Here is a 72089-nt window from a genome sequence, read left to right as displayed (position 1 = left end):
GAGAATTATTAAGATTCTCTTGTTTTCCTACACTCAGTCTGGCACCTGTTAGCTCATGACAGAAACACATACATGTAAGTTGAAGAAAGTAATTGTGCTTCTTTTTCTCCATTTCCCAAGCAGAATGCAATTGCCCTGTTAAGATACTATGAAAACAGAGCTGTGGGGCAGGAGGACACACACTCCGGGATCTCTTAATGCATGGCCACCGTCCCCAAATCCTGGAGGTAACCAGCGCCACTGTGCACTTTTCATGCAACATCCTTCAAGGACATCCAGTGTTTCCCAACCTGGTGTCTCCCTCTTCATGGCTAGCTGTCTAGACCACCTCCTTCGGGAAATGGATTCTGAGTGACAACTGCCTGCAGGGGCTTCTCAGAGAGTTCTCATGGGACCCACATGTGGGAGGGAAGCAGGACTGGCTGGAGGAGAAGGTAGTTGCTATAAAGGCTTCATCTGGTCCCTCGGAGAGGTCTGAGGCTGGTGTGGTGCCCCAGAACCGCCCCTTTGCACCCCGCATCTGACAGTCATCAGAGTCATGCTGCCTCCAGGGAAGGGACAGAAGTTGGCAGTGGGCAGTTCCTGTGGAGGGCTCTGCTCCACTCTGAGCCATGGGCAGACAGCACACCTGGCAGTTGGGGGAGAAGAAGCCGGTCCTGTGGGGTGGGGGTGGGGGCTGGCCGTGCACCTGCGATGGGCCAGCCCTCAGAGACCTGCAAACACCCGACTCTCCCAGGAGGCTGGTGCTGTTCTGTGTTGATAGTTCATGGTCACATTTACAATCTCATATCCTTTATCTATTTACTATGCAATTAAACCTAAATGCTGGGACTGTCTCCATCGGCTGTTCCACCTGGGGTTGTGTCTCCACGTCAGTGGAAGCCTCACTGCTTCACAAGGACACACCACAATCATAGCTCTTCTGGAGAGCGTATTGCAAGTTACTCCATGCTTTCTACCTCCAGCGGCACCTCGCTCTGTGTGACCTGAAGGAGGGGGTCCTTCTCTCTTGCCCGAACTCTGACTTCACCTGTACACACCTTTGGAATTGAGAGGCGCAAATGGATAGACAGACTTGCAGAAACCACTTGTTTAAGCTGGTGCCCCCTGCCCCTGCCAACAAACTGCATGCATCAGTTTATGCATAGATACTTTGGCCTCACTATATATGAGGATAGAATAATGAACTCTCATTTAAAGCCACTATTTCATTTGTGGAGGACTGTTTGCGAGTGCATGTATTAGTCTGCTCGGGCTGCATGGCAAAGGACCACAGACACAAAGGACCATGTCTGGAAGCCTGAGACCCGGGTATGGGCAGGGCTGTTTTCTCCTGAGGCCTCTCTCCTGGGCTTACAGATGGCTGCCTCCTCCCCGTGTGCCCCTTTGTGTGCATCTGTGTCCTCATCTCTTCTTATTAGGACACCAGTCATGCTGGATTAGGGTCCCCTTGTGACCTCATGTCAGCCCACACCAGTGTGGCACCCATTATATTTCTCAGTGTAGGACCCACACTCCAAAGATTTGCTTTCAGACCTGTGTTCAGAATATTTTTTTCCCTTAAAAAGACCAGCATATTTCCCCTTATGGGTAGTTTGGATGTTGTGACTATCTTTATATGTATTCACTGTGCCTAGAGTTCAATTTTTGGCCCATGATTAGCACATCAAGAGTCATCAGAATCACCCAGAGGGCTGTGTTAAAACAGATCACTGGGTTCCACCTCCAGAGTGTCTCACCCAGGGGGTCTCATGGGGCCTGAGGTTTTGCATTTCTGACAAGTCCCCCCAACCCCCTGGGGGTGCCCACCTGCCTAGTCCAGACATGGCCCACCAGGTGGCGCAGTGGGAGTGCCCCGGGACAGGCCATCACGCCCCGCTGGTGCTCTGGGGGCAGGGGGTAGTGATAGGCATCTGGGCACTAGGGACCCTCCCCACAGCCTGTGGATCTCCTCACCCCTTGGGAAGACTTTTACCCTAAATTGTTGTGACCCAGCTTAGCTGTGGCATTTCAGACCTTAAAAGTAATAAAATTTTAAATGACATAGACTGGTAATGAATAAAGCAGGAAGGAACTGTCTTTTTTCATACGGGACTTTTTTTAAAATATATTTTTTTAAGATTTTATTTATTTATCAGAGAGAGAGAGAGACAGAGGCAGGCAGAGGGAGAAGCAGGCTTCTTGCTCAGGAAGGAGACCAATGTGGGACTCGATCCCAGGACCCTGGGATCATGACCTGAGCTGAAGGCAGACGCTTAACCGACTGAGACACCCAGGTGTCCCTTTCATACAGGATTTTTTGCACCAGTGCAATCAGCAGATGCAAAATAGAGCTGAGAAGGACAAAGTGTCTTCCTTCTGCTTTGACTTTTTTTTGTTCTTACATTTTGTTAGTCAGAGTCAATAGGATCCACTTACTAGTGAAATTAATTTCCTAACCATCTGCTACCCTTCAACCTAATTCACGATGCAACATGAACTATTCCTGTTTAAACTGTGCTTGCCACTGACAGCAAGATAATCGTAAGGGTTTGTATGACTCAGATGGCTAATCAGAGAAAGTGATTAGTATTTGGGGTGAAGGGAAGCTAATTAAATACGCAACTAATTATGTGTATATAAGAGAAAAGTAATGTCATGACATTATAATTTTGAGTGGTACAAGTCAGTGTGATGATTGAAAGCAGAAGTCATGAATAAACAAAACTTTTTTATAGGAAAAAATAATCTCACTTTATTAATAGATGTGTTTCTCAGTGTATTCAATAAAATATTAAGTATGGGGGATTTTGCAAGATCAGAAAGTTTGTGCTCAACCTGGTTACATGCAAACCCTGCGGCTTTGTGTCCAAGGAAATGTTCAGGGCAAGCTATATAATTACACTGTGAATTAGGTCCATGATTTCTAGCAGTTTTCCAAGGGATGTGAGAAAGCAATTACCAAGAATGCACTGTTGTGGAGGGAAAAAACCCAAACTGTATTAGAGGGAATAAGGGACATGCAAGAAATGTCAAGTTATTTTAGCACAAGCAGATTTCTCAACACTCGATTAACAGAGTGTGTCTGTCAGAAATCTTTTTTTCTTTTTCTGTATGTTTCGTTGTAGTTCAAATTAGCAAAGAATATTGCCTTTTATCAAGGCCAAGATTTGCATGTTGCAAAGAGAAAAATAATAAAGAAGCAGATCCTCTTTAAAGATGATTCTTGGCACATTTAGAGCCCGAAGAAGCAGGAGGTAAGTTGGCCTGTGCACACTAAGCGCCCCAGGGCCTGGGCCTCAGCTCTGACGTGTGCAAGTTTGCAGTCTCTGTTCGGGGGGCACAGCGAGACTGAAGGGTAAGATGGTAAAATCTGCTGGGAGGAACAACGTGAGATCCTTAATCACAGGTTCAAAGTGAATTTTAAATGGAATCTTACATTTTAATTGTCACATCTGGGGTGTATGCATTGTCCCTTCTTCTTTCTCAGAGAGGAATACCCGTGCTCATATGGTATGTCAGTCAGCTCGGCGGTCACAGCTAACGCTAAGGCTGCAGGTCCGAGACCAGCGTGTCAGCACGGTTGGTTCTCTCTGAGGCCTCTCTCCTGGTGGGTACACACTGTCTTCCCCGTGTCCCCACGTGGTCATCCCTCTGGGCGTGTCTGCGTCCTCATCTTTGTTTATAAGGACACAAGTCATGTTGGATGAGAGGCCACCCTAATAACCTCATTTCACTTTCAAATGTAAAGGCCCTCTGCACATGTACAGTCCCATTCTGAGGCCCTGGGTGTTAGACACTACCATATGAATTTGGGGGGCCAGAGGGCAGAGTGTTATGGCAGCCACGGCAATTGAAAACACACGGCTTCCGGACCCAGGTAACCTGGAGAAGCCTTTGTCAGGAATGAGTCTGTGGCTCAGCAACTGTACCAGGAGTGTCCGCCTCTGAAGGGGACAGATTCCACCAGTTACTAAGCACTCGTGTGGGGTGCCTTGGCTAATGAGGGTAATGGGAGTCTGGTGGTAGACGTTCTACTTCCAACGAACAAGATGTTGATAAATTTAACATGCTTAGCAAGAACTCAATCACCTATGTTGACGGAGCACTAATGCCTTTCATTGAGAAGCAGAAGGCAGCCGGAGAGTGCTCTCGCACGTGGTGCACGCAGAACCAGGTCTAACTGGCTACCACTCCATGGAGCCCCCCGCCTGCCTCATGCTTTCCGACTGAGCATTTCAGACAGAGCAGGCATGGACGGGCCAGGGCCCACATGAGAAAACAAGCATTGCTCCTTAGTTCACAGGAGCACAGGATGCTTCTGCCTGACAGTGGAGGCCTGTGTGCCCCGCAGGGAGGCAGGACATGAAGTGGCAGAGGATGCACAGCTGATGTGCCCAGAGCATCCCTCCTGTCAGCAGGCTGCCAGAGAGATGCAGAACGGTCATCACACCAGGAGGACTTTGGGGGCAGCGATTCTGGACCCCAAAGCATATCCCCGGACCAGCAGCATCAGCATCACCAGGGAGTGGGTTGGAAATGCAGATTCTTGGACCCCACCCAGATCCACCAAACCCAGAAACCAGTGTTTGAACAGGCTCTCCAGGTAAGGTTGCCAGATAGAGTAAATACAATACAGGACACATAGTTTAATTTGAATTTTAGAGAAAGAGTGAATCATATTTTAGTATAAGTATGCCCCCATTTTTTGCATGGGACATACTTATACTAAAAATGATTCACTGTTTCTCAGACATTCACATTTGACTGGCATTCTGTCTTTTATCTGGCAGCTCTCATTCCACAAAATTCTGGCACATGTCGAAGTTTGGGAACCACTGGCATAGAGGTTTGTCTAGGTCAGAAGCCCTCTTTCCATGATGAACCCCAACCTTTTCTCATTAGATTTCCCCTTCACTTTTATCTCTCTCTCCTCCTTTTATAACCAGTGACTCTGTGTTCTACACACTTCCTTTCGCGAATCTTTTTTTTTTTTTAAAGATTTTATTTATTTGACAGAGAGAGACCCAGCGAGAGAGGGAACACAAGCAGGGGGAGTGGGAGAGGGAGGAGCAGGCTTCCCGCTGAGCAGGGAGCCCGACGCGGGGCTCGATCCCAGGACCCCAGGATCATGGCCTGAGCCGAAGGCAGACGCTTAACGACTGAGCCCCCCAGGCGCCCCGTCCTTTCATGAATCTGATGCTAGCTTATCCAAGCCACGCAGACACCCAGAATGTGGCCGTATTTTGTATCTACCTCAAGGGTTTCTGGGAGAAGGATGGTGACCCCAGCAGCAGTGCCAAGCTGAACTGCCCTCAGTGTCTCCTCATCTCTGTCCTTAAAGGTTACATTAAAATTTGTTCTGACATTTGCATTGTTACCCGAAAGCATCACCATTTGCTCCCACTGAGGCAGACTTGAGAGCAGCCTTCCCCAGGCCCCCAGGTTCTCCAAAAAGATCAGGAACATCGGACACATAACCCTCTCCCAGATCACTCTTGTCAAAATGCACCAGACAGTCCATGAAACAGCACATTTATGGATTACGGGAATGGCTGCCAAGCATTACACACTCACCCCCTTTATGTCGAAGTGACTTTCATCATCAAAGAGGGACGAAGCTCTCGGATGAGCCGATGTGAATCTTGGTCCGAGAGCGCATGGGTGGGCGCGAGGGGCTGCGCTGATCCGTCCTGACCTCCACGTGGGAGTGGGGTCAGAAGGTCTGGGAACGGGGCCACGGTGCGTATTTGTGGAGTTCTGAAAGGCGGAGACATCCCAGTTACTGACCATGAAAGCCTTGTTTCCAAGATGGGTAGGTGATTCGGACAGCTGAAGGCAGGTCTGGATGCCATTTGTCGCCCTGTGTACCTGTCCCCCCTCCCTTCTTGTCTCTCTGTCCTCTCCCTCACTTCCTCCGACTTTTTGCATCAGTGGCTCCTTAGTTCTGCCAGGGATTATTTTAAAATGTCCCCCAAATAAGAGTTGCATGGGCCTGCTACATATTTGTTCATGGCTTGTGGCTCACTGGAAAGGGGTTAGATCGTGCACATTCTGACCAGCACACAGCTCATTCAAGTTCACGGGTGCATTCGTAGGACCTTCAAAAGATTCGTCCTTCTTGTGCATCAGGTTCATGCCTCCACGTGTACACATCAAATAGGTCATAGCCATTAAACGCAAAGGAAAACAGAACTCCATTCTTAAAAATTGTTGTAGAATGAGCTCTTGCTTTGATTCTGGGTTGGAGACTGAGCTGTATGGAGCTGTTGATGGTTTAAAGGCAAATCCTTTAATACGAAGAGCACAGCAGATGGTGTGCCCTATTGTTTATGATAGACAGTAACTACCAACCAGGGCTGGTTGAATTAGTGATCCGGGGTGCTCATCAGCTGAAAGCCTACAATGGTTGTATAATATTTGGCAAATGTGTTAGAGAAATGGAGATAAATATGCTCTGCTCTTGGTGGTGGCACATCCGATTACAGACAGAAAATCGTGGCGCCCGATGTTGATGGAAGCTTTTAACATTGGGTTTTCTTTTCCTTGAGCAGAATCTGGCCAAGGATTCAGTATAACAAGAAAACTGAATTTTATGCTTAAGAAGAGGGCATGCTGCAAAATCAAGATATAGATTGTTCACATGTTTCTATCAGGTTTGAACTGGGACAGTGACATGTGGTCTGGACAGTTCAGGCTGGTGGCTGCGTGTGTGGCCTTAACATTGACTGGGACAGCGGCACCTGGGTGGCTCGGTGAAGCATCTGCCTTCGGCTCAGGTCACAGGCCCAGGGCCCTGGGATCGAGCCCCGCATCAAGCTCTTTGCTCCGCGGGGAGCCTGCTTCTCCCTCTTCTCCCCACTCTTGCTGTCTCTTTCTTTCTTTTTGTTTTTTAACATTTTATTTACTTACTTGACAGAGAGAGACACAGGGAGAGAGGGAACACAATAGGGGGAGCGGGAGAGGGAGAAGCAGGCTTCCCGCGGAGCAGGGAGCCCGATGCGGGGCTCGATCCCAGGACCCCGGGATCACGACCTGAGCCGAAGGCAGACGCTTAATGACTGAGCCGCCCAGGCGCCCCCTCTCTTTCTCTTAAATAAATAAATAAAATCTTTAAACAAAACAAAACAAAACAAAACAAAACAAAACAAAACAAAACAGTAATTGGGATTGTATTCATAAAAGATCATTCCAGGAGCAACTGAGATTTCAGCCCTGTTGCCAACAGGGGGAGATGTCGCTATCATTGGACACTCAATGGTGCTCGCTCTGGGAAACAACTTCACTTGGGTTTATGAAGACCACTTCTTACAAGGCCAACACAATTGCTGTGTGCTTATTTCCGCCTTGGGATTCAGCAAGGACAAGCCCCATGTGGTTACAGATGTTGGGCCAGTGGCCCGCCCGAGCAAGGCTCAAGTCCCGGTGCTGCTGGAGGTGGGAGAGCAGGCAGCGGTGAAGTTGACAAAAGAGGGCAGAGAGCAGGCAAGGCGTTGATAGGGCTTGATACCAGGGAGTAACCCCAGTGGTTTACAAGGTTTTCATGTCATAATTATTAATGAATTAATGACTGATTAGAAGAGCTTCAATTATTCATGAGATAGCCCCTAATTCCAGTTCCCATGACTCCTGGCTCAGGTTCCCCAAAACAGTAATGTGGGAATTAGCTTCCAAATATTACGCTTTAAAATCATATTACGTCAGAGTGGATGCCGTTAAAAGAGCAGCACACACATCACCCACCATCCGCTCGGCCAGGTGCTCTGTGCCTGCCCTGGGGGCTGTGCTGTGAACGCCCACCCAGGCCCCAGCCCGACGGAACCCTCCCCGCTCCTGCCCGGAGCTCAGGCCTCGGGCCAGTCCGGAGCTCACGCATGCCGAGACCTGGGCCGCAGAAGCGCCCAAGAAGGACATCAGCAAAGCCCTCTGTGTGGACCACTGTCTTCAGATGAGGTGACTATGGAAAGCCGTATTAGGCTTCTCCAGAGAAAAAGAACCGATACTATGTGTGCGTGTGTGGACACAAAAGAGCGCGAGCGGGAGAGATTTATTTGAGGAATTGGCTCACACAGTTGTGGAGGCTGGTCTAAAACCTGCAGGGTGGGCCGGTGGGCTGAAGACCCAGGGAAGACTTAATGTTGCAGTTATGAGTCTGAAGGCTGTCTGGAGGCAGATCTCCCTCTTCCTGGGGGAAACTTCAGTCTTTTCTTAAGACCTAAAACTGATGGGACGAGGCCCACCCACATTAACAGAGGGTCATCTACATTAACGTCTGCTAATTTGAACGTTAACCTCGTTTACCAAATACCTTCACAGAAACACCCGGAATAATACTCGGTCAAATATGGGGAACTGCAGCCCAGCCAAGCCCACACAAGAAATTAACCAGTGCACTGATGGAGAGTGAATAATGGAATGTGGCAAAGCCACAGTAGCACACTCAGGGAGGAGGGCTGGGAGGGGAGGAGGCCATGCAGGGCTGTGTGCCCCACAGCGTTGGAGGAGAGCGGTGTGACAGAAGCTGGGAACATCAGGCAGGCACCTGGGGAACAAGGCCGGGCGGGGGGTGGGGGGGGGTGGGGTGTGAGGTCCTTCTGACCACGGGTGGGAAGCTGCTGAAGGAAGAGCAGGAGGTGTGAAGGGCCAGGGCTACTCCTGAGGTCTTCCAGGTCCGTGCGCTGTGTTCACCTTGCTGAATAGTGAAGGCCTGGACCTAGGCTCCAGGGGCAGAGTGCTGTCAAAAGCATAGGAGCCTCCTTACACTTTCACTCCCGAAGGATGTGTTAGCCATGGCTAATTCCCTAATCACCACTTCTGAACATGTTTGTGTTACACAAACAGCCCTATTTTCCATCCTCGATGGCATTGCATCTCGTTGTTCCATACCAGTGTGGAGACCCTAACAAAGGCAAGTTTCTGTACAGAACACAACAGGAGCGCACTTCCAGCGCCTGGGAGGTCAGCCCCTCCTTCATATGACAACTGATGCAAATCTTTCCAGGAACTTCTACTGCGTTTTCTATGGAGCCAACTTGTAAGCAGTCACCATTCAGCGCTTGGAACAGCGTGAAACGGTTGACATCTGGCTACCACAAAAAGCACGCAGCTTAGCAGTGGGAGCCCAAAGCCAAAGGTTTACTGGGAGTCCCCTCAAGGATTCCAAAGTAGTCCTTTCAGGGTCCTTGAGAAAGAAGCCTCCGGAACGGGGGTGAGCGTGAGAACCGGGCCCACCTGCTGGTGTGTACATGTGGTCTGCAGTCTCTCGGGCCTCTCTCACCAGGAATCCAGTGGGGTTTCTAAGAGGCTTCTATTTCTAGCTCCTTTGACAAAGCGCATCTCCAGGCAGCTCGATTAGGGAAGTACTTGAGCGAACAAAAGCACACAGTTCAGCAAGTGGATGAGAGCTGCTGCAGGCTCTCGGGCACACTCCTGACCTTGAGCCTGCTCCTGGAGCTTCATTGCTGGGGTGGGGTGGTGGGGGGCCCGCTAGGGCCTCTCCCTGGGGGCTTGCCAAGGGGCTGGGGCCACCTGCTGGGCACCGAGAGGACCAGACACAGGGCAAGAGCGGCCTCTTCTCTGCTTCCGGAGAGGCCCGCCCAAAGCCCTGACAGGCAACCTCCAAACAGTAAATACAAGAGGACACCAACCTGTTGCTTCCCCACAGTTCTGGTGGCATTCCTGTGCCCCTCCCCCACGCCCCCCTCACTGTGGCTGGAGCCCCAGGTGAGGCCTTCCCTCTCCTGAGTCTGGCCGACAGGGGAGAGAAGGAGGCATCACAGGCCGAGATCAGGCCCCATCACACCCATGCCCTCCACGGTTTCCATGAAAGGCCGAGGATCACTGCTCAGGGCTGTGCTTACAATTCAGGAGAGGTTTGGGTTTTTTTTCCCTCTACGAGCAGGCATTTTCTAGCAGAAGTTAGCTGTGTTAAGTGGGAAATTGAGGAACATGTTAGAATTTTCCTGTTTTAGGACATAGGAAGAAAGCTAAATCAACTGGAAAAGCCAGAGAAGTGGGCCCACATCCTGTGCGTAAGGTCATCTCATTGTGGACCTGATGGAAACAAATAAATGCTTTGCATTTCCTTAGAGATTTACTTTCTACAGAAATTCGGTTTTGGGGAGCAAACTGAGTCCATGTGCCTCAGGACGTGGCTGCACCTGCTTCTGTGTCTGAGGACAGAGATGGGGCGACACAGGAAGCCAGGAGGCAGGGCTCGGGGCTCCCAAGCGTGTCGCTGCACACCCACTGCATGTGTGGGGCCTGCGCTGCCTGCCTTCTTGGTCTGAGTGTGTGCAGGCCCGAGGAGCCCATGTGAGCAGAGGTGTGGGCACCGCCAAAGCCGAAACGGCCCTGGAGAAGGTGAAACAGGTAGGGATGCCTCTATGCAGAGCTACCGCAATGGGGGAGGGGCGCGGGGGGAGGCCAGAACTCAATCCGGCCCCAGCTCCTCTGAGAAAAACGACGGGGTTCTTCAAGCGCTGGCTGACAGCGACCCGAGACTGCCCGTGTTTGCAAATTGGCTTTGCCCAGAGGAAAAGTAGACTTCTGTCTTTGTGACGGCCTGCAGCTGTCCAGCTTGGAGACTGGGCCCCCACCCTCGCACAGCGACTGGCAGATTGCATGCCACCCTCTGCGGCACTGCATTTCGGAGAGATGGCTCCCAGATCGTCGAGAAGGACATTCCTGTGTTGTTGGCAAGAGGCTTTAAAAAAGATTTACATACATCTCAAAGGGGCAGAAAAAGAATTGCAATGATCAGTTGTATAAAGAAAATGCTTGTGTTAGTCTGGGTTGTCCAGAGAAACAGAACCAATAGAATTTATAGAGAGAGATTTATTAGAGGAGCTGACTCCCCCAATTACGGAGGCTGACCGCTATCAAGATTTGCACTCGGCAAGCTGGAGACCAGGAGAGCCCCGGGAAAGGCATGAGCCCCAGGTCATGCTGCTCTCTGCCTGCACCGGCCTTGACCTCCCCGTGGGGCCTCTCAAGGCAAGTGCCTCCTCCAGGTTCTGCGAGTAATAAACTTCTCTCTTTCAATTTCTCTGTAGGCTGTTCTGGAACCACGCTCACTGTCCAGCACCCAGGGCTCCAGGTAGCAGATGTTAATTTAACATGCATGACCTCTGTCCTGGCCATGGATACATTGTCTTCTCTGTGTCCTCACATGGTCATCCCTCTATGCCTGTGTTCTGATCTCCTCTGCTTGTCAGGACCCCAGTCACACTGGATCAGGGCCCAGCCTGAGACCTCATTGTAACTCAACCATCAATGTAAAGACTCCATCTCCAAGCATGGTCACATTCTGAGGTCCTAGAGTCAGGGCTTCAACATAAGGACTTCGGAGGGGCAAAACTCAACCCATCGCACCCAGCCCTCAAGGGCATCGGGAACTCAGTGCATTGGGGCTCCACATCACCTCATGTAGCTCTCATAGTCAGACAATGTAGGTGGTATTCGTATCTTAAAATAAAGGAACTGGTAAGAAATGGGCAGAAGACATGGAGAGACAGTTTTCCAAAGAAGACATACAAATGGCCAACAGACACATGAAAAGGTGTTCAATATCACTCATCATCGGGGAAATGCAAATCAAAATCACCATGAGATATCTAGTCAGAATGGCTAAAATCAACAACCCAAGAAACAGCAGATGTTGGTGAGGATGTGAAGAAAGGGGAGCCCTCTTGCACTGTTGGTGGAAATGCAAACTGGTACAGCCACTCTGGAAAGCAGTATGGAGGTTCCTCAAAAAGTTAAAAATAGAGGCGCTTGGGTGGCTCAGTCGTTAAACGTCTGCCTTCGGCTCAGGTCATGATCCCAGGGTCCTGGGATCGAGCCTTGCGTTGGGCTCCCTGCTTGGTGGGAAGCCTGCTTCTCCCTCTCCCATTCCCCCTGCTTGTGTTCCCTCTCTCACTGTGTTTCTGTCAAATAAATAAATAAAATCTTAAAAAAAAAGTTAAAAATAGAGCTACCCTGTGATCCAGCAATTGCACTACTAGGTATTTATCCAAAAGATACAAACATAGTGATTCAAAGGGGCACATGCACTCCAATAGCAGCAATGTCCAATAGCAAATTATGGAAAGAGCCCAGATATCCATTGACAGATGAATGGATAAAGAAGATGTGAGATGTGTATACACACACACACACGCGTGCACGCACACACACAATGGAATATTACTCAGCCATCAAAAAGAATGAAAGCTTGCCATTTGCAACGGCATGGTTGGAACTAGAGGGTATTACACTAAATGGAATGAGTCAGTCAGAGAACAATTATCATAGGCTCTCACTCATATGTGGGATTTAAGAAACAACACAGATAAACAGAGGGGAAGAGAGGGAAAAATAAAATACGATTACAAAAAGAGAAAGAAGCAAACCATAAGAGAGAGAGAACAAACTGAGTTGATGGGCTACCAGGTGTCTTTTGAAAAATGTCTCTTTCTACTTCAGGCAGCCAGTTGTTTTCTGAGATTCGAAAAACAGAATCCTGACTCCTGCTCCCTGTAGCTGTAACAATGAGTGTTTTTCTGTCTTCAGAGTGATCATTTGGAAATGAATTTCTCTTATGAAGGAAATCTGATGTACAGAAACTCCTGAAATTGACTCGTTCCATTTTCTTCTCTTAAATTCCAGAAACCAAATTTGACAATTTTACTTAAAAATTGCATACATATTATAATCCCATGTTGTGATTTTTTTCCTCTTCTTCTGTCTATGTTTAGGCGCGCATAGGAAGTTATTCTCTGGGTGCTGCCTTGTGTTGCTTTGAGCTGATTAGAGTCAGGATGATATTTACATTCTTGGGGTTTTTTTCTGTATCACTTCTTTTTAAAAAATAAGAATTATTTATTGTCTGAAAAACAATGTTTTAAAAAGCATACTCTCAAAAATGTGACAATGTGAAAGAAAGTGGATTACGAAGCTGCATGTCATGACATTGTGCAATGTTCCCTAGTGATTTTTCAGAATTGAGATTATAGGTGATTTTGTCATAGTTTTTTTTTGATACACTAAGTATTTAAAATTAATAGGGATCACTCCTCTGTATTAGTCAGGGTTCTCCAGAGAAACAGGGTTGCTAGAATATACAAGTAGAGATTTATTACAGGGGATTGGCTCACATGACTGGAGACTGGGAAGTCCCCTGACGTGCAGTGGGCACGCTGGAGACCGGGAGCTGGTGGTATGGGTTCTGTCTGAGTCCGCACCTGAAGGCAGCAGAAGGCCATGCTCAGCTCAGAGACAGTCACGCAGAGGGAAGTCTCTCTTCCTTGGCTTTGTGCTCTACTCAGGTCTCCATGGACTGGATGAGGCTCACCCACAGCGGGGAGGCCGTTTGCCTTACTCAGTCTATCGATTTAAATGTTTATCTCATGCAGAAAACACCCACAGTCATGTTTAACCAAGTAGCCAGACACCCCAGTGGAGTTGACACATAAAATTAACCATCACCCTCCTTATAATGAAAAAATAAATGATTAAGGCCGTTGAAGGAAGAGACGCAGGGTGATCTCTCAAAAGGAGCATCCAGGAAAATCGAGTGGCTGCTTATTGGCACAGTTCTACATGGGGCACGAGCCTGAGGAACCCCAACATGAGAACCCGATGTTGGTTCCTTCTCCAGGATATCGGTAAATACTCTGGATGACTTCACTCCTTTGTGCTGCACAGAGGGTATTTGGTATCAGGGGTGAGGGCACTGGGCCCCAGGAGCCACTGTTTCCATTACCATAGCTCTGCTCAGGGAGGGTCCTGTGAACCCAGTACTGCACCAGTAGCTCTCTCCTCCTCACCCTGCAAGGAGGGTGTTATTCCTCTTTACAGATGGGGTAGGTGAAGGGCAGGGAGGCCATGTAACCCATCTAACACCATGCAGCAGCAAAGGAGAGGAGGGATTTGGACCCAAGAGGAAAATATGGATTGGCTGTGGGTTAGCTGAGTGCTTGCTTCCCAGGTCTGCTTCTCGTAGATGCTGGGCAAGAAGAAGCAGCAATTTTTTTTTTAATTGGGGCATATTTATTGCACCCACACATACATATACAATCACAATGCATTTATATATACTCGAATGGGCATGAAATATTAATTCCCAGCTAATTAACATGAAATTGATAAAGAAGGCCCAGAACTTTGAGTTTAAGGTGTGACCGGGGGTGGAATGAATTACACAGTCTGGGACCACTGTCTTACAGAAGGGCTGTCTCTGTTCCATAAGAGATTTCCAGGGTATCTGTTCTTCCAGGGCACTGTGGCTGTCTTTGGCACAATTCACATTTTTGCACATTTCCTAGAAACAAATCATCTATTAGTTTTGTATCACTACCTTCTTTCATACGGGGACCTCTGGGGATTCCCCATACTTAGAATTAAATTAAAACAATCTATCCTATCTCACCAGATGTTTTGCCATCATGTCTGGTCTCAGTAATATTTCGAGGACAACAGAATTTGGGCTGAGTGGGATGCATTTGAAACAGTGCAGCAACATGGGCTCTCATTTGCCCCGAGACTAGATATCTGTTATTCAGCCAATATGTTTTCAGGTTCCTAAACAAATGGAAAATTCAATATTTTTTCTTGAATACATCCTAACTCCTGGCCTTCACACCTTATTTCTGGCTACACTGAGAAGGTCGTAAGTGCGTCTGTATGTGTAGCTGGCCATACACACACTGGGGTTTGAGTGGCTGTGCTGTATTTCCTATGACAACTTAGTTCCTGGAAAGATCCCACTGTCTTCCTGCTGGAAAAATTTGCTTGTGACAAATTGTTTATGACAAAGTTTCAAATTTCGGTGCTGAGGATGAATGGTTTTGAGATTCAAGTCTTTTTTCTTCCAAACAATTACTTTTGCTGGGACTTCAAAGTCCATTTTGAAACCATAAGCTAAGAAACAATGCTGCATCTCTGCAGGCCGGCCTCCACTCTTCCAGGGCAGGAATCGAGGATGGAACAAATGGAAACAAATACATACTGGCCAATGTCACATGAGACAGCCACTTTGGCCAAAAGCAGTAATACACTGATTGATGAATCCTTGAAAGACTTTTGCCAATTTCAGTGGCATTCTCTTCTTAATTTCAGAAATATCCAAAGACTCAAGGTAACAGAAATGAGATGATTCAGTTCCCCAAAGGAAGGCCCTTTGGGTCATCATCAAAGCACTTATGGATATTGCGTTTTACTGGATACACTTGGATATGACTTGATTAGTGACCATTTTAAAAGTCACATTTAAAAGTTTTAAATGTAATTTTTTAAAAGATTTTATTTATTTGTCAGAGAGGGAGAAAGAGCAAGTGCACAAGCAGGGTGAGTGGCAGGCAGAGGGAGAAGCTCCCCGCTGTGAGCAAGGAGCCCGACATGGGACTTGATTCCAGGACCCTGGGATCATGACCTAAGCCGAAGGCAGACGCTTAACCAACTGTGCCACCCAGGGGGCCCTTTAAATGTAATATGATCAAGACCTTTAGCAGTAGATTCAGCAATATAAAAGTCATAGAAATTTAGAGAGATACTTGAAATATAATAGGGTAATATAATCTGGATCAACTAGTGTGCTAAATGTAAACCATTCCATGTAATGAAATCTTAATATTTCTTTTAGAATGAAAGAAAGAATGGTTCATGTCACTGATCACTATAAATATATGAGGGGATTCTTTGGAATTTTTTATCGAGGCTAGTTTTCCTTTTGATATTACGAATCTCTTAAAACATCAAACATACACATGAACACACCTGGGCAGTAAGAATATGATACATCATTTTCAACATCTTTTCTGCCACAAATATACCATGTGTGGGAAATTTCCTAAAGGCAGGAATTTAACCATTACTGTTTTGAGTTTCCATGGTTGTTACTTCCAAAATTCCAAATTATAAATAAGTAATATACTTAACGAGTTTCTCCATTTTTCAACCTTGATTTGTTTTGTGATGACTTTCCATGAGGAAGAATGAAGGTTTCGCTAAGTTGTATTCCTCTTGATGCTGTGGATACATTATTACAGCCAGCTCTCCTGTGGGTTCACAATTTAGCTTTAAATGGTATGCTTGCACGTGAATTTCTTGTTGGGTCAACTTTAGATGGGAATAACTGCTGAGACAGGTAGGTCTCCAAACTCTGCCCTTCCCTCTATTTTTTTCCCCACTTTATGCATTCCACATTCTTCCAGCTAGATACACATTTATTTTTTCAACGACAGATTTTTTTTTTCATTTTTAACGGTTGGTACGGTTTATATACCATAACACTCTCCCACTGTCAGACTACAACTCATCGATGTTTCTAAGTCCAGAGTTGTGTGAGCTCCCCCAGTTCAGTTTCAGGACGTTCCCAACACCCAGGTGTGCATTTATTTTATATCATCAAAGTAAATGTCATTGAGTCTGGTCCCCTGGTCATATATGAATTTTCTGGGTTTCTTCTAGAAATCAGGTCAATACACAGCATATAGACATGATTGTGATAGTGTGAGAACAGACCCAGTGGAGACTCATGACTATTCACTTAATTCACTCAACAGTAAATCATTACTGAGAGTCTCCCTGTGTCAGGTGGTGTTTTAAACACCAGCGACGAGATGGTAAGCAAAGTGCACCTGGCGCCTTTCTTCACAGAGCTGGAACTCGGGTGAGGCTATTGACATCATAAGGTACCGACCCAAATACATGCATACTCATTAGCTTCTGCCAGTGAATGGTGGCTTCAAACCACAACCACCTGACTTTTGCACACCTGATTACTGAGTCATCTGGGCTGGCCGTCCAGTCTGGGCCAGCTTGGTTGGTCCCTGTAACTGTGGTCAGTTCAGAGGGTAGTGTGGAAGCTGGCTGATACAGGATGGCTTCACGTCACATAGGGTCCCCTCCACTATATTCTGTTGGTCAAAGCAGCCAGAAGCCTGCCCAGATAGAAAGTGGGGGGACACAGACCACACCACTGAATGGGAGGGCCCTATGTAAGAAGCCTACCTGACCTGACGCAGCCATGCTGGGAGGAAGCTCAAGCCTCAAAGAGAAGCCACGTGCAAGAGCTCAGGCCTGGGTGAGCCCAGCCTTTGGGTCATCCCAGGCCAGGTGCTGGATGAGTGAGGGAAGAAGCCCCTGCTGTTTTGGTCCTTTTAGCTGGGGTTCCAGACTCTGTGGGATAGATAAGCCACCCTCTTGGGGCTCTGTCTAAATTCCTAACTGTAGGATCCAAAGGGCATAATAAAGTGGATGTTGTTTTCTAGTACTAATTTTTGCAGCAATCCATAACTGGGACAAGGAGAAAGATGGCGCAGGTATTGGGGTAACTCACAGAGAAGATGGTGTATGTTTGCGATGTTGTCTCTTTCTGTCAAAATTGTTTCCATGGAATGTCAAGAATGAATGTGAGAAACCAGGAGCTCGTTCTGTGTTTTGCATATGCATGGCACATGATTAGAGCATTATCCGAAGCCGTGAACAGAGTGACTCCACCAGCTAGTGATGAGTAGAGATGGTGGCCATGGAGCAACTATGGGTGGGACCATCCCAGAGTCGTGGTGGTCTGAGGCCACTGGGCCCAGTCTGCCTTGGGGAGGATATTCATACCGGTTTCTAGATCAGAAAGCTCTGAGCTCAGGACAAAGAAAAGAGTCCTTTATGGAAAACTGTAGAACTTGATGGGTTTTTGGGGGAATATTTACCCTTCATTTGTCTTTCCAAATGAGTAAAGAAAAATTCTACAGACTATTCACCGGATTTAGCTTTGTTCTTTGGAAATCCAGTGACGAGTTTCTAGGGGAATGAAAGGTACACGCCTGAAAGGGCTTATCTCTTGTTAAAAAGTGTGATTAGAGGATTACCCAGGATGCTCTGTTCTGTGCTTTCCCTGTGGCTTTCATTACAGCTGTTCCTTCCTCAGCAGGCTCCATGATTATACAAATGTCTTAGCCTTTCAAGTGTTCCATTATTCATTTGTTACTCACTGGGAGCACCTACGGCCTGTTCAGCTACGGAGCCAGCTTGCTCAGTGAGCTGGCTGTGCATTCATTTTTGACTTGGGTTTTTTGTGTTTCTGGGAAAGATGAAGTGGAGGATCATATTTATGCGGTGGTTCTCCTTGCTTGCAGACCGGGGTCTTATTCTTTATCACCCACATGTGTGAACCCACAGGCTGTTCAATCCTTGATTCCCTGGTTGCACTTGCTTGCAAATTGTAGGCACCGCTACCGAAGCAATCTTGCCTACTTGAAATATCTCATTTAAGGTCGTTGCTTTGTGGGCAATGGTCTCCCATCCTCTGAATTCTCACTGCCCCCAGCACCATCTACTTCTATTTAGTCATTCTGCCATATGCAGCTCAGCAAAACCATCTCAGCATTCCCGTTTCCAATCATAAATGTTGCTTAGATAGAACTAAAAAAGATTATACAGAACTATTGGCTGTGTGCCCTCAGTGATATGGGTAAGGGGGAATGATTCAGTGACATGAAACGGGTAAAAATAATAGACTCTTTTGACAGAGAGCAGCTAATAACAACTTTCAAATGGCAAATTAATCATTTGGGCCATTTAATTGCCATTTAGAAGAGTTCAGAAATTCGAACGCCTCTGAGGGAAAGGGGACAGTATACTTGTGTGTGGGGGTGGGCTGGAGTGTATAAGACATCTACAGTTACACCGCGTCTTATTAAACTTTCATCTAGAGAAAACTGTACGTTGACACGTAGTTGTAGGAAATAATACAGAGACATCTTGAGCACCTATCACCCAATTTCCCCGGAGGGTGATGTCTTCTAAAACTATAAGACGATGTCACAACCAGGACATTGACACTGACACAGCCAAGACACAGAACTTCCATCACCATAAGACCCCCTTGGGTGACTCCTGTCCTCCCCATGCCATCCCTCACCTGGGCAATCATTCCTCTTCACTAGTCTGTTCTCCATCTCCATAATTTTGACATTTCAAGAATGATATATAAATGGAATCATATGGTATTGTTAAAAAGAGAAAACAGGGGCACCTGGCTGGCTCAAGTCAGTAGAGTAGGTGACTCTTGATCTCGGGGTCATGACTTCGAGCCCCATAGAGATCGGGCATGGAGATTACTTAAAAAAAAGAGAGAGGGCGCCTGGGTGGCTCAGTTGGTTAAGCGACTGCCTTCGGCTCAGGTCATGATCCTGGAGTCCCGGGATCGAGTCCCGCATCGGGCTCCCTGCTCAGCGGGGAGTCTGCTTCTCCCTCGGGCCCTCTCTCCTCTCATGCTCTCTCTCACTCGCTCTCTCTCTCAAATAAATAAAATCTTTAAAAAAAAATAAAAAAAGAGAGCGAGAAAGAGAAAACAGGCCCCAAATGGAGTCACTTGAGATAAGTTCATGTCACCAAACCAAGACTTAGTATCTAACCTAATTACGGTGTCAGCCTCTCCCAGGAGTGTAATCTTAACCAGTCGGTCTGGGATTACCTGGTCAGCACTAGTGAGGTCATCTGCCTGGTGGACCCTTGGCCTTCCCCCAAAGGAAGGTGGCCTTGCCTAAAACGATCCACTCTTTGCTAGTAACTTCTTTGTCTTGCTCCCTTCTGCCTGTAAAAGTCTTCTGTTTTGTACCATGTGTGAAATGGGTCTCCTTCCTATCTGCTAGATGGGATGCTGCCCATTTCATGAATCATTGAATAAAGCCAATAAGATCTTTCAAATTTACTCAGGTGAATTGCTTTTTAACAGTAACCTTTTGGAATTGGATTTTTTCACTCAGTAGAACTCCCTTGTAACCTGTTGCATAAATAAGTAGTCAGCTCTTTTGCTTGCTGAGTAGAATTCCATGGTATGGAGATGCCAGAGTCTGTGTGACCATTCACCCACAGAAGGACATCTGAGGCGTTTATAGTTTTCGGCTATTACGAATAAAGCTGCTCTGAACATTTGCATATAGGTTTTTGTGTGAACATAAGCCTCCATTTCTGTGGGATTAATGTCCAAGGTCCAATTAATTTTCCTTGCTTGGTCATACAGTGATTGTGTGTTTAGTTCTGTAAAAACTACCACACTGTTTTCCAGAGTGACTACACAAACTCACATTCCCTCCAGTGTGTAGGAATGATTCTGTTTCTCTGCATCTTCACAAGCATTTGGTGTTGTCGATATTTTTTATTTCAGCCATTCCGTTAGGTCTGTAGTGATATCCCACATGGTTTTAATTTGCACTTCCCTCACGGCTAATGGCCTTAGGCATCTTCTCATGGGCTTATCTGCCGTCTTGTTTTCATCTTCAGGACCTGTCTGCTCATGTTCTAATCACACCATATTTTAAAACACAGAACAGAGGAGTGCAGCAGGTCCTGGTTGGCAGAGAGCCTGCCACACAGATGATCGGCTCGGAGACTAAAAGCCATGCGGCTTCTCCCGTTTAAGGATTTCACAGTGTCGCAGTGCACTCACTTTAATAATTGCTGACACACACCCCGAGAGAAAAGTTGTTTTTGTTTGCCAACAGCAGGTGGACTCTGAAACCTATAGGGTCAGGATCCCTTGTAGCCAAGAAACAGAAGAAACACCTGCCCGGTGTCGCTGTGTCCTCCTTGCTATAAATGGACAAGGAGGCAGCTGGGAGCTGGAGGCGCAGAGGGATGTGGCGGGGAGGGCAGCACCTAGAACCCCAGGTTCCTTCCCTTCCTCCTTGGTACTAAAAATTTCACTTCGATCCACGGTGGTTGCTCAAGCAAGATTTCCCTGCTTTGGGCCCCAAATCTGTATTTTCAGCAAGCATCCAGGTCATTCTTAATCCTCTCCTAAATTTGGGAAACAGCTCCTTCTATTATTCCTCTGTCACAGGGTGGACTCCCAGGGAGATGGGCGACCTGGCCTCCAGCAAGGGTGTGACTTAGTGCCATTTAGCGCTCGCGGGCCGCGGTCCTCTGTGGTTAGTGGCAGCCAGTGGCAAGTCCGTCAGCACCGCCTCTGAACATGTTCTGTTGAACTACTGATGAGCATTCATAGCACAGGGGACGTATGTGTATTCTTAGTTGTGCACAGCCTATTTGTCTCACAGAATCTCACTTTCTGCTTCCTACTTCCTTACCAGCTTACACACATTTTACGAGCACAAATTCTTTGTGGGGAGGAATATAACAGGCTTTGTTAATACTAGGAATTGCAAGTTACCTAAGAAAGCAGTTCTAAAATAATTCATGCGAGATATTCCCAAATATCCTAATCAGAAACACTTCAGCCCCATACATTAGGAAAAGATTCCCCAAAGAAAGATGAACAGTTTCCTAAAGTCCTAACTGGCCAAAAGTGCTGATAAAACACGCTTCCCCTAGATTAATGCTACACTGTTGTCCATTTCAATCAGCTTTAATCCTGTCCACTCAGCAAAAATCTCATTAAAATTGTCAATGTCAATTACATGTCAAAATAATCATATTTTGGTATATTGAGTTGAATAGAATATGGTATTAAGATTAAGCCTACCTGTTTCTTTGTAGATTCATACTGTGGTAACTAGAAAATCTAGAATTGCAAATGTGATTTGCTCCCCTTCCCCTGGATGTGGGGTGGCCCCTCCTCACACAGCTCTCTGCCAGAGGTCACCTCCCCCCGACCCCGGGGCCCTCCTACCGGGCGGGATATTTCCGTTCACAGCTCCGCTCTTACCCGACTTCATGTTTGTCATTTTTTAGCTCTTCTCCTCAAGTGAAAATGCAGAGAAGGCAGGGACTGAGAGTAGAGTGTGGCCCGTGACCCGCCCCACGAACAACTCTATCAGAGAAAACTCAGTTGCTGACCCAATGGTACATTTTGTCAACAGTTACTTAAACAGAGATTAGTTTTGAAATGCACATTTTTTCCTTCCTTTTTTCGAATCTCAGATGGTTTCACAGGCCCTTGAAGACTTGTAGCTCTGACCCAAGGCCCTCGGGGCTAATGATACATTTCCATTTTAATGATCATTTTGCTGCTTGGGTTCTTTGTGACTTATGGATATAAGCAACCTGACCAATGGTCAAGGATGGAAATCAGGCCTATATTTTAAAACTATATATATTTTTTTAAAGATTTATTTATTTATTTGACAGAGAGAGACACAGCGAGAGAGGGAACACAAGCAGGGGGAGTGGGAGAGGGAGAAGCAGGCTTCCCGCCGAGCAGGGAGCCCGATGCGGGGCTCGATCCCAGGACCCCGGGATCACGACCTGAGCCGAAGGCAGACGCTTAACAACTGAGCCACCCAGGCGCCCTAAAACTATGTTTTTAAACCCAAAAGGTAGCAGTGGGTGAGAACTCGGGGGTTTCTCTGCACCTTGGTGCAGTGTGTGCCAAGAGGAACACTCCCAGCCCGGTGATGCCAGTGTTCTCTTAAACTCTGTGGATTCAAAGTTTTACTATGTCACATTAATTCTTTGGTTTGTTGGATGTAGCAAACATTCTAAAAGGCAAAAAACCAACCCAAGAAAATCCAAGAAACAAATGAACAGCAGTGTAATAGAAACCTGAGTCAGTAATTCCAACTCTGCCCTCTGGGACGGCGTGCACCTGGCACACACCAGGGGCTGCATCCCGCACGTGGCGCACGTCTCTAACACAATCGTTAGCTTCTCGTATCTTGAGGACACCCGTTATAATGTCCACATCTGCCACTAGCTGTTGTCACTCTGGACCTCACCCCACTCCCAAGAAAACATTGCTTAGCGATTGGCCAAGTGGACAATCCCAACAGCGTTAATGTGATGTGAGTTGAAACCTGTCCATTCTAAAAACTTTGTTTCAGTTTTATTAAGGTATAATTGACATACAGCACAGTGACTTGACTTACAGATATTGTAAAATGGTCACCACCATCAGTTTAGTGAGCATCCATCATCTCAAACAGATCCCCAGGAGATCTCATCCCTTCGAAGCTGCTCTACTGTAACTACCTCCCTGCGCATCATGTGGTCGCGGTGGCTATGGTCCGCGCGCACCTCACACCCTACTTCCTGTCTTCTCACTGGGAGCTGGGACCTTTTGACCACTTTCCTCCAATCCCTTTCCCCCCTCCATCCCTGCCTCTGGGAACCATAAATCTGATCTCTTTTTCTAGGACCCTGGGTTTTTTCTTTCTTTCTTTCCTTTTTTTCCAAATCCCACATACAAACGAGATCAGACAGTATTTGTCTCTCTCTGACTGATTTATTTCACTTGGTATCATGCCCGCCGGGTCCATCCCTGTTGTTGTAAATCTCAGGATTTCCTTTTTTATGGCTGAGTAATATTCCATGTATGTATATACCACACCTTCTTTATCCATTCCTCTACTGATGGGCATGGATGTTGCTTCCATATTCTCACTACTGTAAATAATGCTGCAGTGAACACGGGGGTGCAGGTGTCTCTTCCACATAGCATTTTCCAAACCTTTCCATGTTAACTGGGGTTTTGACCCTCCTGCAGTGTTGCTCTTTCATGCACACTGTGGATATGAGCCCACCCTCTAAATCCCAGAGCACGTCTAAGAACTGCAAGTCTTTGCAGGCTGCAAAATTCAAATCCATCTTGGGAAGGTGCCGCTACCTTCTATTTCACAACTACCCATTTCATGTGGTTCTGATTTCTCTCTCTTTTCCAAATCTCTTTGATAAACTTATGCACGTCTTCATAGCCGGCCATCCACAATATTATGATAACAGGCAAGGGGTGACCTAAAGAAAAGAATACTCTGTTCTGTCACAGGCCAGCACACCTTCCTTGGATGGCCAGATGGCAAACGTGCGGTTTGCAAGCCTCTGTCCCCGCTCCCCAGTCTGCCATGGGAACAAGAAAGCAGCCGCAGGCCATGTATACATGGGGGAGCGTGGCTGTGTTACAATAAAACTTTATTTTGGACATGTGTTACAGACACAACTTGAATTTCATTTAACTTTCACATGTCACTAAATAGCGGTCTTTTCTACCCCCAACCGTTTAAAAATGTAAAAACTATTCTTAGCCTGCAGGCTGCCCAAAAGGGGGTTGTGGGCCGTAATTTGCTGCCTCCTGCTATAAACTGTCAATGATTATGGCCAATAATTATCACAAACAGTTTTGGTGCTGTTAACAGTTACCAAGCACTCACAGTAACTAAAAGACTTTTAAAAAGGGCTTCTGGGCACCTGGGTGGCTTAGTTGGTTGGGCCTCGGACTCTTGATTTTGGCTCAGGCATGATCTTGGGGTCGTGGGATCGAGCCTCATGTCAGGTTCCCCGCTCAGGGGGAGGGGGCCTCAACTCAGAAAATTTCCTCTCAAAAGCCAGACAAATGGAAAATGGAAGTTGGGTTTAAAAACCTATTTCCGCCTGTTCCAATTCTATCCGTCTGCTGCCTGCTTCCCTGTTTTGCTTCCACCAGCAGCCCTGGATCCGGCACCTCACTGTGAACGCCCAGAACGATCAGACACCCTTTCCTCTTCTGTGTCCCCACACTGCACTGAGCTCACTCTTTCTCTGCACCAGCCCAGCTAGACCCCCTGAGCCCACCCTCCCCCAGCAGGCGACTGCCGCTGGCCTCTAACAAAACATCTCCTCTTCTTCTCTTGCTGTCAGGTGTCCAGGTAACTGATGTGTAGCCGATAAAAGGTGATTCTGAATCCTCCTGCACCTCTATTCCTACGTCTGTGAAACGGGGGTAACTGGGGGGTTAGCTGGGAAACCCTCACAGGCACCCTGAGGAAGGGTGAGGAGCGTTAGCCCCTTCTCTCGACTCTGCTCCCTGCTTCCAGCCTGAATCTTGAGGGTACAAGATGTGACTCATCTCAAACAATAAAAAGCCAATAGTTACTCTTTTCTTTTCTTTCTGGTCACACCTCAGATGTCATGGCTCTGGCTCCTGAGCTGTGGTTGCTCTCCGCTCAGGGCATCATCCCCTGTTCTCCCTCATGCAACTTAATTTCTCCCTTAATGCAACTAATTTTCTAATAAGACTTTCAGTTTACACATTTAGAATCGAGAGATCTATAGTCAGCTGGCATATTTTAAGAGAACTAAATGTGTAGGAAATTCATTTTGAAAGAAACAAATCTGGAAGAACTATTTTGTACCAATGTTAAGTGTTAATAATTCAATGGGGGGAAAATGCTCTTTAGACAAAGAAAAGGTGGGAGGAGTTCCAGAAACTGGTCATTATTCAAAATAAGTTCCTTATTTCTGGCATTATTACTGATACAGAAGTTTATCTTGATGAGCTCATAAGAGATGAATCCACGCTTTGTGTATACTCGCTCACACAGAATAGTTTTCAATATTGCGACCAGTGACTTGAAATGAATTAAACTATGATTCAGATAATTTGCAGTGAAATATGTGACAGCTTTTTTCAAAGAGAGTGAGGGCCTCCGTGTGAAACTAAGTCTTCCCTCTGGGATATCTAGTTCTGAAGGAGAAGCCTGTGTTGGAGTGCGACCGAGAAAATAAAACATCTAGGAACTTTCCTCCTTGGAGAAAATGTTTTCTGACGGAAACTGAAATGCAGAGAGGGTTCTGGGGGTAGGGGTGGGGGGCTGATTCAGAATGTTCTGTCAGAAGCCTTGACCCCACTCTGATGCCAAAGAAGGCGCCTGCTGGCTACTCAGACAGTGTTCTCCTGGGAACTGGCTCCCTGGTAGGGTCTTCACTCCAGGGTAGCACCCATAGTTAACTCAAGTTAACCAAACTCTCAAGAGCCTGATGTATAAACCAAAATGCCAGTTTATTACTTTCCAGTGAGTAAAGCACAGAAGCTCATTTCTTCTCTTCAACACATTCTCCCTTCCATACTGGAAGCCAGTCATTCCTAGGAGACTGTTTTGGGTGGAAAATAGGTGTGTGTAAGATGCTTGGATGGCATCTTGGCCGGGGGAAGCCTTGGGACACAGCTCTAAATCAGAAGCTGAGCTCCTGTCCGACGGTGGCTGATGCATCCATCAGTCCTGGGTGAGGGCCTCCAGTGCCTGCCAGCAGGACAGCCTCCCTCCGCACATGGCTGGAATGCTGGCAAGTCCGAATGTGTTATGATTTCAGCTTCCCTGAGCGACAAGCACCTTTGAGTCCAAGCCATCTACTCCTCCAGGATTTATGCCACTGGATCACACCTGGACATTCTCAAATCCCTCCAGCTATATAGTGACAGGTGATGTTTTAGGGTGGTTGAGATGCCACTTTTAGAAGGAGAACTCATTTCTAAGTTGTGTGGAAAATTGATCTTATTTAGTTGTATCTTCACTTGTTGTATTTTGGAAGCCGGCTCTTGTCAGGGTATTTGTCAGTTTATTCTTGCTATACTCTTGGGGTTTTTGCAGTTTTGTTTGGGGACATAATATTATCAGTTTAAAAATAAATCCTCAGAGGGAATGTCTGTATTGAGTTGGGGCTAAATTAGGGAGGGGACAAAAGTGGGAGCGGGAGAGAGAGGAAACCAGCACGTGCGTACCTGGCCATTGGCAAACTTAGGTAAAGGAGGTCACACGCAACTGGAAACACTTCTGGTCCACTCCACAGAATGTCCATGCCTGTTAGACTTAAGCTGATGCCCGGGGACTGTTTAGCCAGGGTGAAGCTGTGCCGGCTTCCTGCAGTCCCTGCAAAATCCTGGATTCCCACTGGTGTCCATCCAGGTTCTTTCCATCAGCACCAGCAGGGCACAGCTTACTTTCTAATGCACATGAATTTTTATTTCAAGTATGCCTCCTGTAGGTGGCGAGATGCTGGATTTTTTCTTTTTATAAATACTGGCAATGGCCCTTCCTTCCTTCCTTCCTCTCCTTCCTTCCTCCCTCCCTCCCCCCCTCCCTCCCTCCCTCCCTCCCTCCCTCCCTCCCTCCCTCCATTCCTCCCTCCCTCCCTTCCTTTTTAACAGGGAAGTTCTGCTGATTTGTGCCGGTTGACATAATGGACAGTCTGCGTCCATCGCGGCTCCATCGATACGTTGGTTGGTGCCACGTGGCTTCTTTGGCACAGCGTGAGCTGGTTGCATGGCTCTCACTGACCTGCTGGTAACTTTCTCTAAGAAGTTCGAGGTAAAGAAATGCAAAACTCCATGCCACATTCCTCAAGGACCCACATGCACTGTTGGAAACCCTTTCTGTTGAAGCCGCCTCCCTTTCTTTAGACTAGGGGAGGTTAGAAAAGTATTGGCCTGGAAAAGAAGCACCGTTCAGACCAGTGGTGCCCACTGCCTTTGCCTTTTATGCAGCAGGTGCCACGCCCAGAAGGGAGGGCTCCCCACGCTGGGCCTACATTTCTCAGGGCCCCAGGGACACAGTTTGATAAGGGTGGGCAGCTCTGGGAGCCAGAAGAAATAGAAAATGCCTCATCTTGCACCAAATCACTTTACTTTGACTCATTCCCTCATCTTGCCTTTGGACCTTTAGTGGCATTACTGTGAAATGGATTCTAAAATGAGTGCTGCATGGAGGGTGTTGTCAGGTGTGGATGGGGATGGGCTACTTCTGCATCTGTCCCTCACCCCACTCCCTACCCGTGCTGCTCAGATGCATCCAGAATGCCTTGCCTCCAAAATCAGCTCAGAAGCAGCATGTTTTTATTCCAAATTCCATCTGAAAACTTGTAGAACATAGACTGGTTTTTGACAAGAACAACTCACAATGTGCTTGAAGGCAAGAGTCCCCTTCATCGAGATTGTTCCAAGTGCACCTAGAAAGGGAAGCCCTGTTATGCTTTGTTAATTGATTGTTAAATTAAAGCAGCCCACTTGAATTTAATGGCTGTAAATTTCAAGTAATTAAGTACCTGCCAAAAAAACACACAATTATGCTTCAAAATAATTTTATAATTTTTGTCTCCATGAAATTGACTGCTTGACAGCTGTTTTGATGTCATGTGACTTTCATCACCATTGAACAAAAATAGCATTCCTTTGTTAATGTCAGTTAATACCACCCTCTAAGAGAAAATCTTGAGACCAGCGCATGACAATCTTATGACGGTTGGGACATTTTGATATATTTGCAACACTCCTATAAAAAATGAAGTGGCAGAAGCCACACTATCGTTGGGATTCCCTGGAGAACAGAGTCTGCAGGGAGATTTGTAGGCAGGATCTTTGAGGTGCCCTCTTGGGAGCCAGTGACCTTGTGAGGGCCTGAGGGCAGAAGGACCTGCAGGCAGAGCTGGCTGTGATGTGGGTGTTGCAGCAGCCTCAGTGGGCTCAGTTCTGAGCAGAGATGGCCTTTCTCAGAGGACCTGCTCTGAGGTAAGGAGCCCAGGCTTTGCACCTTCCAGGGAGGGCAGGTGACCTCAGATGAGGCAGCGTTCTTTGCTGAGGGCAGTTCCCGAGAAGGGACCCGTCTGGGAGGTGTTGGCAACAGGTACTCCAGGCAGCTGGGGGGTGAGGGCCAGGTGCAGAGGGAGATCCAGGCAGTACACAAGCGTCCACAAAAGCAGTTATTTAATTTTATTTTTATTTATTGTTATTTTGGGGGGGAGGGGCAGAGGGAGCGAGAGAGAATCTTAAGCAGGTTCCACACCCACTGCAGGCCCCACAGAGGGCTCAATCTCACGACCCTGAGATCATGACCTGAGCCGAAATCAAGAGTCAGACACTTAACGGGACTGAGACATCCAGATGCCCCACCACCAAAGCAGTTATTAAGTTGCTTATTTTCTCTTCTTCTTGAATATGGATACTAACAAAAGGAAAGGGAAAGTGGGTAATCCCCCCAGACTAGGAGGTCCACGCAGGGTTCCACTGTCTTGCCGGTGAGGACTTGAGAAGCGTTTGTCGTAACCACCAGATTTCTATGATCCCTCCCATTCCCTGACAGAGGACCTCTTCTGAATTGCATCCTATGCTTAGCATTGATTCACTCTTCCACATTTTCAAAACGGCAGTCTTATTTGCGGCCCCACTGAGTCCAGATTAAGCAACTACGATTTTAGCAGTATATTGCCATCTCTCTCTGATGTGCTCTGGGAGAGGCTTGAGTGCACTTCTTTCTCCAGGCAAGATACTTTGGACAGACCAAATTACATCTCCTTGAAATAATGTCTGCAAGGGAGAAAGCAAGTGGCGCTAGCGTTGGTGATCTGGAACTTCCACAGAGTACGCTGCTACACTCTCACATGAAAGTGGGTCTTAGCAGCTACTTAATTACTTTTTAAATGCTTTTGGGGATTTTCTGGTTCTCAGAGGGTTTTTTGAAGGAAAAAGTTTTTAAAATTCAGCTTTATTGAGGAAAAACTGACAAAAAAAATTGTAAGATATTTAAAGTATACATCGTGGTGATCTGACTTACGTATGGTGAAAGGATTCGCTCCATCTAGTTAAACATATGTATCACCTCAAATCTTTATTTCTTTTTCTTTTATGAACACATTTAAGTCCTACTGTAGCAAATTTCAAGTGCACAATACAGTGTTAGCAACTATAGTCACTACGTTATACCTGAGATTCTCAAACCTTATTCATCTTATAGCTGAACTTTGTACCCTTTTACCAAACTCTCCCTATTTCCCCACTGTCCCCAGCCCCAGACAACCACCATTCTTCTCTCTTTCTGCAAGTTTGAACTTTTTTTTTTTTTTAGATTCCACGTATAAGTGACACCAGACAGTATTTATCTTTCTCTGACTTATATCATAATGCCATCAAGGTCCATCTATGCTGTTGCAAATGACAGGATTTCCTTCTTTCTCATGGCTGAGTAATATTCCATTATAAATGTGTATCACACCTTCTTTATCCATTCATCCGTTGACGGACACTATACTTCCCTGTCTGGCTATTGTGAATAATCCTGCAATGAACATGGGGGTGCAGACATCTCTTTGAGATACTGTTTCATTTCCTTTGGATATATTCCCGGGAACGGAATTACTGGTGGATCATATGGTAGTTATATTTTTAGTTTTTTGAGGAACCTCCACACTGTTTTCCACAGTGGCTGTACCAGTTTGCATTCCCACCAACAGTGCATGAGGGTTTTCTCCACATCCTTGCCAACACTTATTTCTGTCTTTTTGTTAATGGCCATTCTGACAGGTGTGAGGTGATATCTCATTGTGATTTTGATTTGCATTTCCCTGATGATGAGTGATGCTGAACATCTTTTCATGTACCTGTTGACCATCTGTATGTCTTACTTGGAAAACTGTTTATTCGGGTCCTCTGCTCATTTTTTAATTGGATTTTTTTCTAGTGGGTTATATGAGTTCTTCATATATTTTGTATATTAATTCCTTATATGATTTGCAAATATTTTCTCCCATTCCATAGGTCACCTTTTCATTTTACTGATGGTTTCCCTTGCTGTGCAGGAGCTTTGTAGTTTGCTATAGTCCCACTTTTTACTTACTTATTCATTACTTTTGCATTTTTTTAAAGGGGGGGAGGGGCAGAGGGAGAGGGAAAAAGAGAATCTTAAGCAGAAGCCACACCCAAGCATAGAGCCCGACAAGGGACTCAATCTCACAACCCTGAGATTATGACCTGAGCCGAAATTAAGAGTCAGACACTTAACCAACTGAGCCACCCAGGTGTCCCACTATAGTCCCACTTTTAAAAAAATTTTGCTTTGCTTTTGGTGTCACGAAGGAAAAAAATCTTAAGAACAAAACAGATTCAGTTCAAAAAGTGAATTGCTATTAACATTTGTCTTCTCTCTTTATGTCAACAGCAAAAATAGATTGGTCTTTAAATACTTTAATGTGCTGAATAAATCCTATGAAACAACATAATTTAATCAATGCCTCTAACATCTTTTTTAATGGTCATCATTTATATTACTTTGCGCATAAGGAATAACTTTAATCTTAAATTCTTGAAATATTGAAGTCAGTTGCTCAATAAAAGAATAGTTTACAAGAAGCTATGCATTTCTTTTTCCTAATGCTTAGCTGAAATGGTGTCAGTAAACAATGTATTTTCTTTAAATGTGCATGCCCCATTGAAAACTTATTGGAGAATTTTCTAGAAGCTGGCACCTGTTACCCCAGAGAGCATGGATCCAGATTTGTTGTATCCCATGTCCCAGGAGCTCCCCAGCACCTCTCTTTTTGCCACGTGTCCTTCGCGGTCCGATGTCAGCACCTTGGGTGGGCTTGCCTCTGGAGGAAATTCCGACAGCGACCTTGTAAATTAGAAAAATAATAGTGAGTCAAAGGCTCTATCTATGAAGCTAGATGAATCATGGAGGAGGGAGAGCTGAACACTCAGGCAGGGGAGTGCTCCAGGTTCTCCCTGAGGTTCTGGCATTGCTCTGAGGTCAAGGTCACTGTCATTTCTCTAAAGGAGGGTGGCCACCTGCCCGTCCCCGGGAGCTGAGTGGTAAGTGAATGGATGGGCTTGGAAGGGCCTGGGCACACCATCCTGCAAGGTCATCGTTTCTCAGCCCAGGCAGCTCCTGCCATGCTGGAGGGTTGGAGCTACTGATTTTTCAGGAGAAGCCAGAATCTAGACATTTTAATGTGACCATTCTCAAATTTTACATGTTCGAACCATTTACATTTCCTTTAAAAGCACAGTGTGGGAAAAAAAAATAGGTGTAAGGCTGGTTTTGGCCCACAGGCTTCACTGTGCATGCTCTTCATAGCCGCTCGTTGGCATTGTGGTTGACGTGGCACAGAAGGGAGGGGACCCTTCCTGGGACGCACTACCTGTCTGCTGCACGTGTCAGCGGGACACGGGACAGGCATCCCACCCTGGCACGCCGAGAACCCATGACATAGAGAGGACTCGAGCTATGCTGCTGGCCAGACTCCTCACAGGATATATTTCTCTATGTGATTTCAGACAAACACACGTGATTCATGCAGTGGAGTGGTTTGTGCAGAAGGTGCCGCAGTGCCCCTCAGAGACTCTGCAGCCAGGACAAGCAGTTCCACCCAAGGCACCAACATCTGCTCGCTTGGCGGGTCCCCTGCATCTGCCATTCGTTTCCTTGTGCTGCCACTGGCATTGGAGGCTCATTTTGTGTGGTCCCACAAGGACGGAAGAAAGCCAGCAAGCATGCGGATGGCCTTCTGTTTATATGTGCACAAAAAGGGAGAGATTTTCACCATCTTTCCCCATCTGCTGTGCTGATGAGGACCTTCACAAATGGGGAGCCTCAGAAGCAGGGACCTCTCTTCCCAAGTAGGAATCAAGGAGCTGAGAGGCCCTGCTCAGCAGCCACACTTCCCGAAACGGGGCCTGCTGGCTGCCTCAGTGTGGGGGAAGGTCAGAAGGTAGAAACCAAGGGAACGAACTGAGGAAAGGAACGCTCGTCTTCTTGCACCCAGCAAAATCTGCACTTTCTCAGCATTTCTGTGAATTGGAAACCTAATTATTCTAAGGATAACACAAAAAGCTAGAGTAAGCCATGGCTGTCTTATACCCTTTATCTCCCATAGGAACACGCTTACTTGTCAAGCACGCGACGTGAGCTCACTCTCAATCTGGAAGCGCTGCTGCACGTCACCCCCACAGAAGCTCTGATTGCATCGTCTGTGCAGTGCTGAATCGGTGGAAGATTTCCCTGGGTGAGAGTCACATAGTTGGCCTGTCAGGAAATGAGCACATTCATACTTAATTGCCACATAAGTGCCTTCAGCTCTTTCACTCCGGAATTACCGAGCGAAAATCTTCAGCTAGGACTAACTCTTTTCATGCCGCCTGGCTGTGAAGCCTTGTGTTACATGTACCTGAGGAGCCTCCCTTTATGAAGGTCACTTACCACAAGCTAATGTATGGGCCTGGCTCTGGGGACGGATCCCATCGGTTGGGTCATCCACTGGAAGGGCCACAATGAGGTAGAAAACTCATCTTCATGTCGCCAAGCAAACTGGTAGCAGACGGATCCCTGAGTCCTGTTAGGGAAATCCATTTTAAAAGACCAGTGAGTTTAAATAGCCAAGGCATGAAAAATAATTAAAAATTCTTATTTTCTTCATCTCTTTACAGTATTTCAGGTGCTACAACTATTGATTTTCTGCTCAAGCCTATGATTACACTGCTGTCACATAAGCTGACATGGGCATTAAGCAAATGGTATTTTTGTTGCTGAAGCAGGTTTCAAAAGCCAGGCACATAGATTGTACCAGAGTGTTTTAATAGGTGCTTTTAAATGGGGTTGCAACAGAACTAAAACCATTTTCAAAGCCAAGAGCAAATCAATGTGTAATCTGATCCAGATAGTTCTCAGATACAGGCTTCCAAGGACTATGGGCCTCATACTCCTACAGTGAGAGAATATAAATTATACACTTTTTACTGTAAGACTTGAATGTCAGTCAATAGAATCAAAGAAGGATCAACAGATGTAACAAGAGCGGACGATTTCAAGAACTGGTTCAAAAGATTATGGCCTGGTTTCTTCTGATTCTGCGGCTCTTCAAAATAGATCCTTTGGAAGTAAGTTTCTTTTTCTTTTTCTTTCTTTTTTTTTTTTTTTTTTTACAGTCTTGAGGTCTTTTATTTTCTTTACATTTATCACGCTATGAATTCATAGGGAATGGGTTCCAGCAGTTTGGGCTCCTTTCCATTGGTTCTCACAAAGAGTGCTTCTCTGGCTGGGGGTAAGTAAGTTTCTTATTACAGTATTTTCTTACTTCATTTGGCTTGTTTTTGATGGAAAAAAATGTTTAAACATTTTTTTCTCTATTTTCTCTAGATTTTAATTTAAATGCATTGATGACTTTTCTTACTAAAATCACTGGAACCAATTTTTAACCTCCCCAAAGACATCTCTGGAAAGCTTCTATATCACCTTTCCATTGACAAACTCCAAAACGTGAATTTGGATTTGGTTTTTCAAATGTCAGAACAGTGGCTTCTTGGTTTTGTTTTGTTGTTGTTGTTTTTAAGCTAGGAATATTATGAAAAATCATACTTTTTTGGAGGGGTGTGAATTTCTAGAAGTTACACTGTTATTTTGCCTCAGTTTCAAGGGGATGCAAGAGTAGGCATGCCTGGGCTCTGGACGCCACTCACCTGCCTGGAAGAGCAGGTGCCCCTCTGTTCCCCCAGCCTCTGGGGCCTCCCTTCCGTCCTCAGCTGCGGTATGTTGCAGATTGCCTCCTAAGCAGTGCCTGGTGGACATCTGCATGGTCATTTACAAAATGCCAAGAAGATACTTCAGGAATATATAACGGATTTCCCCCCAAAATGTTCATATTAAAATAACACTAGTTTATAAAGGGTATAAACTCCCGTTTTTGTGAATAATGGCATTTTCCTAGCTTTTATTCCAAAATGAAAAGGAAAGCTGGTTTTCTCAGGCTGAGGAATGCCATGGTGACAGTTTAAGGAACGCCTGATTGAGTGTAATAATGAAACAGAGAAACATGGAAGCCTGAGAGATGTGTGCTTAGGGATTGGAGGTCAGACTGGACTTTCAGGATGACCGTCCCAAATATCCAACAGCACGAGCTTTTCACTGAGATTTTATTTTTCAATTTAGTCCACTTGGTGGCTATTGTTGTTGTTGTTGTGATTTTTGTGGCATGAGGAGGAAACATGTTTCTGGACAGGGTGTGTGGTGGCCCTGGTGGTGCTGAAGCCGCTGTGTGGACGCCTGGAGCCCCTCAGAGCAGCTGTGATGGAGGGCACACCTCCTGCTCCATCCTCAGAACTGCGGGAGTGGCTTTTCCCCCCGCACACATGCACTGCGGTTCAGGGAACTCCCGCACAACTGACCCAGTCTAACTGTTCTTGCCCGCTTGTCCCCAGCGTTGGCTCACCACCACATCACTCCATTCTTGCTGAGCACATTTGAACATCTCATAGGACACTTATTAAAAAAAAAAAATCAACCAACAGTGTAAAGTATAATTTACATAAACAAAATGCATCCCTTTTCCACAAAAGTGCACAGAGAACACTGCCATCCCCAAGATGTTTTCTGTGGCCTGCAGTCCATCTGTCTCCACGCGCCCTCGCTGGCGCCAGAGAGCCGCTAATCTGGTCTCCATGACTACGGAGCAGCTTCCCCCGCATCCCAGAACCCTGCGTAAGTGGACTCCTGCATCCCATGTGTGCTGCGTCTGGCTCCTCTAGAACCACACAGTGTTTCTGAGATCTATCGATGTTGCTGTGTATCAGCAGCTGATCGAGTTTGTTGTCGAGTACTGTTTCATTATATGAATGTACCACCCTTGGTTTTCCCATTTTCCTGTTGGTGGACATTCAATTGTTTCCTAATTGGTGTTTCCTGTTTGTAGTTTGGAAAATGCTGGTGTTGAGGAATGTTATGAGTAGACTGTTACAGAATCACACACACTCGGAAGCCATGACAGCCTGTGACAGGGTTCCCGGGGAAGCAACTGGAAAAGATGCTTCATCAGTATTTCAATCATATTCACATACAACAAGGGTGGTCTGCAACAATTTTTGTAGTGATTGGTAACCTACACAGATATTTTATGCAAAAAAGTAGATACTCTTATGACAAAATCTCAAAGGTGTATAGCTTATCAATTTATTTAGTCATTTTCTCTGAAGAAGAATTAAAAATTTGTTTCCATAGACTTTTAAAACATGTAATTTCCCTCAGTAGAGATGAAGTTGTTGCCATAACTAAATTCTAAAATTTATGTGAAAAAAAAGAAAAAATAAAATTTATGTGAAGAGGCAGTTGAACAAATAAATTTTTTAAAAGATTTTCTTTATTTATTTGACAGAGAGAGAGTGAGCACAAGCAGGGAGAAGGAGAAGGAGAAGAGGCTCCTCCCTGAGCAGGGAGTCTGACGTGGGGCTCGATCCCAGGACCCCGGGATCATGACCTGAGCCGAAGGCAGACGCTTAACCAACTGAGCCACCCAGGCGCCCCTGAACAAATAAATTTTAAAAGTTCAACCAGCCAACTGAGAAATTGGTTGACTTTTATGACTAAAGTGACCCAACTGTTGTATGAATGAGCTTACCTTGGTGTCTGTGTGTCTGGTGGGGACACAGACTCCAGGCTCGGAGGCTTGGAATAGGGGGCTTAGGGGGCACTCAGGCCATTGTACACTGGGGCATATGAGGGACCAGTAAAAGGTGGTATAGAATTTCCCAGTGAAAATCTCATTCTTATGAGACCCAGAAAGAAACTGGATTTAAGATGACACACAAAGGACCGAGAGGGAGAGTGTACTGTAAGGTCAAAACTGCGTGGATTTTTGACTCTTACATTTCTTTATGAATTTTAACTAGAACTCTGTTTGCTTTCTCGGGGACCACAAGGCTTTTACAGGCACACAGCAGCACAAGTGCCGAGGTGGAAGGAGGTTTGGCAGTGGCTCTCTTCCCATCCACAGGCCAAGAGCTTGGAGCAGCGGCACGTGCTCACTTCACTACTGTTTTCCCCACTGCTCACAAAAAAACGCCTCCTTAGGTTAAGAATATAGAAAAATGAGAATTTAACTTTTTATTTGTATTTATTTTTCGCTTCAGACCAGTGGAAACATCACTGAAAATGTCTTCCATCTGTGGACTCAGAGGTATTTATTGCTTTCTACTTTTTTTTCCTCCAGAGGATCCTGGGGAACTTCACATGGATTGGGTCACTTCATAGGTAACATCTCTTGTCCACTAAGTAATCAGCCCATGCTGCACAGAAGTAACTTTGTCATGATAGAATCAGATCACAAGACCCTTGATGGAAAAGATACAAACTGAATGAGGGAACTTTAATCATTTCATCTCATATAATTGTTGATTTTAAAAATTATGTTTAGTAGTTTATCAACAAATATGACAAATGCCCTCATGATTTATCTATCTTAACTTAAATGTTATTTTTATCAAAACGAATCAGTTCGGGGCGCCTGGGTGGCTCACTCCTTAAGCGTCTGCCTTCGGCTCAGGTCATGGTCCCAGGGTCCCGGGATCGAGCCCCACATCGGGCTCCCTGCTCAGGGGGAAGCCTGCTTCTCCCTCTCCCACTCCCCCTGCTTGTGTTCCCTCTCTCGCTGTGTCTCTCTCTCGGGCAAAAAATAAATAAAATCTTTAAAAAAAAAAACCCCGAACGAATCAGTTAGAAATCTTCTGGTCACAAGTGATAGAAGCCTTAATCCACTGAGCAGGGGCCCATTCAGGGAGAGGTGGCGTCCCCCAGCTTGGGCTCCCCAGCCTCCTGGCCACTGCCCTGGGAGCTGGCCTTTGCACCCTCTGCCAGAATGCAACTCTGCTGGGGTCCCAGGGAGACAAGGACATCTCAGGGCTCCTGCTGGAGGGGGCAAGGGAGCCCCACTGGTCCTGAGGGCCAGCACACGTCCCCTAAGACCTCCCGCTGGAGATCAGCTTGACGATGCGCACTGGGGGGCTTAGAGTGGCCAGGGCCTGGGGCTGGGGCTTCCACAGTCCTGGGGGCCCCTTCAATTCCTCCCATCCCTTGGGGCCACTTTTTCATGGCTGAGCTCTTACATTTTCTTTGTCATCTTCTTTTTTTATTTCCATAATCAATTTTATTTATTTTTTATTTTATTTTATTGTGGTCAGAACACTTGAGATGTACCCTCTTGACAGACTTCCGAGGGGAGAGCACAGCACCGTTGGCCACAGGCAAAGGGCCGGTGCAGCTCTCCGGACTCGTTCATCCTGCACAACTGAAGCTTTCTCCCTTGAACGGCACCCGCCCTCCTTCCCCCCTGCCCTGACTCCCCCCTTCCGCTCGGCTTCCCTGTGCTGGACCACTCTAGGGCCCTCACGGCAGGGGAACCATGTGGCGTTTGTCCTTCTGTGTCTGCCCCGTTCCATTTAGCACAGTGTCCTCTGGGTTCACCCACACTGCGGTATATGGCAGGATTTCTTTCAAGGCTGAATAATACCCCACTGCATGTAGACACCACATCTTCTCTCTCCGTTCGTCTGTTGGTGGACATGACGTGCTATCCCATCCTGGCTCTTGGGGCTGAGCTTTTCTTCTCTGTTCTCTGTGGATGAAGCTGCGCCCAGGCCGGTGTCACTGCTCTGTGTATCACCGTAGCAACCGTGAGGTGAGTGTGGGAAGCTCTGGGATCCCAGCGTTTCTGACCCCCCTCCCGATCCTTCCAGGCCAGAGCCCGTGAAGCTAGGGCTCAGACGCATCCCAGATGTGCCCCATCCGATGTGGCACCTGGACCTCTGCTGCGACGGTGGCCATGCCTCTCATGTTGGAGTCTGCAATGTCAGCCTGCATGTGCACACTGGGACCTTCCAAATTTGGAAAACTGATGGTTTTGTCACTTTAGGAAAAAAGGGAATATAAATATTTTCTCTTGCCTCCTGGGAGGATTAAGAAAATAAAGTCTTTGCCATCATCAAGAAGAAAGGAACTGGATTTTACAGGTCATAGAAAACTCTTTTACAACTGGGGAGAGTCAGCGTGTCAGATTGTGGGGTAGGAAGCCCCTAAGGGAACCGGGAAGGAAAGAAGCATTTTCCTGAAACAGAGGCAGAGTCACCCCACCCGACCTTGGAGCCCTGTGCTCTCCTGACCATCCTGTGTGGTTCCCCATTTGCAAATGTCCCAGGATACCCACAAACCCAAGGAAAGAGAGGTGAGCCTCAGGATAGGTAGTGAGGGGATGGTGTGGAACCCCATGCTTCCTGTTCCTTCTAGAATAAAGCTGGGTCTCCCTTGAGGGAGCCTGGCATCCCCCCCAAATTCCTTGACCCGGGCCTCACTTACTGTCCTGTGCTCTGCCTCAGGACCCTTGCATATGCTGTTCCCTCGGCTCTGTCCGCATGGCCTCTGCATTTGCCAACATCAATAGGGCCCAATGCCTACACCAGCTTCAGGAATAAACTAACAGAGGGCAGCCTGGGTGGCTCAGTGGGTTAAACCTCCAACTCCTGGTTTCGGCTCAGGTCGTGGTCCCAGGGTCCTGGGATCGAGCCCCACATCGGGCTCCCTGCTCGGCGGGGAGTCTGCCTCTCCTTCTCTCTCTGCTCATCCCCCCACTGGCACACATTCTCTCTCAAATAAATAAATAAATAAAATCTAAATAAATAAACAAATAAACAGAGAGGGGCCCTTCATGACTAGCTGAGCCCCTCAGTCTCTGTCACTTTATTCTGCTCAATTTTTCTTTGACGTCATCCATGATGTAATTTATTATATATTATTAAATGAGAAATAGTGTCAAAAAATACTTTTCTGCTTAAATTTGCTATGTCTGCAGTGTCTTAAAAGGTGCTTGATGTGGAGTAGAAGATCATGCTTAATTAGTACTTGCTTTACCTAAAGAAGGGCTTTTCCTTTCCCACCCGCTACCCCAGCTAGGTGTGGACCCAGAGTAAGAGACGATGCAGTAACTGGAGGCGGCAGCAGAGGGCGCTGTAAAGACAAACTGTGTGAACCCAAAACGGCTCCTCTCAAAAAAATTAAGTTTATTAGTTAAAACAAAACCAAAAACAAGCCAGAAAGGAGAAGCACTAGATTTTGGACACAGCTGAGAGTCTGTAGGGACTGCTAGTTTTATAAAAAGCAAGTACGGCTTGCTGTTAGACTGGCCCCCATCACCCGTCTGCCTCTGAGCCTGGACCTGCAGGGAGTCCTGGTGGAAGGTGGTACCGATGACCAGGGAGGCGGAGGGGCCCGCTCCATACTCGTGGAGACAGAGGTGCTCGAAGCATCACCAGCCTTCTGGCCTGGGTGCTCTGTCGGGAGAGATCCAGAGATGTGTGAGGGGGCTGCCTCGCAGAGGTCTCCTCCTGGGCACCTTGCAAGTGCCCAGGGGCGGTGGGTGCGGACCGTGGGCGTTTTCAGTGGCCCGTGCAGGCATCCTGACAGCTTAATGCCTCAGAGTTCTTCTTAATGAGAAAGGTGTTTACACTTTTTTTTTTTTTTAAGATTTTATTTATTTATTTGACAGAGAGAGACACAGCGAGAGAGGGAACACAAGCGGGGGAGCCGGAGAGGGAGAAGCAGGCTTCCCGCGGAGCAGGGAGCCCGATGCGGGGCCCGATCCCAGGACCCCGGGACCATGACCTGAGCCGAAGGCAGGCGCCCAACGACTGAGCCACCCAGGCGCCCCAAGGTGTTTACACTTTTAAAACTTCTCGTTTTAGCCCTGGCCTCTCTTGGGGATAAAGTAAAGGCATGTGTGTCTGGGACAAGGATCTTCTGTTTTGTAGAAGTATTGTTTTAGAGTATCTCGGGACGACTTTGTGTGTGTGTAACTGAAGGAGAATGACGGGGTGTGCGATCAGTCAGGGTCTTCCAGAGGCACAGGACCAACAGGACGTGTGTGTGAAGTCATTACAAGGACATGGTTCATGGGTTATGGAGTCTGACCAGTCCAAATATGCACTGGGGTCCAGCAGAATGGAGACCCAGGAGAGCTGGTGGTGCCCGTGACATGGAAGCCATCTGCTAGAACATTCCCTCTTACTCAGGGAGACTGGTCTTTTTGTTTTTCTCAGGCCTTCAACTGATTAGATGGGGCCCACCCACATTTGGGAGGTTTAGTCTATTGATTTAAATGCTAATCTCAACCTTCCCTCCTTCCCTCCTTCATTCATTCTCTCTTCCCTCCTTCCTTCCTTCCTTGTTTCTTTTTGTCCCCACACAACTCTTTTGTGCTTTTAGATCACAGTCTTTTCTCTACAAGTTGTATCCTGAATTTTATTCAATTTCAACCCATTCGTAACAGAAAATGGATTGGTACCTGGATATTTGTTCTTAACAAATAATTTGAGGCAGGGAAGGCATATATTTAACTTTATTCCTTCACCAATTAAGTGGTACTTGAAAAAAGTCAGTTTTCCTTATCATCAGCATGGAGGCTGTTTTAATGTTTATAATTATAATACTTAGAACTATAAGCCATTTGATTTTGGCTCATTTGTTGATCAAAGTTAAACAAACATTTTTAATATCTCTGATGTAGTTTTTAATCTACATAATTGCATGATACTTCCCACATACTAAACTGTCTTAATCCATCTAATTTAGGTACATTTTGGAACTTTCCATATAAATATAGTGTCACACTTGAATTTCATTTATGAAAATGAACATAATGTTTAACTACATAATCTAGAGGGTAAGGACTGGGCTATAAGTCTATGCTCATAAAAGTACAAATATTCAGAGTCATTTTTAGGAAATATTCTGCATGGAAAACAAGATAATAAAACCCCAAACAAAATACACATGTGCAAAAACACACGTCTGCTGCCTCTCTTCTCTCGCCTCGGGAGTTGGCTGAAGCAGGACAGGAGATGCACACTCAGATACCTCTGGCATCTAGACAGACAACCCAACTAGATCAAGGATTAGCAGGCAGTTCTGGGGACTGTGGTGAGCTGCAGGGCACACGCTGCACCCAAAAATCTTTACCAATTTTATCATTCCTTCCGCGGTGGGCAGAGGCCTCAGCAAGTGCAGCACAGGACACACAATACATATAAAATTGAATGATTTCGGGAGTTGAGAGGGAATTATGAAAAGCGTAAAGGATTTTAAAGACAAATGCTATCACTATTACACCAAACCAGAAGGCCGCTTCACTTTAAGATGCATCTGATGGTCTCAGAAGATTTAGACATTACATAGTCTAATCAACAATGAGTAGCAGATGAATTAAAAATGTATCTGCATTGGGGCGCCTGGGTGGCTCAGTTGGTTAAGCGACTGCCTTCGGCTCAGGTCATGATCCTGGAGTCCCGGGATCGAGTCCCGCATCGGGCTCCCTGCTCAGCAGGGAGTCTGCTTCTCCCTCTGACCCTCTTCCCTCTCGTGCTCTCTGTCTCTCATTCTCTCTCTCTCAAATAAATAAATTAAAAAAATAAAAATAAAAAAATGTATCTGCATTAAGTTCTTCACTACAAGGAACAGCTAGGGTGTAGCTATTATCTCCAGCAGTGCTGGGAGAAACCAAGCTTTGCAAATCCGTGTCGCTGGCTTTTTGCTCTAATCAAAGGTCAGCGTCTTCTTCCACCGTCCTTGACCCTCTCCCCAGAGCACCTGCCAGCAGATTTAGTATCTGTCATTCTAGCTTCCATTTAATTCATTTCCAGAAAAGTCCAGACATGATTGTATCTACAAAATGGGGAGGAGAGGAAAAAGCATCATATGTCTTATATTATTCACGGAAACTAGACAGGTTTTATTTCAGGCCGTAAGTCATTTGAGAACACAAAGAGAACTTTGACCTTAATCCATTTGGTCTGGTTAAGAGGAGGAGCATCTTGTGCTTACTTTGAAGGTGTTTTTAACTTCAGGCTTGGTCAAATGGGACGTTTTGATCTAGAGAAAAGCTTATTTTAGAAGGCAGAATATTTATTTTATCTGGAGTAGAGAATAAGACATCCCTGGGCTTGAATCTCCATTTGAACACTTACTATTTCTATTACCTGGAGCTAGTGACTTCTCACCAAGCTTCTGCATCTTCACCTATAAAATGAGTGTCTCGGCATCCCATTTTGGTTTCCTTAGCTTGCTTACATTTCCACAAGTAGTCTTTTCATTACTGTACTGATTTTCAACCTTCTCTGGCCATTGGAATTCACTGTAAAGCCTGGTCCCACCCCAAGCACAGGGAATATGAAAGCTCCTGGATGACTCTAATGGATGGCCATGGTTGAGAGCCACTGTGTTCAGTCTCTGGATTTGAACCATCTGATGTAAATTCTATTTTCTGCTGAGATCCTGGATATAGATATTAATTCTTTTAATTCCTTACATTCATTCCCACTGAACACGCATTGAGTGCTTACCATTAACAGATTTTGTGGTAGGCCATAGGGATATATAAATTCAAAGAAATTCCCTGCTTTGGGGCAGCTGGGTGGCTCAGTCGTTAAGTGTCTGCCTTCGGCTCGGGTCATGATCCCAGGGTCCTGGGATCGAGCCCCGCATCGGGCTCCCTGCTCCGCGGGGAGTCTGCTTCTCCCTCTCCCACTGCCCCTGCTTGTGTTTCCTCTCTTGCTGTGTCTCTCTCTGTCAAATAAATAAATAAAATCTTCAAAAAAAAAAAGAAATTCCCTGCTTTTAAGAATTTTAACTCGTGTATTAGACATATTTAGAACTTAAACTCAAACAGCATAGACCTTGACATAAAGGGTTAACATTGTTAGCTATAATCATATCTGTTGTTATATACTGCTCTGAAAATATATTGTTGACAATAAGACAAGAAAAGGAAATAACAGGCACACAGATTGGGAACGAGGAAATAAAACTGTCTCTGTTCACAGATGACATGATTGTCTATGTAGAAAGTTCCAAAGAATCAACAAAAATGACAAAACCTCTGGAACTGAGGGGTGATTAAACAAGGCTGCAAATTTGCAGGATACAAGGATAATATGTAAGAGTCAATAGGTTTCCTATATACCAACAGTGAACAATAGAAATTTGAAATTAAAAACACAAAACCATTTTTAAAAAAGAAAAGAAAATGGTAAATATGTGAGTGATGGATATATTATTTAGCTTGATTGTGCTGATTATTTCATAATGTAAACATGTCAAAATGTCAGGTTGTATACCTTAAACATATACAATTTTTATCTGTCTATTATACCTCAATAAAGCTAGGGGGGAAGACCACACCACCATTAACATTAGCACCAAAAAAAAAAAAGAGAGAGAGAGAGAGAGAGAGAGAGAAATACTTAGATACAAGTCTAACAAAGTTTGCACAAGATCTATGTGAGAAAACTACAAATCTCTGGTGGAAGAAGTCAGAGATCTAAATAAATAGAAAGATAATCCATGTTCATGGATAGAAAAATTCACTATTGATGTCAGTTCCTCCCAACTTAATCTACAGATTCAATGCATTCTGAATAAAAATTCCAGCAAGTTAGTTTGTAGTCATTTATAAGTGATTCTAAAGTTTATATGGAGAGGCAAAAAGACCCAGAATAGCCAAAACAATATTAAAGAAGAAAAACAAAGAGGGCTGACTTCACTCCAACTTCAAGTCTTACTGTAAAGCTACAGGAATCAAGACAGTATGGTGTTTGTGACAGAATAGGCACATGAATCAATGGAACAGAACAGAGAGCCCAGAAATAGACCCACACAGACATAATCAGCCAACCTTGGACAAGGGAGTAAAGGAAATTCAGTGGAAAAGAGGGAAGAACAGTCTTTTTAACAAATGGTGCTGGGACAAGTGGGCATCTACATGTAGCACAATAAATCTAGACATAAGTCTTACCCCTTTCACAAAAACTAACTCATAATTGTTCGTAAACCTAAATGTAAAACAAAGAACTATAAGACTTGGAACACAAACCATGGGAGAAAATCTACGGGACCATGGATTTGGTGATTAGTTTTAAGACATCCAAAGCATGGTTCAGGAAGGCAAAAACCGGTAAGAGGGACTTCATTAAGAAAAAAAGAAAAACGTTCTGATCTGTGAAAGACCCAGTTCAGAGGACATGGAAGAACCTTAAATGCACATCACTAAGTGAAAGAAGCAACTCTTAAAAAGCAACATACAGTAGGATTCCAGGTCTATGACATTCTGGAAGAGGCATGGAGACAGTAAAAGGATCAGTGGTTGCAGGGGGTTTGGGGTGGGGATGAGTAGGTAGAGCACAGAGGATTTTTAGAGCAGCAGCACTATTCTGTGATACATAATTGTAACATTATGCATTTGGCAAAACCCAAAGAACTGTACCATACAGAGTAAACCCTAATGTAAACTATAGACTTTAGCTAATAATAATGATCAATATCAGCTCATCAATTGTAACTAATGTACCATACCAGTGCAAGATATTACCTGTAGGGAAACTGAGGGCAGGGAATAAAGGGAATATATAGGAACTCTCTGTACTCTCTGCTCAGTTTTTTCAGTAAACCTAAAACTGCCCTAAAAAATAACGTCCATTTAAATATATGTGTATGTGTTTGCGCGGGTATGCATGTATGTACGCACGCTACAGAAATACCTCAGGCTCCACTTAATGAAATTATTTCTCATGAGCATCTAAAATTTTGAAAAAAATATTAATAACATCTGATTGATTAGAAATAGTAAAATGTCCAAATGAAGGTGGAGGGGCGTTAGTGGTCATTGTGTCTTTGGAGGAGGAAGCCACGGCATGCTACAGTGGACAGAATATTCACAGGCAAAGTCCCGCTACATTGGGACGTATTTTAGCTCTCTCACTGATGACTCGTTTTCCAGTCCTAAGATATTGGTGGAAATGTTGCCCTGAATTTCCCTGGACAGGCTAAGTCTTGCAGGTTTGAAGCTGCATAAAAAGAAGGTAAAATCATTTTTGGGTTGGGGGGGGCGTCTCATGAAAGTCTCTCCAAACTGCAGTTTCCTTAACTGCAAACAAGGATAAGAGAATTCAAGTAGTTGAATCTTTGATATTTTGAGCACAGTAGGAAAGGTAATTTGGATATGTTTAGGAGATAATGGGTCTTGGACTTGGAGTTACCACTCAGGAATGGAATTTTAAATTTCACAGCTGATCCCTTAAAGGCAAAAGTAAACTTGTTCTGGAAGAAATTAAATAGGAGGTGTCTTAGGATGTGTGGCCATGCACCAATCACAACAGTTCAGCGCTGCGGCTCCGGCAGAAAGCGGCCACACCCCCTGCCACACATCGAGGACAGAGCATGAGCTAGACAGTCGTTGGTCAGCGGGATATAGGGACAAAGGTCTGGAATTACCCTTAACCAGAGAGGTCCCAGATTTTTCATGTCTCTGGCCTGACGTGTCAATTAGCTCAAACCCTTTCTTTAGAGGTAAATGGAAGTTTGTCAGTTGTGGTTTGTTATAAGATCACAGGAAGGTGGTGCCTTAGAAAAAAATTTTTTGAGTCCGTGTAGCTAAAATGAAGCAGAAACCCACAGTTACTTGGGTGAGGTTGATATGAACACCTCCCCTCACTGAATGACCCAGATGGCCAGTCTCCTGTGTAGGACAGATGGGTTGGTGATTGCTGAACTCCCCTCCCACACTCCTTTTGGCTTTGACTTAGTGTTTTTAGCTTCAAAGTCTCCCTCTGAGGAGAACAATATGGCATCGGAAGATTAAAACTGAAGTGATAAATGCTTGCGATTTGAGACCTGTTCTCACAAGATAAACAGGTTCAATCCAACTCGCCCAGGAAGCGCTAGGCACGGACACACATTTCAGCATCTCTCTCCGCACCTGCTCTTGTACCCTGTGAGGAAAGCTGTGCCCAACAAGAAGTGGTTCTTCTTCCATCCCCTGCCTCCTCCCAAGGGAGATGGAATGAGATGGAGTGATGCTGGAAAATACGCCAGGGAAAAACCCTGGCTCCGTGCCAGAACAGAGAAACTAACATGGAGGGGAAGAAAATCGGAAAACAGGCTGAGATACATAGACACCCACCACATGATCCTTGAGCCAAATACGGAAATACGATGACGCGGTAAGAACATTATGGTAACATTAACACATAATGAGAAAATCATGGCAAAGATACGCCTCTCCTTGGAATATGGGACCAAGAAAAACCAAGGTGAATTTGAGGATTGTATATGCATCTTGGGGGACAAGTGAGTCACAACAGATGGTTCTCGGTCCTGTAGTTAATTGCTGTACATGAATATAAGGGTTTTGTCCTTTAAAATGTTAAGTTCTGCCTTGTAACCACCATGGGGTCCCCTGTCATTTGCATAGTTATCTGTCAGTTAAGCACTGACTTATTTCTTATATTCTAAAAAATATTTGCAGAACAAATAATGAATTGGTCCTAGTAAAAATAGTCATTAGAATCTTGTTTCTGAAAGTGATTGCTGAGTGTCTTGGAGCATCACCTTATGTTCTGGATACCCCCAAACTCACAAAATACAGATTTGCCATGCAGCAGACCCACTCTTATTTTTCAGCCTCACGTCTTGATGACACTCTGTGCTTATTCAGGCACACTTCCTTTTACTGCTTTGCTTAATTGTGCTTTGCAGAGTGTGTGCTTTTTACAAATTGAGGGTTTGTGGCAACCCTGCATCGAGCAAGTCTGTTGGCACCACTTTTTCCAACAGCATCTGCTCGCTTCATGTCCCTGTGTCACATTTTGGTAATTCTCACAATATTCCAAAATTTTTCATTATTGTTATATTTGTTATGATGACCTATGACCAGTGATCTTTGATGTTATCACTGTAATTGTTTTGGGGGCACCACAAACTATGCACACATAAGACAGCAAACCTAATCAGTAACTGTTGTGTGCGTTCTGACTGCAGCTGTGGGGTAACCAGGATCAGAAGTGCCGCCTGAAGATGGGACGGAACTGCCACAATCTCATGATAAAACTTGAACAGATGAGGAGTTGCTTCTTATGGATGAGCAAAGAAAATGGATTCTTGAGATGGAAGCTACTCCTTGGTGAAGATGCCATGAAGACTGTTGAAAAGACAACAAAGCGAGTAAGGGAAGGGTTCAGGTACAGGCAGGGAGAGATAGGGGGTCCCTGGCTGGGCTCTGAGACTACTCTTGGCAGGCAAGAGTGCTAAGCCAAAGTAAGCAAGAGATAGGGGAACAAACCAGGCTACCCGACCCTGAATGTTAGGGAGTATTTTTCTTTGGTGGCTACACTGTAATCACAGAAAATGACCAAACCTCAAAGAAGTAAACCATTAAGGCGGTTATCAATAGTCCTTGCTCAGACCATGATGGCACCAGAATCTCAAGACCGCAAGCTTCCTGGTCAATTTTTCAAAAAGAGATCGGCCCTAAACACCCTCAGTGGCCACCCATTTGGGACCCCGCTCACTCTAGAGAGCTTTTTCTTTCCTTTCTGCTCTCACCTTCACTTAATAAACTTTCACTTCACTTCAGCCTTTTGTGTCCACAGGATTCATTCTTTGACCTGTAAGACAAGAACCCTGCAATTCTGCCAAAAAAGGATTTAGAACATCACATGAACTTAGTTGTAAAGCAGCAGCAGAGTTGGAGGATGGACTCCAGTTTTGAAAAAGTTCTACTGTGGGTAAAATGCTACCAAACAGCATCACATGCTACAGAGAAATTGTTCCTGAAAGAAGAGTCAATCCGTGCGGCAAACTTCAGGGTTGTCTTCCTTTCAGAAATGGCCACGGCCACCACCCTGATGGGTCGGCAGCCTTAAACATCAGACAAGACCCTCCACCAGCAAAAGGATTATGGCTCCTGAAAGCTCAGATGGTGGTTAGTATTTTTCAACAACAGAGTATTTTTAATTATGGTATGAACCTAGTTTTTCAGACACAGCTACTGCGCATTTCATAGGCTACATGCACTGTAAACATAACTTTTATGTGCACCGGGAAACCAAAGCGCTCATCTGACTCACGTCATTGCAATATTCGTTTTATTGCTGTGATCTGGAACTAAATCCACAATATCTCCAAGGTATGCCTCTAATTTTTCCTAATTTTGCACACATTGGGAAAAAAGCTTAGCATAAACTTATGTAATCTCCTCGCCATCAGCAGCCCTGCATACTTGTTCCTACTGGCGAATATTTGGTTGTTGTTTAGCTATTCACCTCGGCTCCATGGAGGAGTGCGTGGCTTGGCTCCAGAGAAATCATTCTGTTATCACAGCTCTACACCCACAGACTTGTTTTTGTTTTATTTCCTTCTTTGGAAAGGTAGTTTGTGAGAAGAGAATCGGGGTCTTCCTTGATAAGAAGGACCATTAAGGCGGTTATCAATAGTCCTTGATAGCAAGCTGTGCCTGTCCCCATGGGTCACTACATTGAGATTTTTGAAGTGATCCCTGAGGGGCGCCTGGCTGGCTCAGTCGTTAAGCGTCTGCCTTCAGCTCAGGTCATGACCCCAGGGTCCTGGGATCCAGCCCCGTGTCTGGCTCCCTGCTCCGCGGGAGGTCTGCTTCTCCCTCTCCCTCTGCCTGCTGCTCTGCCTACTTGTGATTCCTCTCTCTCCCTGTCAAGGAAATAAATAAAACCTTTAAAAAAAAAAAAAGGTGATCCATGAGTTACCTAAAGATGCAAATAAAACCTGACCCAAATTGGACAGCGGGATGCTCACAAACATGAGCCAGGCAATACCTTTTCTTCCGTGTTGAGCGGAAGTGTGACCACAGCGCATTCTCCTCCTGGAGGTTCTTACCTAGCATGGTTTTATCCCCCTGAGGCAATGCTAACCCAGCTTGCCTAGTCTCCTGTGTTGCATTTCTTGGTATCATGGAGCTTCTCTATTTTCCTTTGAGGAAGGGTAAGGACGATGGGAGAATGGGAGGAGAGGTGAAGAAATCACCCAAGGTTGCATCTTTCTCCCATTGGCCATGAGAGATGGTCCTCCTCAGGACATGGCTTATTTTAAGTGGTGCATGTGCGAGCTTCCTCCGTGGGCTAGAACGTGACCATAGCACTTCTGGAAAAGAGAATAACCCCTTGAAAGTATTATCTAGAAAATAATCTTTAGAACTTGCAGGGAAAGACTCTATGTCCAACCTCTGACGGCAAGAGAGAGAAACACAGGGGCAGAAATGGGCATCAGGCAGACGGTGAGGACAAAGTGACACTGAAAGCCATCATTTCTGAAAAGCGATGGTCAGAGAAAGACACAGAAGCCAGGCTTGGTTTGGAGGAGCGTCTACCTTCAGAACACTCCCCCAAATAAGGGGGAAGCAGTGGGTGGACAAATCCTGAGCATTCTCTCAAGTGCCCCCTCCCCCTCACGTGCTGCTGAAAACAGGGGTGAGTGGAGAAAGATACAAAGAGAAGGGAGGGAGGAGAAGCCCCTCGCTCTGGCTGCAGGGGGGAGGCAGGGAGGGGCACCTGGGGCCTCCAGGCTCACCATGTGTGTTTCTTCAGGCTGGGAAGAAAGTAGAGACAGGGCAAAAATCCCATGAATTTTCATGAATAAGTAGACACTTAATGGAAAGGAAGAGAAGAGAGAAACAAAAACCCTGCACTCCCTGGAAGAAGGAGAAATGGGGGAGAAGAGCTACTCACTGGGAGGAACGAGCCCCAGGAGCCAAGGCAGGTGGAAGTGAGGGCGCCCCAAACAGGTGGAGGGTGCCACCCCCCAAACCTGGCATTCAATCAGCCCAGCTGAGCTGCCCCGTCTTCACGGGGCCACGGCCCAGGAAGGCAAGGACACAGAGGTGGCCGTGCCCCATGGTCGGGGGGGACACTGGGACCCATTTCGGAGATTAGGGCTGCCTCAGGAAAGCAAGGCTTTAAGATGGCAAAGTCGGGCCTTCTCAAACCTCTCTTTTCTCTTAACCCTTGAGAAAATAGTGGGGAAATTCGGAACAGAAAATGCAAATCCCATAGCACATATAACATAGGAGAACTCTAATGCCAAGCCTTGGTATGCAGGAAGCAGGGCAGCCAGAGGTGGGGGCGCTCAGACTCCACGAGAACACCCCCCGGGGCAGGCCCCACACGCAGCTGGGAGAGCAGGGGAACAGGTGAGAACAAGCAGGCACTCCCACAGTTACGCCAACCAGCAAGGCTTGTTGAGTTTCAGAGAACTTGATGAGAAAATCTTGGAGGAAATAGTTAGACTGATGTAAGTTCTTTGACAATGCGAGTGCTGTGATGGCCACCATGCGTGAGAGCAGAAATGAAGAACGGCAGTTGCCATGGGAGCACGAGCAGCAGAGAACAAGCCTTGGGGCCTGGGCTCACACGCAGTTTAATTACAGTCTTCTCTTCAGTGTCTGCAGGAAGATCTCCCAGGTCAGTGGCTTTCAACCCGTTTGTTCTGGACCACCAGTAAGAAACACACTTCTATCATACGCACGCATGGAGATATGTCTGTATTCCTAGCAAGATTTTCATTTAAAAGTATATCCTCTTATTATATATGATGCATTCTGATGTTTTCTATAGAGTTCTGTTCTACTTTATTTTTCAAATACAGCTATGGTGATAAGACGATCCCCAATAATCTCTACCTCCTGGCATCCACACTTTTGTATAATCCCCTACCCCTGACTGAGGGCAGGACCTGCAACTCAACATCACTAATCATTAGAAACACAAACTGAAAGCACAATGAGAAGCCACCTAACACCCATTAAGACGGCTACCATTAACAAACCATAAAGTACCAAGTATTGGCGAGGATATAGAGAAATCGGGACCATGCGCACTGTTAATGGGAATGAAAAGGGTGCAGCTGCTGTGGAAACCAGTGTGGTGGTTCCCCAAAACATTAAACATGGAATCCCTATATGATCCAACAATTCCATTTTTGGATATATACACCCCACAATTAGAAGCAGATACTTGAAGGGATGTTTGTATACCCATGTGCATAGCAGCCAAAAGGTGGAAGCACCCCAGGTATCCATCAGTGGATGAATATGGATAAATACAATGACCTATATACATACAGTAGAACATTATTCAGTCTTAAAAATGGATGGAATTCTGGCACAGACTACAAAATGGGTGAAACCTAAGGACATTCTGCTAAATGAAATAAGACCAGTCACAAAAAGATAAATACTCAATGACTTCACCTAGATGAGGTACTCAGAATAGTCAAATTCATAGAGACAGAAAGTAGAAGGACAGGTGCCAGGAGCTTGGGGAAGGGGACTGGGAGTTAGTGTTTAGTGGGGACAGAGTTTCAGCTTTATAAGATGAAGAGTTCTGAAGATAGATGACACAACACCGTGAATGTACTTAACACTACCACACTGTGCTCTTAAAAATGGTTGAGATGGTTCATCTCTGGGTTTTCTATTCTGTTCTATTGATCTATGGGTCTATTTTTGTGCCAGGACCGTACTGTTTAGATCACTACAGCTCTATAGTCAATAATCTTTAACAAAGCTGCAAAGAATGTGCAATGGGAAGAAGACAGTCTCTTCAACAAATGGTGTTGGGAAAACTGGACAGCCACACGCAGAAGAATGAAACTGGACCACTTTCTTACATCATATACAAAAATAAATTCAAAATGGATTAAACACTAACATGTGACACAGGAAACCATCAAAATCCTAGAGAAGAACACAGGCAGTAACTTCTTGGACATTGGCCATAGCAACTTCTTACTAGACAGGTCTCCTGAGGCAGGGGAAACAAAAGCAAAAATGAACTATTGGGACTTCATCAAGATAAAAAGGTTCTGCACAGTGAAGGAAACAATCAACAAAACTAAAAGGCAAAATCTATAAAGAACTGATACAACTCAACACCCCACAACGAATAATCCAGTTATAAAATGGGCAGAAAACATGAACAGACATTTCTCCAAAGACACCCAGATGGCCAACAGACACATGAAAAGATGCTCAACATCACTCATCATCAGGGAAATACAAATCAAAACTGTAATGAGATACCATCTCACACCTGTCAGAATGGCTAAACTTAGCAACATAAGAAACAGATGTTGGCGGGGATGTGGAGAAAGGGGAACCCTCTTACACTGTTGGTGGGAATGCAAACTGGTACAGCCACTGTGGGAAACAGTATGGAAGTTCCACAAAAAATTAAAAACAGAATTACCATATGATCCAATAATTGCACTACTTGGTATTTACCCAAAAAATATAAAAACACCAATTCAAAGGGATATATGCGCTCCGATGTTTATAGCATCATTATCTACAATAGCCAAATTATGGAAAGAGCCCAGCTGTCCACTGACAGATGAATGGATAAAGAAGATGTGGTATATATATATATATATCTACACGATGTAATACTACTCAGCCATAAAAAAGAATGAGGTCTCGGGGCGCCTGGGTGGCTCAGTCCTTAGGCGTCTGCCTTCGGCTCAGGTCCTGGTCCCAGGGTCCTGGGATGGAGCCCTGCATTGGGCTCCCTGCTCGGCGGGAAGCCTGCTTCTCCCTCTCCCGCTCCCCCTGCTCGTGTTCCTGCTCTCGCTGTGTCTCTCTCTGTCAAATAAATAAAAAAAATCTTAAAAAAAAAAAAGAATGAGGTCTTGCCACTTACAATGACACGGACAGAGCTGGAGAGTATTATGCTAAGCAAAGTAAGTCAGTCAGACAAAGACAAATACCATATGATTTCATTCATGTGTGGAATTTAAGGAACAAAACAAAAGAGCAAAGGGGAAAAGAGAGAGAGAGAGAAACCCAGAAACAGACTCTTAACTATAGAGAGCACACTACAGATGGCCACCAGTGGGGGGGTAAGGTGGGTGAAACCGGTGATGGGGTGAAGGAGTGCCCTGTGGTGAGCCCTGGGTGCTATACGGGAGCTCTGAATCGCTACGCTGTATACCCAGGACTAATATTACACTGTGTGTTAACTGGAACTTAAATAAAAACTTAAAATATAGATACATTAAAAATCATCGAGATGGTAAAATTTATGTTTTATGTATTTAACCATCATTTAAAATAATTTTTAAAAACTCAGACGGAATCACAAAGCAAAACCCGATTTATAGGCCACATAAAAGAGGTCTAAAATAAAGTAACTTAAATATTGCAGTAAAAGATGGGCAAAAACATGCCAGACAAATGAAAACAAGGAGAAAGCAGAGGTTACAATGTCACCACCAGAGGAGACTGCATTTAGGACAGAGTATTCAGTGTGATGAAGGAAGGCCTTTGATAAACAACAAAAGGTACAGTCTAACGTACCAAGTAGCCCAGCATCAGAAAATGTTATTCAAATGCTCCGAGGAATAGAAGAAGCCATTGATAGAAACATTTTGGAATTACGAAGCTTTCAATCACTCCTACTGGTTCATGGTAAATCTGATAGGGAAAAATAATAATTACATCTAAAAGCCTGAAGGATATAAAAAATACGGTAGACCTAACTGATTCACGTAAACCCTATTCACTGTTAACAAAGAATACATCTTTTTAAGTGCTTGTAAGACAGTCAAGCACATTAACCATATATTTGGCTAGTCCATCAATTAGAAACCTTTACTCGCAATTTATAACTATGTATTCATAAACAAGATAGTTGTACTATTGACCATTCTTAATTACTAAAGTAAATACAGGGGCACCGGGCTGGCTCAGTTGGTGCGGCATGTGGCTCTTGGCCTCAAGGTCATGAATTCGAGCCTATGCTGGGTGCAGAGATTGCTTAAATAAATAAACTTAAAAAAAATTTAAAGTGGGGCACCTGGGTGGCTTAGTCGGTCAAGCGTCTGCCTTTGGGGCACCTGGGTGGCTCAGATGGTTGAGGGTCTGCCTTCCGCTCAGGTCATGATCCCAGGGTCCTGGGATCAAGTCCCACATCGGGCTTCCTGCTCAGCGGGAAGACTGCTTCTCCCTCTGCTTCTCTCTCTCTCTCTCTCTCTCATGAATAAATAAATAAAATCTTAAAAAAAAAAAAAGCATCTGCCTTTGGCTCAGGTCACGATCCCAGTGTCCTGGGATGTCTGGCTCCCTGCTCAGCAGGTCCTCTGTTTCTCCCTCTGAGCCTCCCTCCCACCCCCGCGCCCCCAACTCCAGCTCATGCTCATACTCTCTCTCTCAAATGAATAAAATCTTTAAAAAAAATTTTTTTTAAGTAAATACAAAAAGGTTTGGTACTTTCTTTTTAGTTCCTGAGAACACATCTTTTGCATTCTTCTGTGAACAGTTCTGCATTTAACACAGAGATCGCCTCAGGGAAAAGACAAAAGCTACACATGACTTTCTCTGATCTCAGGTCAGGACAATTGGAATTAATTATAAAAATTAGGAGGGGGGGAAGTGTTACCTGTATAATTTTCTAAAATCTCTTAACACATTTGGGTCAAAGAAAAAATTATGATAGCTGATACAATAGCACCAATAGTAAAGCTAAAGTATTGCTTAGAAAGATTCATAGTCAAGTATTATTTTTTAAAAAGCAAAAAATAATGAAAAATAGTTCAAGCATTCAACTCTAGATGTTAGAAAAAGAACAATATTTTTAAACTAAGGAAACAAGGGGGCGCCTGGCTGGCTTTGGTAGAATGTGCGACTCTTGATCTCAAGGTTGTGAATTCCAGCCCCACATTGGGTATAGAGGATGACTTAAAAATAAAATCTTTAAAAAAAAATTAAAACAAACAAAAAAAACTAGAAGGAATAAATTAATACATATAGAAAAGAGAAAATGGTAAAACTAATAAATCTAATATCAGCTAAGATATATAAAAGAATACTAGTAAATAAAATTGATAATTCTAAAAATGAAAAGCCCCATCTTTCCCTCCTGCTGTAGGGAAAAGCCTCAGTTCTGGGTCCTGGGCGTTTGTGCTCTGGGGAACCTCCTGACTCTCACACACAACACTTCACTTCTCACACTGCCAGTCATCAGATGTGTGGAAGTTTCCCCACACCAATAAGCAATTCTCAGACACCAGCAGGGTGTCCTGCAACTCAGCTCAGTTCTGTCACCATCTACCTGGAGACAGCATCCGATCCCGAAGGCTAAGGGCTAAGTCCCACCAGACACCCCTCCCCCACCTCCAAGGCCAGAGCAGGTTCAGGGTGTCACCTGAGCTTCTGACCAACAGGATATAAATCAGAGGTTCCCATGATCCCCTCCTCGGGTTCCATTCATTGGCTAAAGGAGCTCACAGAACTCAGGGAAACACCTCCATTCACTGGCTTATTAAAGGCTATGATAAAGGACACAGATGAACAGCCAGATGAAGAGGCACAGGGTGAGATCTGGGAGGGCCCTGAGCATGGGAGCCTCAGTGTTGTGTTCACCAGCCTGGAAACTCTCTGAACCCCGTTCCACTGGGATCTTATGCAGGCTTCCTGACAAAGACGTCACGGATCCTAACTCCTTTTTTAGCCCTTTCCCCTTCTCAAGAGAATGGAAGGCAGGGCTGAAAATCCCAAGCCTCTGATCATGGTAACCAACCCAGAAGACACCCAGGAGCCCACCCAAAGTCACCTCATTAGAATCAAAGATGCTCCTACCACCCAGGAAATTGCAAGCGTTTCAGGCGCCCTGCCTCGGGAAACCCTGGTCGAAGACCAAACACTAGAACAGAAGATGCTCCTGCTATTCTTACCACTTAGGAAGTTACAAGGGTTTAGGAACTCTGGGCCAGGAACCAGGGGCAGAGACCAGTATATATTTTCCATTATCTTTCAGTTTCCTAGGAAAAAATAAAGGAAACTATTTAGAAAATATGAACTATTCGAGTGTCAAGAAATAATGAGAGAATGGTTTCAAAGGGCTCTCCCATGGGGAGGAAAGGGCACAGACAGTTCACAAGTGAAGTCTACGGACCTAAGAACAAACAGATAAACCCAAGATACGTAAATGGTTCCCCAGGCATGGGGGTTGGGAAGGAAACATTTTAACGTTTTTATGTAGTCCGCATACTGCAGACGCTGAAACCTGAGGTGGACGGCACCAAGAACTATCACAGGCGATCTCAAGTGCAATTACTAATGCAGAAATCCAAAGTAAAACACTAGCAAATGGAATCAAGCAGCATTTGATATCATCATCAACTCTTTTCAAAACTGGAATGCAAGGATGACTCAATATTGGAAAAGCTATTAACAAAATTAATTGAATGTATGGATAAAATTGGAAAAACCTGATCATCTCCATAGGTGTTGGAATGAGATTTGATAAAATTTCAAAATCTATTCCTTAAAACCCTTTAATAAAATATGGAAAGAAGAATTGACCTAAAATCCAGTACCATAGTCAATGGAGGAATACCGACCGCTTGTTAATAAGGTAGAAAGAAGACAAGGATGTCCACCATATTTCAACATTGTTCTGAAGTATTCGAAAATGAAAGAATTCTCAGCATGGAGGATAGGAGATACAGATTTAAGATAGCAGTTAAATGAGAACCTTATTGTCCCAGATTTGACTCATAAATAGAAACTTGTGATTTATATTTTTTAAGGAACAAGAACAACTAAACTTATCTCCTAGATCTGTCCACTGATAACTGTGGAAGCAAAGACCAACCCAGAAGTGAGGAGCTCCCCTAGCCCCCGGGGGTGCGCTCTATCACACAGTGTGTCTCTATCACTATTTCTCACTTCGAGGAACCAGGGCTCCTTGCAGAGAGCAGATTCCTGGTCAGGGGTGGGATGGCCTCAAACATCTTGTCACACCAGATGGCAAAGAAGGGAGGGCGTGTCAAAAGGGTTCAGAAGCCAACCTGAGGAAGGTCTCACTGGCCAAGGAGAGGGCAATCTGATCATCAATAACACAGTAGACTGAAGCACACCAAACCCGTTTAAGCACATTGGTTCATAATAATGCTAAATAATGCTAAACACACTGAACATCACCCCACACCCCCAAAAGAGGAGAAATACAGCACATTGGTTACCTCTGGAAGATGCTGAAGGGGAAAAAAAATCAGACTTTCAAGCTATTATCTTACCTTTTCTTTATAAACTATAGTAGAGGAGAAGCTGGTATTCCGGCTAATAAATGAAGATAAAGGCTGATAGAACGCCACTATTCTGCAATCCCTAATGAATTAAAAGAGAGATAACCAGAGATGTTGGGCCTTCCATTGGAGGAACACAGCCCCTGTGAGAGAAGCCTACCCAAATAAGCCAGAATCCGATTAAGTCCCTAGATCCTACTACTCATCTATTGGAAATAAAGAGTAGAGGAAGGTGTTGAACATGATCAAGAGAACTACAGGCTGATCCCACTTATAAATATTAATGCAGAAGTCGTAGTTTTAGTTAACAGTTCATCAGCACGTTATGAAATCATAAGCCACAGCCAAGTAAGGGATCAACTCATTCATTCGAGGATGGTTCAATATCAGGAAATCTACCAGTATAAATAATCATATTAAAAGTCAAAGAAAAAACCGTATGATCATTTCAAAATTCATTCTTGATTGAAGTCATAAGTGCAATAGGAATGGAAGAATATATCAATCACTCAGTAAGAAATGTATGAATATATAGCACTCAATGGTGAAATATGACATTAAAATCAGGCACATGTGCATGCACTATCTCCATTATGTAGTATTTTTATTATTAAGTTAGTATTCATAATTATTAGACGAAAAAGAAATAAAATGTAATTATAGGAAAGAAGGAGGAAAAATATTATTATTTGTAGATAATAGGATTATATGCCTGGAAAAGCTAAAAGAATACAGATTTTATTATAAGGAAAAAGAAGTCAGCAAGATGGCTGGATCATCACTGTCATTGCAATGGTTAACTGTGCACCAGGCACTGTGCTGAGTACTTCTTACACAGGAACTTGTTTCATTGCCATAACAATTCTACGAAGTAGACACTGATATCAATCCCAGCTTTACAGAGGAGGAGAGTGGGGTACAGAGAAGTTAATGTTTGCCCACAGGTAGTAAGTGGTGGAGCCAAAGTACAGACTTGTTGATGTCCATATCCGCCGGCACTACCCGCTTTTGAAAATGTCCCGTTCATGGGCGCCTGGGTGGCTCAGATGGTTAAGCGTCTGCCTTCGGCTCAGGTCATGATCCCAGGGTCCTGGGATCGGGTCCCGCATCGGGCTCCCCGCTCCTTGGGAGCCTGCTTCTCCCTTTGCTTCTCTCTCTCTGTCTCTCATGAATAAATGAATAAAATCTTAAAAAAAAAAAGAAAATGTCCCATTTATTATAAAAACCTGATTAAAAATACCTAGAAATGTGCTTATCAAGAAATAAAGACCTGTATGAATAAAACTTTAAAAGGAGGAAAGATGATGAAGAGCAGGACAGTTGAATTTTTGGGAACCTCTGACCTGACTGGTTGTCTAGACCACTGGTCTCCAAAGTCATGCATGAACCCCAGACCTCTCCATCGGGATCAGTGTTTATGTGCATTGCTGTCATGATAAGGCAGTGGGCATGTCCGAAAAATAAAGAGGCTCCATAAGGAGAGCATCGCCCCTGCTTCACTCACTGCCTTGCTTTCAGCTCATTGTAGCACATTAAAGTTTGCCTACGTCCAAGTAAGTTAACATATGGGTTCTATTACTAAATTGGGAGCCAGTTTTATTGTAATGATATGGAGAACAACCAGGAAAGTCTTATGCCATTCATGGTAATTTTCAGATGATCTCATAATAAAATATTTATTTTTTAAAGATTTATTTATTTGAGAGGCAGAGACAGAGGTGTGCGCGCCTGGGTAGGGGGAGGGGCAGAGGGAGAGAATCCCCAAGCAGAGTACAGACCCCAAGGGAGGGGGTAGCTAGATCCCAGGACTCTGAGATCATGATCTGAGCTGAAACCAAGAGGCGGGTGCTCATTCGACTGAGCCACCCAAACGCTACCCTCCCCCGACCTTTTTAAAGATTTATTTATTTATTTTAGAGAGAAAGAATCATAAAATATTTAAACGAGGTTTTTAGCTTAGACATTACAACAGGAAGTCTAAAATGTTGCTAAATTTTTCAATGCCTAGAAGTATCCCTGAGCAGTGTCACCTACAAGATACTTTCAAAAATGATCAGGCATTATCTACTCCTCCTGGTAAATTTCAGGGTTTAACACCAGGATAAAGATAACCTCCTTTTCCAAAGAAAAGTGTTGGGATGGGAGCACTTTTTGCTGCTGTAACTTTGTGTTGTTGTGAGAATTCTTATAGCATGCTTAAAAATTGGGGGATGGAGTGTTTTTTTACCTTGTTTTGAAATCTTCCAAGAGAAGAACCCACTTGATAAAAATAGAAAAAGTAAAATATCTTCTAATTAATATGCAAAACCTCCTGACCCCTTTCAGGAAAGATAAAACTGACTCCCTTAAAATCTTTCTAGAATGAGTGGAAATGCTTGAATTATTGGAGGCACAACCCAGGGAGGGCAGCCGGGGCCCCACAACCTCCACCTGGATTCATGGGTATTCCAGAGAATCCTTTTCACCAATGATGGTTCGAACTGAAAACCAAGTGTCAAAATAAATGGAATCTAGAGCCAGACCTCATATTTCTGCAACAAAAGCTGCAAACCAAATTAAAGAAAATAATGATGCACATTCGATCAAACTGCTCTATTATTCTTTTAGTAAAAGTAAGATATTTTTGTATCATTAAATAACATGAAAATATTTTAAAATAGTGCTTATTTCATCTTCTATTTATCCTTTTCACTTCTATTTTTACATATGTTATAATATACATATTATATTAATGCAGTTCTAAATACTTTAAAGATAAATATATACAAACCTAAAATTAAGAGAAATAAATATATTGGGGCACATGCTGGCCCCTTTTTTTTAAGCACCTAAGGTACGTGTTATAACTTGGAGACTCCTATATTGACTTTCCAAAATTGTAATTATTTGATCATTGAATAACCACCTTTTTGGGCTACTTAGCACCCATGTGACTGATGTTCTTAAGTCTGCCCTGGTGAGACTTTAAAAAGTGCTGTTGGTTCAGTTGATAAAAGCAAAATGAAGTCTTAAACACACACAACACAGGCTGTGCTGAGACATTTACATTTGATAACAGGAAAAAAAGATCTAACTGATCTAATGTCAGTCTTTCCAATTAAGATTCTTTTAAACTCATACTTAGTGATTTAAAAAAATCAATTTCTTTTTTTTTTTTTTAAGATTTATTCATTTATTTGAGAGAGAGAGCACATGACAGGGGGGAGAGTCAGAGGGAGAAGCGGACCCCCAGCCGGGCAGGGAGCCCGATGCGGGACTCGATCCAGGGACTCCAGGATCATGACCTGAGCCGAAGGCAGTCGCCCAACCAACTGAGCCGCCCAGGCACCCAAAAAATCAATTTTTTAATAGTTTTCTTTTCTTTTTATTTTTTTACTTATTACCAATATGGAAAATAACCGGGTTCCTATTTTCTCCATCTGACATTACTGTTATTATCATTATTATTTTAAATTTTTATTTAATTTAGAGAGAGAAAGCACACAAGCGGGCAGGGGCTGGGGGAGAGCAGAGGCAGAGGGAAAGAGAGAATCTCAAGCAGACTCCCTGCTGAGCACAGAGCCCAACGCGGGGCTTGAGCTCACGAACCTGAGGATCATGACGTGAGCTGAAATCATAAGTCAGACACTTAACCAACTGAGCCACCCATGTGCCCCCTCAACCCCGACATTACCGTTATCATTGTTGTCATTTACATTTGCCTCTTTGCCTTTGCAGTAGGGCAGTAAAGTGGCAGCTCCCTAAAACACCAGTTTTCCAATTTCTCTGTCAGGAGTTATTATTCACCAGCAGGAGAGCAACAACAGGTCAATCACATAATCAGTAATAACCTTCTGTGAAGGAACAGTTTTTAAATCATGGCTCTGCCCCTCTGCTGCATGTCACAATCACTGGGGGTCTTCAGGAAGCTCTGAGGCCCCAGGCCACCCCACCCCTGGGGGTCTGAGGTCACTGGTCTGGGAATTAGCCTTTTGGAGGTCCTCAGCTAAAGGGGTAGGAGCCATTGCCCGAGAGCCTGGTCATTGCTGCTGGGGTCGTGGAAGCACAGGCTGCAACGGCCTAAGCTTAGCCAAAACATGTCTTTCTGTGTGGAGCCGAGGCCCCAACCCTGTCACTGGCTTGGGGTCCCTGGCACTGGGTGACACTTCTACCACCTTTTTCAGTTGTTATTTTTTATTTTGATGCTAAGCTCTTCTCAGAGTTTAAAACAGTTGTGCAGAGTTTTTGCCTTAAAAAAAAATAAAAAATAAAGTGGTAAAAATATCATGAGATGCTTCCAGAAGGCAGAAGTCATAAAAATGGAATTGTACATGAGACACACAGAGATCCTTGTCAATGGAAAAAGAACAAAAGATCTATTACCTCCATCTCCCTAAAAATAGTAAGCAGTGAAGCCTTTGGAAATGCAGATGGAAGCAAAAAAGAAAACCTGGCCAGGGAGCACAAGTGCCTTGAATTATGTTAATTTTGGAACAGAAATGAGCAGGATTGCAAGGAAGAAGGCGCAAAAGGGAATCAAGAAGGTGACAGCTGTGATTTACCACGTGTACATTTTTAGCTAATAAAGCAAACGCTTTACAAGATAGTCACATCTTGAAGTCTCATAATTGGACGTTCCTTTAAGTTGGCCTTGAAGAACAGGGGCTGCTGAGGCTACTGGTCCGGGCAGCACATGCGTGGAAGCACTGAGCTAGAGATTCTTGCAACAGCGCTGGTGAGAGTGTTACGGAACCTGGACTGGATCGCCGGACGGAAGAACCAAGCGGCACCCGGGAATCTTGGAGGACAGGAGGTTTATTTAACGCCTGCGGGCTCAGAGGAGAGTGGTCTCCAAAGCTCTGAGCCCCAGCACAAACGAAGGGGGCAATTTACACACGTCTACTTCCGCCTACTTGGCACTTTTGCCGCATGGGTGAAGCGGGGCAGGGAGAAGAATCGGGTCGGTGCCGGCCGTAAGGTGCTGGGGGAAGCAGAGCAGGGAGAAGAACGCGGAGAAGCCCCGGGGCAAGGACCGGGGCTCTCGGGCCGCCAGCTCCGTAGGCTATCTTACGACACAGATTTTCCTTATCCAGAGAAGAGAAGTCCAAAGGAAGGCCATGGTGACAGAGCGGGGACACGCGTGAGAAGTTATGTGGAGTCCATGGTGACCTGACTGCGTGACGAAGCTGAGGCTGGGGAGCTGGCTCCCAGGGCTGCCGCTTGAGGGACACCGCTGGAAATGCCCAGAGCAGGGGTCCCAGGATGCACAGGGCAGGTCTGGGGAGAAGACGCGGGTCCCGCTCCGGGCCTGCGGGCTGGAGGCGCTCGCGTGGCGTTCAGGAGGCAGTCTGCAGACCGGGGCTGGCGTGTGCGCGACACCTGTGTAGGGAGAGGCCTGTGCGCTGGCCCCGGGGAGCGACCGGCCGCAGCGAGGAGCGCACCCAGGGCGCGGCCTTCGGGCGTCGGGTGAAGGCGGGAAATCCTGTAGTTCAGGCAGGAGCAGGAGGGCGGCGGGGAATGCAAGTGTTGCACACGGAGCCCCGGAGGACGCGGGCCGGGGCGGCGCCACCGCTGCTCCCGCAGCAACGAGAGGCAAGGACGGGACGCGTCCGCTGAAACGGGGTCCGGGGCTCCGGGGCTCTCCAGGAGGGAAGAGCGCGGAAGCCAGATCCGCAGGGTGGGTGAGCCCGGAGGGAGGACTCTCCCAAGGGCAAAGTGCAGACAGGAGGGGCCCGGGGCCCGAGAGAGGCCGCCCCTGCAGCCAGCTGCGGTGCCAAGGCGCTGGGGTGGGTCGGGGCTCGGGGACAGCCCCGCAGCATATAGGACCGGGCGGGGACCTGCCTTCGGCCTGTCCCCACGGGAGGGCGCGCGGTGGGGCAGCGGGGGCTGCTGGGCCTGAGAGCGGGCTCAGGCTCTGCTAGGGCTCTCCGTCCGTGAAGGTGATGTCCCTCAAACCTCAGCGTGAGGTCCCACCAGAGAAGTAAAGGAATGACAGTGTTTAGAAGTTTGGAGAATCCTATGCGAAGCCACCAGGCCGCTTGGACACTTTCAGAACCAGGGTAGCCCGCTGTGGGTGACGGCCTGAGGCGTCATTCCCGCCCCCGTCACAGCAGTCACCGCCCAGCGGTCAGCGTGCCCGACACCCGGGACCCCACGGAGCCCCATGGGGGCGGTGAAAGCCCGAAGTGTCCCCGAACATGTGGGTCTGAGCGCAGAGGGTCTGAGAAGGCCGACAGGTCGCTAGCACTATTATCCCACTTTGTCCCTGCGGTTCTTATTTTATAAGTTGTACAGATAAAGAGCAGGGAGCCAGTGGCGGGCCCCCGCGGAGCCAGCTCACCGCCATCATCTGCTCCCCCCCCCAGCTCGCCGGGACCACGACTCACCTCGGAGGCCTCAGTCACACTTTCATTTTGGGTATGGCGCTGTGAAGACGTGTCTGCCCCTCTCCCCTTGATCACGTTTCCAGCCAGAACGGGACGGACAGCAGCAGCAGGACCACAAAGACTCACAGACACTACTGCTCGTGGCTGAGAGTCCTCACCACCCCAGGGGCCACAGCTGAGCACGGAGGGGAGTGCTCACACACTAGCAGTGTGTGGACGTGAGTGAGGAAAGGGGCGAGGTGTAAGCGGGGAGAGGGGGGAGGCCGCCGACTCCCCGACTCAGCTGGCTCAGGGGGCTGTGGGACCAGGCTCCCAGAAATCCCAGATGTGGAGAAATGCTGAAGCATGCGCAAAACTAGAGACAAGGGGACAAACCAGGCCACCCAGCCCTGGATGTTAGGGGTGTCTTTTTTATGGCAGCTACCTCGTAACCACAGAAAATGACCAGACCTCAAAGAAGTAAGCCAGTCAGGGTGTTTTCAATAGTCCATGATCAAATAGAGAGGGCACCGGAATCCCAAGGCCACGAGCTTCCCAGTCAGTTCTCAATAAAGACCGCCAGTGACAGCCCTTAGTGGCCACGCATTTGGGACCCCACTCACTCTAGAGAGCTTTTTCTTTCCTTTCTGTTCTAACTTTCACTTAATAAACTTTCACATAATTTCACCCTTTTGTGTCAGTGAGATTCATTCTTCAGCTCCGTGAGACAAGAGCCCTGCAACCCTGGAACAGAATGAAGCTCGGGTGTGCACCAGGTCCTGATTCATCAGCAGAGCTTGGAGTTGCTCACAAATGGAAGGCCTGGGACCTTGAAGGCTGGAGTAAGGTGTAGGCAGGAAAGCAGGAAAGTCCGTGTGAAAATTTGCCAGGATCCCCAGACCTGCATTTGCGCCAGAGGGAAGCCATGCACCTTCCCTTTGGTGGTAGGTCATTTCCCAAAAGACAAATCATTTCCCAAGTCAGGCTTGGCCTGGAGACTTGCTTTAATCGGTTGAATGTGGAAGAGATGACGTGGTGCCAAGTCTGGGCTCAGGGCCTGAGGCCTCCTTTAGTGTCTGCTCACTCACTCTCTGGGAACCCCGCTGGGCTGCCCCATGGATGAGGGAGATAGAGGGTGCCCCCGCCCCACCACAGCCTGCCAGCCCTCAGAACAAACCAGCTCCAACCGCAGATTCACGAATGAGCTGGACAAACTGCCGAGCGGAGCCTGTCCTAGATTGCTGACCCTCAGGATCTTAGGCTAAATTAATGGTTGTGTTTCTTTAAAACCACTATGTTTTGGGGTGGTTCCCCCCTCTTTTTTTTTAATGCAGCAAAAGTTGACAGATTCACCTTCGTGGAAAACTAGAGATTGAACCAGAAAGTCTCCTGATGCAGCGTTATCAGGTGGAGCAGTGGGTAGGGGTGAGGCTGGATCTGGCAAGAGGGGATTAATGAGAGGTGCACGCCTCTACCTGGTTCCCAGCCATTACCCAGTGGAAAGCCCCTGTGTCTGGGTGCTTATCTGCCAAAAAGGAGAATAGAACCGTCTCTCTGCAGGAACCCAGGGAGCCCAGAGGACCCTGAGCAGGGACATGAAGTGGGAGAAACATGTCAGTCTGCTCCCAGTGGGAAACTTCATTACCAGACCTTAGGTCATCTTGCACTTACAGCAGGAAAAGTCACAGATAGTAGAAAATCCAGCTTTCTGCCCTGTCATGTACCACAGCCCCATCACCAGGCATAAAGGTCAAGTAGCTTTTAGGTGCATTACTCCCAAATATTAAAGAGCATCCACATGTAGAGGAGGAATTATTCTTCCTCTACCTTGTTAAACTCAGTGCTTGAGGCTTATAAATCAAATTGGTAAAAGACAGATTAACAGGAGAAAAAACCAAGAGTTATTTATATGTGCATACACATGGGAGAACTCAGTGTTGAGTTTGGGGCTTGTATACCATCTTAACAGAGGGCAATAAATCGTGGAGAAGTGACAAGACAAAGGAAAATGGGTGTGGGCCTGAAGGAGTGGTAATTGTGGGCTGGTAAATATCTGGGGAAATTAATGGAAGATGAAAGATGTTTTAGTAAGTTTTGTTTGTGCAGGCCCAACTTGGTGCCGACTTTCTGTCTCCAGTGATAATGGTTGTTTAGTTGTGATGATGGTCTCTTCCAGCACTGGAGAAGAGTGGGGGACATTTTCACAAAGGAAAATGAACACGCTGCATTTAGGCAGAAAGGAGGATAGAGAGCTTTTCCTGAATCTGCTGTTTCTCAATTGCTTTCCATTCAAAATAATTCTTATGCCGAAGTGGCCTATTTTGGGATGGTCTATTCTGATCCCCTTCACAAGGATAACCAGATATTTGAAAAGAGTTATAACATGAAAAGCGAAGAATAAAACCATCATACATGAAAAAGAAAAGACAAAATAAATGTCAGCAATGTGGACAGTGAAAGTCAACTTCAAAAAACCCTGTAATTAATATGTTCAGGGATATAAGAGAAAATATCGAAACTCTAAATGAAGGACCAGATGCTGTGAAAAGAAAAATCAAAGACTAGGTAAAAAGCTAGGAAATTAAAACATCATAGTGAAAATTAAAATTTCAGTAGAAGCATTGGAAAGTAAAGTTAACTCAGTCTTTGAGAAGGTAAAACAAAAACTGATGGATGCTTGGGAAGAGAAGAAAATGAGTGGATCAGTCTAAGATTGACTGGTGGGCACTTGAGAATGGGAGAGCAGGGAAGGCAGCGGAGGGGTCTCATCACGGCATCTTACATGTAACTTTCCCCAGGAGGGAAGGATTGGGCTTTTCAAACTGAAAGGGCCACAGAGTCCCAGCAAAATGAATGCAAAAAGGCGCACCACCATTAACATGAGTGGTAAAGCAGATCGCAAAACGTTCCGGGGGGGGGTATTTTACAAAAGAGAGGGGATAAAATGTTAGCAGATTCCTCAACACTATTAAAAATAGAAGAAAAACTGGAGTATGCCCTCAAAATTCTGAAGAAAAATTATATTCAACCCAGATTTCATACTGAATAAAATTATGAAACAAGTATGAGAGTAAAGGAAGGCTATTTCTAGAGATGTAAGGGCTCAAAAATTTATCACCCAGGCACCATTTTCCAGGAAACTGCTAGAAGAGGTCTTCTGTACAAATGAGAGAGGAAGCCAAGAAAGAGAATGACATGGGGACATGGGATTCAAAACCAGGGGCCCCCCCAGAAGAAGGTGGAGAGCAGCCCCAAGACGGTGCTAATGGGAGGTCCCAGGACCACAGCTGGTCGGCAGCTGCAAGGACAGCAGGTGCACATTCCAGGAAGTCGGAGTGTGAGGGGAGAGAGGGAACCACGGAGCCCACATGTAATCTGGTAACTGGGCAGAGTAGACAATTGCCCTGAAGAGGTTGGGGGGTAAGATAGAGATACAGATTAAGAAAAGCTAGAAATTGAAAAGGATGTGGCAGTTATTAACTACAACCCAAAATGTATATAATAAAGGGACTGAATGCACAGTCTATAACTTGACTCATCGAGAATAGTATTTATGTGGCTACAATTAAGAAAGCACCAAAAAAGATGTTTATCTTATTGGGAGATGGTGGGGAGGGGCGAGCAGGGGACAGTTAGAGACCTGAGTCCTCATCTCTCATAGCAGAAGGTCAGTAGAAAGGGGAAACTGGTGAGTAAAGACCCAGCGGACCCATTATACAGTCTGCCAGTGCTGAGAGTTTGAAGAATTGCCTGATGACAATTCCTGAAGATAGAGCAGACACTGACAGACAACACATGAGGGCCAAAATATTCCACCTAAAAATATATGGAGGAATCCCCCAGTAAGGTCTGATGCACTGGGACTGTGGGAATTAAGTGAGCAGCAAACTGTCCAAAGGGTCACCAAGAAAACAAAACACTTGGGCAGCACAGAGACTCTACACAGAACAAAACTAGTGTGTTTCCCCTCGTTTGTCTATAAAAAGACCAAAACAAAAAACAAAACACATCCATACAAATAAACAAACATACAAAGTCTGGGGGTGGTCATTTTCTCAAAACTACCTTAAGCTGCATTTTCTCTTCCTATCATTGAGGGCTCCCATGGTAAACTCACTCGTGAGAGCTGTGAAATCTGCCTCTTTGGCGGGGTGAGGCGTGGATTGGCTTATGGTTCTCAATTCTATAATCCCTCCCTCTGCAATGTGACCTTGCCATGCAGGAGGTGTGTCTCCCCGCCCCTACCGATATCAGGCTTTGCCAGGTGACTTGCTCAGGCAAATGGATGACTGGTGGCAGAGGTAATACATGCAGAGGTCTTCAACGTTCTTGGGCAGTTTGGTTTGTGCTCCAGTGATCTCCCAGGACAAAAACATGCCCCAGGTAGCTATTGAACCAAGGGGACTAAAGACGCATGGGGAAGAACTGAAGCCAATTGATCAAGACCAACTGACCTGAAGCTGGAAGAAGAGCCAACGTACAGAATAATAATCAAGAAAAAAAAATACTTGCATCTGTAAACCATTATGATTCAGGATGATTGTTACACAGCACTGTAGTGAGAATCACTGACTGATGCATATGGAAAATGTGCAGACTTTAGAGTCCTAGATATCTGGGATCTGTTCTTGTGTCTACCACTCATCACTTGTGTAACATTTGGAGACAACCTTACTCCTCCTAGGTCTCATTTGTTTTTTAAAATTGAAATATAAGTCCCAGATCATATAACTTACCCTTTTAAAGTACACAATTCAGTGGTTTTAGTATATTCGTAAAGTTGTTCAGCCATCATCACAATATAATTTCAGAATATTTTCATCAACCCAGAAAGAAACCCCATACCCACAGGCACTTACTCCTCATACACCCACACCCTGACCCCTGGAATCCACTATGGTTTTTTTTTACTTTATGGATTTACCCTTTCTGGATGGTCTATGTAAATAGAATCATACAACATGTAACTTTTGTGTCTGGCTTCTTAACTTAGCATAATGTTTTCAGGATTCATCCATGTAGTATCACGTACCAGTATTTCATTGCTTTTCAAGAATCAATGATATTCCACTGCATGGTTATATCACATTTTGTTTATCCATTCATCACTTCTTGAACGTTTGGATTGTTACCACTTTTATGACTACTATGAGTAATACTGTTTTCAGCATTTGTGTATAAGTTTTTATGTGGACATATATTTTCAATTCTCTTGGGTGTTTACCTAAGAGAGGAATTACTGGGTGATGTTGGGTAAAGTCAGTCCTTTGACTATGCCTTTCTTCAGCATAGTGTTTGCTATTCGGAGTCTTTTCCTTTACATCTGATTGATTTTTGCATGTTGGACCAACTATACATTCCTGGTATAAATCCCATTTGATCATGGCAAAGAATCCCTTTTAAATATTGCGGGGTACAGGTTACTAGTATTTCACCGAGGCTTTTTGCACCTGTCTTCACAAGGGACATTGGGATATAGTTATCTTTTCTTGTGATTCTGTATCTAGCTTTGGGACCAGAGAACTGGTGGGTCATAGAATGAATTGGGAAGTGTTCCCCCAACCTGCTATGTTTTGAAGAGCTTATGAAGGAGTAGTACTAAGTCTTCTTTAGACCTTTGATAGAATTCACGAGTGAAGCCCTCTGGGCCTGGGCTTTACATGTTTGTGGGAAAGTTTTGACTATTATTAATTCAATCTCTTTACTTGTTATGGGTCTATTCACATTTTCTGTTTCTTCTTGAGTTTTGGTAGTTGGTGCCTTTCTAGGAATTTGTCCATTTCATCCAGGTTATCCAATTTGTTAGTGTGTTCATTTGCTATTGCTGCCAAAACAAATTACCACTCATTTGTGACTTAAAGCAAGTATAGAAGTATATTAAATACATCATCTTCTAGTTTTGTAGGTTAGAAGTCTGACATAGAACTCCGTGGGCTAAAATCACGGTGTTGGCTGGGCTGTTCCTTTCGGGGAGCTCTGGGGAGCATCTAGTTTCCTCTCCTAGCTTCCAGAGTTCTCCTGCATTTCTTGACTCAAATTCCCCTTCCTTCATCTTCAAAGCTAGCAATGGGTCAGGTCTTTCTCACTGTGTCTATCTGGTTCTTTGACCATAGCCTGGAAAGATTTTCCACCTTTAAAGTTGGTATATGATTAGATTGGCACACTGGCATCATCCAGAATAATCTCCCCACTTCCAGGTCCTTACCCTTAATCACATGTGAAAATTCACTTTTGCCGTAGATGGTCACGTATTCATAGATTCTGAGGATTGAGGATAGACATCTCTGGGGAGAGAGGGAGCCATTGTTCTTGCCATAACTGACACATGGTGTTCATACAAGTCCTTTATAATCCTTTTTATTTCTGTACTATCAGTAGTAATGTCCTCTCATTCTTTCCTGATTTTAGTAAGTTCAATCTACTCTTTTTTTCTTTGTAAATCATTATCAATTTTGTTAAACTTTTCAAAGAACCAATTTCAGTTTCCTTGATTTTCTCTATTGTTTTTCTATTCCTTATTTTATTTATTTCTGTTTCTACTCTTTATCATTTCTTTTCTTCTGCTTGACTTAGGTTTAGTTTGTTGTTCTTTTGCTAGTTTCTTAGGGTGAGAGGCTTGCAGCATTTTGGACATATCATCCTTCTACCCTCTGATCTCCGTGGCTTCTTAGGAGAAATCAGTTCACCTTCTTGAGGAAAGCTTTGCACACGATGAGTTCCTTCTCTTGATGTTTCGAAGATTCTCTCTTTGTCTTCTGACAGTTAGATTATGATGTTTCTAAATGTGGATCTCTGAGTTTATCTTGTGTGGAGTTTTTTAGTTTCTTAAATACGTTGATCAATATGTTTTCCACTCAGTTTAGGAAGCTTTGGCCATTTTTCTTCAAATATTCTTTCTCCCCCTTTCTTTCCCTCCTCTTCTTCTGAGACCCCCGTTATGTAGATGTTGGTACAGCTGATGGTGTCCCACAGACTTCTGGTTTCTGAGGCTCTTTTTTTTTTTTCCAATTCTCACACTAAATAATCTCAACTGACCTGTTTTTAAGTTCGCTGCTTCTTCTAGCTGCTCAAATCAGATATTGGGCTGTTGTGGCCACAGTTTTCATTTCAGTTATTATACTCTTCAGCTTTGGAAATTTTATTTGTTCTTTTTCTCAGCATTTAAACTTTTTATATTCTCTATTTGGTGACACACTATTCTCAATCTGTTATTCTTCAGACACGGTTTCCTTTAGTCTTTGAATATATTTATTATAATAGCTGATTTAAAGTTTGTGTCTAGTAAGTCCAACATCTGGACTTTTGTAGGGATAGTTTTTACTGGCTGCTTTATTTCCTGTTTGGGGGCCATACTCACCTGTTTTTTTGCATGTCACTTAAACTTCAATGTGCATCAAATCACCTGAAGAACTTGTTAAAATAGATACTGGGACTCACCCCCAAGTTTCTGGGGTCCAAGAACTTCTGGTGTGTTCCGAGTTGATTCTGCTGTGGCTGGTCCAAGGAAAACACTTTGAGAACCACCAGCCCAGGCTAGACCCACTGTCTCAGCCCCTTGAAGGCAGGGTGCATGTCTTACAGATCTCTTATTAGAATATCCAATACAATGACTCACAAAGAGTTGTTCTATTAGCTTTATTAGTATTGAATTACTGAAAATGTCATAGAAAATGTCATACAAATCGATCTTCTAAAGAAGAATCACAGTTACAGTAAAGAACCCAAAAAAATGAAGAAGAGCAAACTCAAGTCTTCACCAGCTTCATCAGTCATGCTGTGGATGCATTCTGGAACGGAAGTGGCTTCATGTTGATGATTGTCCCCAGAACCCATGAGAATCCACATCCAGGCCCTGAAGCCCTGGGCTAGGGGCTAGTGTATCTAAACAGGATCAACCGAAGGAAACCCAACAAACAGTAAGCAATCTCTCCATGTTCTTCCTCTTGTAACATGTCCTTGATCCCCCCGGAAGCCCTGGAATTTACTGGAAGTCTTTGCAAAGGGTGTCACTCACCAGTGAGGGCTCATAAAGTGCACAAATCAAAGACGCTGTTTGTCCAGCAGGACTTGTGCAATGAGAAACACACCTCAATCACAGAGCCAGAGGCAAGGAGCCAGTCCGGATGTGGCAACTGGACACAGGCGGCAGGAGGGGTAAGATTGTGTCAGACTGCTGGCTCTCCCGTCTGGTGTCTGGTGGTGTCTGCACGCGGGAAGGCTGGCCCTCTGGCGTCGCCTTGTGCACACTCGGGGACTCTCTCCTCTTTCCCTTTCTTTGCTTCTTTTCTTTCTTCCCATCTTTTTGGCTGAGAGGGTCAGATTCAATGGTGTGTTCTTTCCTCAAACTTTCCACACACACACAAAGGTCACAGTGAGCATGCAGTGAATCCGCAAGGCTCTACCACCAGCCTCAGGCATGACATTGAGCCAGTTTTGTCTTCTCTGTTCCCCACTCCCATTCCCCCTGCCACCCAATGTTCTCCTGGAGCATTTTAAAGCAAATCCCAGAATTTCACTCTTAAATGTGGCATTTTTGTCTCTCTAAAAAAAATAAGTGCTTTAAAAAACCCTATCCAAAATACATTATCATATTTCTCCAAGTTAACAATAATCCCTTGAT

At 45.2% G+C, this 72089-nt stretch overlaps 1 long non-coding RNA gene across 2 annotated transcripts; it reads left to right on the top strand.

Moving 5' to 3' along the window:
• Positions 1–32805: 32805 nt before the first annotated feature.
• LOC112838661 (uncharacterized) lies at positions 32806–48476 on the top strand. Of its 2 annotated transcripts, none has more exons than XR_003212024.2 (3): positions 32806–33310; positions 47055–47237; positions 47666–48476. It is a non-coding gene; the product is annotated as an uncharacterized lncRNA (long non-coding RNA). The 2 variants fall into 2 exon arrangements; XR_012374086.1 differs by lacking the exons at positions 47055–47237; positions 47666–48476 and adding exons at positions 33408–33474; positions 33570–34835.
• Positions 48477–72089: the final 23613 nt, after the last annotated feature.

This window comes from Callorhinus ursinus, unplaced genomic scaffold, assembly GCF_003265705.2.
Source record: "Callorhinus ursinus isolate GAN/ISIS: 27379988/994484 unplaced genomic scaffold, GSC_fseal_2.0 scaffold28, whole genome shotgun sequence".
Lineage (NCBI taxonomy): Eukaryota > Metazoa > Chordata > Mammalia > Carnivora > Otariidae > Callorhinus > Callorhinus ursinus.
The sequence above is the reverse complement of the archived record's forward strand: the minus strand, read 5'-3'. Positions and strand labels throughout refer to the sequence as shown.